This window comes from Cibotium barometz, chromosome 27 (assembly GCF_041138505.1).
Source record: "Cibotium barometz isolate CiBa-2024 chromosome 27, ASM4113850v1, whole genome shotgun sequence".
In the NCBI taxonomy this organism is placed as follows: Eukaryota; Viridiplantae; Streptophyta; class Polypodiopsida; order Cyatheales; family Cibotiaceae; genus Cibotium; species Cibotium barometz.
In genome coordinates, this window is record NC_141072.1 from 46,301,891 (window position 1) to 46,373,979 (window position 72,089).

The 72,089-nt window shown below is 41.6% G+C and overlaps 1 protein-coding gene and 2 pseudogenes across 1 annotated transcript; 1 reads left to right on the top strand and 2 right to left on the bottom strand.

Moving 5' to 3' along the window:
* Positions 1-579, bottom strand: part of LOC147623458 (uncharacterized) — a 2,861-nt pseudogene extending 2,282 nt beyond the window's left edge.
* Positions 580-3,855: 3,276 nt separating this feature from the next.
* Positions 3,856-32,208, bottom strand: LOC147623459 (myosin heavy chain-like protein). Its single transcript, XM_086821619.1, has 4 exons — positions 31,885-32,208; positions 6,255-6,573; positions 6,107-6,168; positions 3,856-4,570 (listed from the first exon to the last, which is right to left on the bottom strand). The coding sequence occupies exons 1-4, from the start codon at positions 32,126-32,128 to the stop codon at positions 4,539-4,541; spliced, it is 657 nt and encodes a 218-aa protein (XP_086677745.1). The 5' UTR covers positions 32,129-32,208; the 3' UTR covers positions 3,856-4,538.
* Positions 13,912-15,500, top strand: LOC147623460 (uncharacterized; annotated as a pseudogene).
* Positions 32,209-72,089: the final 39,881 nt, after the last annotated feature.

The following is a 72,089-nucleotide window of genomic DNA, read 5'->3' on the forward strand; positions in this document are numbered from 1 at the left end:
CACTAGATTAAAATTTCAATGTGGGGGATATTTATAATGAACATTTTGGTAGTGACTTTGATATTTGAACAAAACTCTTCTTACTAATGCTTTTCTTTTTTCAAGGTTCCTAACATGGGAGTCTTGAATTATAGTACTTATACTTCTCGAATTACTAAACATTTCAAAATTTAGCCTACACAAGCTGTGATTGCTTTCAGACAACTACTATAAGTTTCTACAGTGTAATTTTAGATATGACTATAGTGTACCAAGATTTTTACTTTTGAATTTTGATGGCATTTGCTTCTTAGTCATATCTATGCCTCTCACCACATTTTCTATTAACACAAGATCATCAACATATATCACTAATATCTTAATTAAAACATATGGAAGCTTAATATACATGGAAGCATTTACCTTTAAATGTGTTATATTAATGTCTTCAAGATACTTTGTGAGTTGGTAATACGAAGCTCCTAGTGCTAATATAATACTCACACATTTATATCCAATTGTGTTCTTATCTAATGGAACAAGCTCTAATTTTTTTATTTGCTTTAATGTATCACTCTTTCCAAGTTCTTCTTTATTCATGTTTCCATCAAAGAAGAGCCACCGATGGTGCCAAACCTCAAAGAGTACCGTGCACACTTCCGTGGCACCGTCACTTCTGTGAGTAACCCCAAGGCTCAAAAAGATTACCACTACGATTCCATAACACCCATGTGCACCACACTGTAAAACACCAACTCACCACAATAAAAAGTGGAAAGACGATGCTCAATCAAGTATGCCAGCAAAGTTGGCGGCAACATCACGTCAACGCGTTCATTGTGGATGGACAAGTGACTCTGCCTTTGCTCTTAGTGAGACCAAAAGGTAAGCCGAAATCTTACAATCCCATTGTACATACATAATGTAGCACTTCTTATTACTTATACATACACATATACCCAAGAACGATTAAAAACTTCAAACCCAAAAATGGCCAAAAATTAAACACATTTGCACTTATGTGTACATAGCGTACACACACATCCATGCTCATACTCTACGCATAGTACCATATGCACATGCCCCAAAAACAAACTTGGCTCACATGTGACGACGTAGACTCATGTATGCTACGTGTCAAAAAAATCTTGGCTCATTTGTGCCGCGTGTGAACAAAAACTTGGCTCACGTGTTTCACATGGCAATGTAGGCTCACATGTGCCACGTGTCAAAAAAACTCGATTCACGTATATCACATGCCATATGTCAAAATTATTGGCTCACATGTGCCATGTAATAACGTAAGCTCACGTGTGCTACGTGTCATTAAAAAAACCAAAAATCTTCATTCGTGTGTGCCATATGGCGACACTTGTGCTACATGTCATTTAAAAAAACCTAAAATCTTTATTCGCATGTGCTATGTGGTCATGTGTGCCACGTATCACAAAACAAAACAAAACAAAATAAAAGCTTGGCTCATGTGTGCCACTTATCACAAAACAAACAAACAAACAAAAAGAATACAAATCTTTAAAAAAACCGTTGCTCGTGTAAGCCACACGTCTCAAAAAAATTCTTTTAAAAAATATTGGCTCATGTGTGCCACATGCGTGCCACGAAAAAACGTGTGTTAAAATTATTTATTTCAAATAATACACACACACATCGAAAGAAAGACAGTGTGAGAGAAAGAGAAAAGAGAATAGAAGAGAAGCAAAGAGAGAGAGAGAGAGAGAGAGAGAGAGACGTGAGAGTGCACATATAAACCTCTGCCAAGAAGAGAACCGAGAAGCAAACCTAAATGAGAAGAAGAGTTAACAACGCAATCGGAGCTAACAAAATCCCAAGACTCAAGCGAGCTCTGCCTCTCCATCCAAGGCACAAAACATGCCCACAACCATGCTAATCAAACGAGCTAAAGATGCCTAAGTCATTGTGCAAAGCTACATTCCATGGTCGGCATTGTTCAACAAGCCGCCCATCGCTCACAGTTAACCAACGTTCATGCTACTACCCATCACTTAAACCTTTCTCAAATCACCAAAAACTTTACATAGCTCTTCTTTGACCCCACCATGCATTGATTCACATTGCCTCTATATCCCCAGTGCTCGCTAACATCAAATCCCTCAAGACATAGAGTCCACCCAAATCCATTGTAGCTATGGACAAAGCTAGTTACCATGCATTAACAATCTAATGATCTTGACTCCCAAAGAAAAGGGATGTCGAAGAAAAAAACAAAGAGAGTCAAAGAAAGCAATTGAGTTGGAGAAATCTTCAAGGTCAAAAAGTACACATAAGGATACACTTTCTACCCATCGCCCATGCACGTCACCTACATATTTCACTACAAGATCACTTTTTTCATCTCACATCTTACGACACACAAATACATGCACCTGTAACTAACCTCACCAACGCCAACCCTCTAAGTACATCTCTAGTTGGAGGGACCATAGTGAGCATAAGCCTGACCCATGGTACGACCCATCGCTTGGAAACTCCATCTTGTGAATACCTCAAAAGAGTTTCAATGCATGTAATCTCTACTTCGACTCCAATTCAATACTAAAATAAACTCGGCTAGTCCAACGTATTCATCACACAAGAGCCCAATCTTTAGACATCACACTATGAGCCCAAGGCATAATATCATGTCATGCCAAGAAGATTCGGACCGCCATCTAACTCATGCAAATCATTCCATGGTGATCCTGACCCTCACTCCGCCACTCATAAGACAACTATCTAATTTGAAGGATCCTTGCCATTTCCACAACATAAGGTGGTCTCGCATGAAGAACTTTACATTGCCTATACCTTTCATGCCACCTCAACAAGCTGCCTACCACCATCGATACCCAAAGCTTATCATCAATATGCCCTGGATCGATCACTTAACCTCGCACGCCAACTTTATGACATATCCTAGACCATCCACACCTTTTCACCCCAGCAACAATTTTATCACCAACATGTATGATACACAAGGACCCGATCACCATTTTGAGAAGGGGGGTATATTAACCACCCCATAAATTAATATAGTTTCACCTACCATACACCGCTTTACCATCTACACACTTGAACACGCACTTATCTTTGGTCAGACAACATTACAACATATAAAACAACTTTACCTTATACTTAATGCCAAATAAGAAAAGTCTATGAACTTTGTATATACGCCTAAGACTAGTAATAGGATTGGGCATTCTTAAGTTTGATTGGCCTAGTCTGAAAACTAGTCCCTTTAATAGACAATCTTTCCCTTGCAATAGAATTCGTGAGCTCTCTTCTTGCTTACATGCATACTATTGAATCTTATATGTTTAATAAATGCTTGCTAGATAGGATTGTTTGTAGGTTTTATGCTTGCATTAGCTTCCTTTTCCCCTCTGCCCCCACCGCAATGTCTTTAGTGAGAGAACCATCGCGAACAACAATCTCTATTTGCCTCCATCTAAGCATAGAGAGCTCTGCCTCTCTTGTAGTGACGACGAGTGATCTCCCACTTAAACTAGCTCTTCCCAAAGAGAAGAAAGCCATTCACTCACCCCATTGGCAAGGAGTACTTCAATATTACAATGAAGTGAGGACGCAACAATTGAGGTAGCAACACCCATGTAAAAAATTTGCATTTGTAACAATCCCAATGACACATGCTTCGACAAGCTTAAGGTAAGCTCTTGACTTAAATAACTAGCGCTATTTGCACAAAAGGAGAAGCTTAAAACAAATAACATAAAGTTTTTCATCTTCCAACATCCCACATTGAACCAACTAAAAACCTATTTAAACATCAATAGAAACATACAAAAAGAAAAAATTTACTTCCTATATATGGAAAAATGTATAAGATGTGCAAATAAAGTCAATCTACATGGATTGAATAAAGCGATCAAGATCAAAAGATTTTGTTTTAAACTTCTTGTTATCGAACGATGCTGTGTGAAACCACAGATTGGTTTCAACAATCACAATGACAAGTTCTGCTTTGTCTACTGCTTCCTTTGAGGCAAGAGCTACTTTTTGAAATGGTCCTTTTTTTAATTACATGATCTATTATTTAGAAAAAATACAGCTTGGCTATAAGGAAAGCCCTCCTCTCCCCTCACCCACTTAGTTATATGATCTTAAAAGTTAAAGCATCTTCTTGTTGGAGTTTGAAGACTATAACAAAAAAATAGTGGTTAGAAGCCCTTTCCTTGGCACACTCTCCCTCAATCCAATTCTTCAAGCTTTCCTCTTTGATATCTGCCATTAGTCACTCATATGATCTTAGTAGGATTTTTATACAGCCCTGAAGGTACATGGGAAAACAATACGAAAAGGATTTGACTTCAAGATCTTGATCTGATGATCCAATCCTCCCTGCTTCAAGCAAGCAACTTATTATACATCACCATTTGAAATTAAAAACTCTTCAATTACTAGTGGGAAATCCTTGATGTTTGCTACACAGCAGCTAGATGCTCCAAGCAATGGTCGGTAGGTAGATGCATTGTTTTCTACTCTCTGTGATGTGTTCGATGTACTCTTCCAAGAACACATCATTTTTTCAAAATTCTTGCCTTCACTCCTCCTGCATCTCCCATTTTGAAAGAACAAAAAACAAGAAATTTTATGAGAGTAGATCACTGCACATTGACATTTGCTCCAGTTTTATTTTGAGAAACATCAGGTATGGGTACATAACTGTACATGTTCAAGGGCAGAAGAATCCAGATACGGCACATTAGGCACAATTTTAATTTTAATCACAAATTGCAAAAATATAAAATACGTGTACTTGAAAGAATTGTGCATGGGCTGCATGGAGCGTTCCCGGCTGCATGGATGAGGCAAATAGGTCCCAGACAAACAGGGCCTCAAAATCTACTAAAGAAAACTAGCATTCCATAAGAGTACCATGTATAACCCATATGGTATGGAGAGTCAAGGAACGCATCTATGATCTCTAGACACCCCAGCTGTCATCTGTTTGAGAGACACGTTTCATTTATGGAAAACGAGGACCAGTAGTGACACAGAACAAACAGCAGCTACAAGCTGACCAGCCCTGAAACCTGCAAGAGTGTCCATCTCCACCCCCCTCACCTGCCCCTATGCCATAGTTGTCAAAACCTCCCAAACAAATAAAAATAGCCCCCGCAAACGTTTTGAAAACGATACAACAAAGAGAAAATCATGCCATGTCAGAGTTTAGTTACATCCCAAGAGGATGGGCTGGTGCAATGGAATGGCTACACTTGACAAATCGAAAGGCACTACTCGTTACCTCTTCACGTGGTGACTAGGTAACAAAGTCACTTTGATATGGCCAAGCTTAACGTGGCATTTCTAACTATTCCAGCCTTTCCAACTTGCCCAATAACTCTTTCCCACGGCATTGAAAACATTGACTGGCAATACTATGAATACAGCTCAGAGTAGTTGTCACATTGCCTAAAACCTCCATATATTTAGCAAGGATTTCCCCTCGTGCTAATCAGTCAGGGATCGAACTGGTTGGAATGGGCACCCCTTACATCCAACCTTATGACTCACTGATGGTCAAGCCACTCTCGCAAGGCTACCAGCATCCAACCACTCCATGTTAAATAATAACTCAACCATCACCTTAAATACTAATCCATCTATGACCTGAAAAGCACCATACAAGATGCAAAGCTATATGCACAGCTAGCACAAGCCAGTCTAGACTTGCAAAGATTGTACTGCTTAGACAGTTTTTTGGCAGTCGTCAAGACCTTTTGCCCTACTTTTTTGGCATAAAATGACCCCCTTATGCTCAATTTCAGAGCACGTCTCTTGGCCCAACATAAAACAACGTGAAGCCCATTTCCAGCACCTGCCCAGCCTGTTTCCACCATAGATCATTGCATAAACTTTACGCTCATTTTCACTTTTGGACCAGCCCTTGCTTTTGTTGCTTCTACATGCAGAAACTTGGCCTTCAAACACTCCGTAAGTTCTTGATACTCTTTTTCCTTATGCCCATGCTAGAGTTTTGGGTGGTGGTCATTTGCAAAGGCGGGGCCGGGAGAATCTTTATAAAACTAAAGAGGTCTAGAACTACAATGACATTGCATACATGCGGAGTTCCAATAGCACGTACCTTCAACCTCCTCAAAGAAGAGCACTTCCCTGGAGGTGTCGCAATCCACATGGTATTCAAACCTGCAGGTCCCAAAAACACAACCATCAGCACCAGCTGCTAAAGTGTAAATTGTACACACAGACTATCTTGTAACTTCAACGGCAACCTGTTGGCAAATGATACTTCCAGAGGGGTGTCGGTTATATTCTTAAGGGCATCACCAAGGACAGTCACAATCTCTGATTTGCGGGTGCTTGCCAGGAGACAATCGTACTCGCTTGGTACTATAATTGCAAAAAAGTTGTCATTGAGTTCACTTAAACAAAGCCGATCAATAGCAGAGAGAGCAATGCGTCGCTTTAAGTTGCACCATCTACTATCAAGAGTGTAAAGAGCGACATCTGTGATGACAAGTATCCGGCGCTTGATATGGCCCTCCCTATTCACCTTCATGATACTATCAGCAAAAAGGACCTGTCTGTCTCCTGTAATCATGAAACCTAATTAACATTAACACTAAATAAAAGTAGCAAAATACACATCCAAAAAGTGCAGGTCATTACACAATTATTATATGTGACCAAATTAAACAAACTTGCTTTGTAAAGTTTGAACATGTTTTTTACAGCCTCATGTAACCATCTGTGACATGCACACATACACATGAAGAATGTTATGGGAAACAGTTGACAGAGCATGGAAGAGTTGGACTGGATTAACACATGAGTATGAGGCCTCTAGACATTCAACCACCTTGCCCGTGAGCGACCACAGACGAGTCTTATACCACCCTAGCTTGTCACCCTTGGATTCGGCGATCCGTAGTCTGCCCCTAGGGCTAGACTTGATCCAGAACTCCCACTCACTTAACCAGGCCTTTATGGATTATTAACAAAGTTCCCAATAGTCAACTGCTAATCCATGTAACACCTTGTATGCTCGCAGTGTAACATGCGGAAGCTTCTAGAAGAGGATTATACTTTGATAAATAGCTTTCAGCACCTTTGTTCTTGACGATGTATACCACAATGTAATGAGAACAAGAGTGCAGAGAGAGAGAAGAGAGACAATACACAGTGTTGGGTCCCAAACAGCCTCTGAAAGGCCTTCACCACGTATGGTGTATTTGCTTTATTGAGTGAGTAGAATGATTGACTTTGCTATAAATAACTAGAAAAGATAATTCACATTAGTAAAGGAATTGTATGTAGGTGTTAGGGGTTATTGTGCTAGAACATTAGGCTTTTATTAGGACACACACTTGAATGGTTTATAACCTTAGTAGCACCTCCCTTGATTATAGGGACACTTGGCACTTGTTTGTTGGACCCCATTAGTCCTTTGTATTAGGGGCCCCTTCACTTTTGTTAATGGTTATTCTCTTACACGCCCTTACATGAAAGCTCTTCCACCGCCAACTCGACTCTGTGTGCACCTACTGTGTTGCTCTTCTCATTGCTGTTCATGCCTTCCATTGCTCTTGTTTGCTAACATTTGGTATCAAAGCTAGTCACGACTGTCGTGCTGTTGAAACTTGAGTCTCTGGACCAAGCGGTGCAAAGCACACAGGCAACGGCGGGTGAAGCAAGCATTGGGCAGTGTTGTATGTACCAGGGAAGCACCAGTAACAGGCGAAGCAGGCGGTAGCTACAAGCGCTGCAACCAGTGGTGACCAGCTGGAGCGAGGCTGCACAGGTGGCCAGCAATGGCAGGGCTGCACAGGGGGCGCTAACTGGCAGAGCAAGTCGAAGCTGACCAGCTGCATTCTTGACACTGCATAGCAGTGTGGAACTCTTGGTGCTACATAGGCGGCGAGTGGCGCTGCACACACGGCGATTGGCGGCAAGCGGTGCTACACAGGTGGCGAGCGACCGGTGGCACTTGGAGCTGCATGGGCCGATATTTGGGGCAACAAGCACACTAAGTGCTGCACACGTGGCTCACAGGCAAAGAAACGTTGGCGACATTCATCTGCATCAACAAAAATCCTTGCAAGTCACCAGGTATTTTCGATATAATGCATTTGAGCTTTCTTGGTGCTACAGGTAATTACACTTGCAATGCTCTCTAGCATTTGTGTTTGCAATAGAGCAATGGGATTTTTTTGCATTGTTGGGGAAGTGATGGCACAAGCACAGGATGTATTTGGGATGCCAACCCAAGAGGATAAGTTGGACGGAACCAACTACGTCTTCTGGAGTTTTATAATTGGTAGCCAAAGGGCTTTGGGATATCGTGTTTGGTGATGACACACGCCCATCAACACTCCAGCCAGCTACACCTCACAGAACAGCAACACAAAGGGTTGCAAATTCCTCCTCCCCCTACACAAGAATAAAGGTCTTCTTTTTCTAAGTATTGCATCTGGCACTCTCACTCCATCCCTTGGAGGATGATCCTCCAAGGGATGGAGTGAGGATGATCCTCCCTTGGATTCCTCCTCCCCCTACACAAGAATAAAGGTCTTCTTTTCTTAAGTATTGCATCTAGCACTCTCACTCCATCCCTTGGAGGATGATCCTCCCTTGGATCCGTTGCCTGAAAGCCTTTCCTAGTATGCCCCACGTGGCATCCGACTCACAGTCTTACCGAAGAAGATTTGTGACACTTGCATCACTCCATCCATAAGTTGTTTGCAAGTTCAATATCTCCAAGTTTGCTCGCAGTGATGAAGGAGCTATGAAAGCTCAGCTGTAGAGTTAGGGTTTCATGTGGGAGACATACACACAGAAGAAGGGAGAGAGAGAGAGAGAGAGAGAGACATATGTGGGGATAAGTCAACTCATCAAGTGTGAGTGTGTGACTCCCCTATCACACATGTATATTTGCACTAGTACACATAGTGCACTTAGTACATTAAAAGTACTAAGTGTACTATGTTCTATACAACTTATGGGCTAGTACACACTATAAGGGTGGGCATAATGCCTTTACCCCAACAACCTCCCACTTAAAGGCAAAGTGCCCTTAAATGAAGGAAAAGAAAAATCAGCATGTACATGATAATATACAAGGCCATATCAAGGCTGAAACTAGCCTCATGCAATGCCCATCAAGTGTCTGCAATGAGCAAATCGCTCTGGAGGCAAACTCTTTGTCAACAGATCAGCCGGGTTGTCATCCGTATGAATCTTGACAAGCTAAATCAGCTTGTTCTCTATCACCTCTCTGATGAAGTGATACTTCACATCCACATGCTTCGTCTTTGCATGAAAGACAGGGTTCTTTGCCAACCTGACTGTCACAATGCAACAATGGAATATCCCCTGTATAATCCAAATCAACCACTAACCGAGATAGCCATAATGCCTCCTTGCAAGCCTCTGTGGCTGCAATATACTCGGCCTCTGTAGTAGATAAGGCAGTGCACTTCTGCATCCTGGATATCCATGACACAGCACCTCCTGTGAATGTAAACACATAACCGGTAGTAGACTTCTGGTTATCTGGATGACCTGCATAATCCGAATCCGTGTAACCATGCACTAATGCATCCTGTTTGCCAAAGCATATGTACATATCCTGTGTGCCCTTCAGGTATCTCATGACACCTTTCACTGCTTCCCATGCTGCTTGCCAGGGTTGGCCATGTATCTACTAACCACTCCCACTGCAAATGCAATGTCCGACCTGGTAGCAACCATGGCATACATGAGACTGCCACAAGCTGAAGCATACGGAATCTTGGCCATATCAATCCTGCCACTATCCGACTGTGGGCTGTCCATAGCACTGAGTTTCACATATGGAGGCAAAGGAGTACTAATCTTCTTCCCCCCATCCATATTAAACCTCTGCAAAACTTTGCCAATGTATTCCTTCTGAGACAAATACAACACATGCTGATTTCTGTCCCGAAGTATCCGCATACCCAAAATGTGATTTGCATCACCCAAATCCTTCATATCAAAGGTCTGATGCAGCCTCTTCTTCAAGGCATCAATCTCTTTACGAGATTTCCCGGCAATCAACATATCATCAACATACAAGATGAGGATCAATAGACTGCCATCCAAAGCTTTCTTGGTGTATAAGCAATGATCTATGTCACTTCTCCTGAAATCCTGGGATTTCATGAATGTATCAAATTTATGATACCATTCCCTTGGTGCCTGTTTGAGCCCATAAAGACTCTTTTTCAGCTTGCATACAAGCTTCTCCTTTCCATTCACTGCATAACCCTCTGGCTGTTGCATATATATCTCCTCATGGAGATCACCGTGAAGAAAAGCAGTCTTCACATCCATCTGAATCAAATCCAGATCATCATGAGCAACCAAAACTAATACAGCTCTAAGTGTGGTCATTTTGACCACTGGAGAGAAGATCTCATCAAAGTCCACACCATATTCCTGCTTGAAGCCCTTAGCCACTAACCTGGCTTTGTATCTTGGCTTTGCATCAGGTGCAACTTTGAGCCTGTAAACCCACTTGCATGGTAGAACCTTGTTGCTTGTAGGCAAATGCACCAACTTCCATGTTCCATTTTTGTGCAGAGAATCCATCTCTGACTTCATAGCACGCTCCCAAAGAGCCTTGTCTGCCCTCTGTAAAAGCCTCCTTGTCAAATCCCCACGGATCCCCTCGTGATCGATCTTGGTTCGAAACTCGAATCCTGCAAACAAACGAACAACAAACAAGCAAGGGGGTGCAGGCCTGACTCACCTCCCAACCATGACAGCCGTGGGCGAGCCCACAGTCTTGGTTGTCCCCACCGAGCCACGAGCTGAGCTAACTAGGTTGACGTACCGACCAATCTCCTCCTCGCGACGTCCCATACCACCGCGAAGCTACCCTCGCGGGCCTCGAGATTGCTGCTGGCCTCGGCTGCATAAAGCAGGTGCACGTCTGCACTAGATCCAGGCTCCAAGACCATAGAGCTCTCACAAACTCGCAAGACTCTCTACAATACAATAACTAACCTTGGCCACCCTTTTATAGGCTCTTGGCCGGTCATCGGGCGTCCACACTTGGCCGCCTGCCCGTCCATACTTGGGTGCCCGCCCGTTAGTATATCCCTAACTCAGCTCGTCAATCAGCCTGCCTAGTTCCAAGCTTCCCCAAGCCTCAAAACTAGTCTTGCATGCGTATAGCACACGGTAGATACCCACTGTGCACATGACATACTCCCCTTCCTCTAAGAGCTCACTCTTGAGCGCACTAAAAAGCCAGGATAATCTCTCTGAAGAGAAGTCAATGTCTCCCATGTAGCGTCCTCCTCAACACGATCCTTCCACTTGATCTTGTATTCCGTGATAAGCGTATGACGCAATCTTCGTTCACGAAAGCCAAGAATCTTTTCAGGTTCGTGCAGAACAAACGTCATGTCTTGGACATCTATAATTTCTTGAGGAGTAACTAACTGATCTGCTCCACCCAGTACTTCCTTAAGTCTACTGACATGAAATACAGGATGAACTTTCACATGAGAAGGCAAATCCAGTTCATATGCAACTGAACCAATCCGTCGTTAACACGAAATGGTCCACAATATCTAGGGGATAATTTCGGAGATCTACCTGTCCGTAAAGTCTCGGAATCTTTCGGAACTCGCAAATACACCATCGTTCCTTCAGAGAACTCTCTAGGTGAACGATGTCTATTAGAATAAAACCTGTCTCGGTCTTGAGCACTTCTAATAGATTCCTTTGCAACTTGTAACATTTCCTGCATATCTTGCAAAAAATTACGTGCTGCATCATGCTGAAGTCCTGAGAATCCTACTGTAACAGGTGATCTTGGTTGAAAACCATACATAAGCATGAAAGGACTAAACCCTGTACTCGTATGCTTAGTACTGTTATAAGCAAATTCTAACATAGGAAGATAATCCTCCCATGAACTTTGTCTTTTGGATACATATGCTCGAAGCATATCCTCCAAAATCTGATTCACTCTTTCACGAGGTATGCTCTGATACCACTGTCAAATCCCCATGGATCCCCTCGTGATCGATCTTGGTTCGAAACTCGAATCCTGCAAACAAACGAACAACAAACAAGCAAGGGGGTGCAGGCCTGCCATGGACGAGCCCACAGTCTTGGCTGTCCCCACCGAGCCACGGGCTGAGCTAACTAGGTTGACGTACCGACCAATCTCCTCCTCGCGACGTCCCATACCGCAGCGAAGCTACCCTCGCGGGCCTCGAGATTGCTGCCGGCCTCGACTGCATAAAGCAAGTGCACGTCTGCACTAGATCCAGGCTCCAAGACCATAGAGCTCTCACAAACTCGCGAGACTCTCTACAATACAATAACTAACCTTGGCCACCCTTTTATAGGCTCTTGGCTAGTCATCGGGCGTCCACACTTGGCCGCCCGCCCGTCCATACTTGGGTGCCCGCCCGTTAGTATATCCCTAACTCAGCTCATCAATCAGCCTGCCTAGTTCCAAGCTTCCCCAAGCCTCGAAACTAGTCTTGCATGCGTATAGCACACGGTAGATACCCACTGTGCACATGACACTCCTTATAACATGAGGGCTCCCCACAGTCAAGTGAGCATCAAGTAGTCAACCCCTGGAACAAACCTGTCTCTTCGGACGAATATTTCACTATCACGATAGAAATATCAGTCTGATGGAATTTTGGATCCCAGAATCCACTTTCGTACGTACGATTCGTACGGTACGATACCGTACGATATCGTACGGTACGATATGCCAGTTTTGCCCGTTTTTAGCCGTTGCGCCGCCGCCGACTGCACATTTTTGTAGCTGTTTCTGTCCGTTGTTGTAGCCGTTTGCTGGCCGTTTTGGGCATGCTTTGTGGCCCATGTGCCCATTGGCCATGGCCCATGCTACATGGCCTTATAAAATGCCCACCCCCTAAGCCTCTCTCAAAGCTCTAGCCTCTCAATGCTCATTACTCAAGCCTTCAAGCCCCCCCCTCTCTTGAGTCTTGCTCAAGTGACCATCAAGCCCCCCCCTCTCTCTCTCTCTCTCTCTCAACTCTCAACTTTCAAGCCACTCTCTCCCCCATAGGCCCTCTCTCAAGCCTCTCTCTCTCTCAAGCCTTTAGGCTCTCTCTCTCTCAAGAGTCAAGACTCAAGCCTCACTCTCATTTTCTCAAGCCTCTCTCTCTCTCTCTCTCTCTCTCTCTCTCTCTCTCTCTCTCAAGCCTATCCATCTCTTGAATCTTCTAACTTCTCTCTCTCTATTACAATGACAAGGGAGAAGAATGAAGCCTTCAATGTGCATGCTATCCATGTAGAGAAAGCCGATGGAAAGTCCAAGTCATATAGGTGGACTTGTAAGTATTGTGGCAAACAATACACAAGTGGAGTTACTAGGCTTCTCCAACATGTTGGAAAGGTGGGGGGGCAAGTTGCGCCATGCAAGGAAGTCCCCCTTGCTATATCCGATGAGATCTTCAACAAGATCAAGGGTGGATTGGGTGCTCACTATGATAGTGGTAGAAGCTCAAGGGCGGATGATGAGGTCATTTCCCCGCCTTGTGATACATCCTCCATCGGTGCCACCTCCATCGGTGCCGCCTCCGCCTTCGCCTCCTCAAAGAGACAAAGGCTTGAGTCTCCCATGAGGCAAGCCACTCTAGCCCAAGCCACCGGGGGGTTCTCTTCTTCTCTATCACATCTCCGAGAACGGCAACGGCTAGCGGATATAGAGATTGCACGCACCATTATTGAGTGCAATCTCTCATTCCATGTGCTCAAGGTAGATCAATGGAAGTCAATGGTGAAAGCCATTGCAAATGTGGGCCCATGTGAAGGATGGACCGGCGTCTCCTATCATGACATGCGCACGAAGAGGCTTGTGGACGAGAGGGAAAGAATCGATAGATCTCTCAATCCGGTGCGGGCGGCATGGTCCAAGTATGGGTGTAGCATCCTCTCCGACGGATGGAGTGACCGGAAGAAGAGAGGCATCATCAATATACTTGTCTCTTGCCCTCTTGGCACATACTTTGTGCGGGGCGTGGATTCCGGAAAGGCGGGGAGGAAAACATCGGGTGCATTCATATATCGCCATATCAAGCAAGCCATCATGGAGGTAAGTTTCAACTTTCAAATTGCACTAAAGTCTTTAAAGTTTAGGCTTTGGTATATGTGATATGAATCATATGATCATATGTGGCTATATCATGAGTCATGACTCAAGTCTCATACGGCATACGCTCATTGCATCCATTCATGTGCATTGTGACATGTAGGTTGGATCGAAGAACGTGGTGCAAGTCATCACCGACAACGCTTCAAATTGCCGTCGGATGGGGAAGTTGCTCGAGAAGGACTATCCCTCCATAGTATGGACGCCTTGTGCCTCCCATTGCATTGACTTGCTCATGGAGGATATGGGCAAGTTAGTGTGGATGAAGGAAGTAATGACCGAAGCTATCTCTATTGTTACCTTCTTCACCACAAAGGTGAAGGTGCTTGCCATGTTCCGCGAACATAGCAAGTTGGAATTGAAGAAGCCTTCATCTACACGCTTCGCCTACATGTGGCTCGTCTTGGAGCGCCTCCACGATGTGAAATCCTCCCTTCGCCAAACAGTGGTCTCCACAATGTGGAATGAGTGGGATGAGCGAGAATCGGCGGAGGCCAAAGCCATGCAACGGCTTTGCCTAAAGGAGGAGTTTTGGCAGTCGGTCCGCACTATTGTCATTGCGGTCACGCCCTTCTATAGGGTATTGCGGATGACCGACATGGAGGGAGCCACCATGGGCCTTCTTGTTCACTTCATGGGAGAGGCCATAGCAGAGTTACGCGTTTCTCCTTCCATCGACGAGGAGAAGCGCGATGGTATGTTGGCCATTGTAGAGAAGAGATGGAAGTGGATGCGAAGACCTATCCATGGTCTTGCCGCTTTATTGCATCCGGCTTACAAATCACCCGCCCTCTTCACCAACGTGGAGCTACTTGAAGCCCGAGATGCTTACTTGCCCAAAGCATTGCCGAAGGATCGCCATGGGAAGTTCCTTGAGGAGCTCATAAGCTACAATGACCAAAGGGGAGGAGCCGCGTTTGCATCTACTACCTGTTGGAAGAGGGAATCCCTTGTGAAGCCCCTCTTTTGGTGGGAGACATTTGGGTATGCGCTCTCAAGCCTCCAAAAGGTGGCTTTGAGAATCCTAGCTTAGGATTGCTCTTCAGGTGCATGTGAGAGGAACTGGAGTTCCTACTCACTTGTACACACGAAGTTACGTAATCGCTTGAGCACGCAACAGTTAGAGCGGCTAGTGTATTGCCGCGCTAACTTGCGCATGCTGCGCGCAATGCAAAAGATGGAATCAGCGAGACAGGTATAAGTTACAACTTATAAGTTATAAGTTATAAGCATTCAAATTTCAAACTTCAATGTTTATTGAAATTTGGAACCAAATTCTAATACATTGCTTGTCACTTGATCATTGTACAATGTAGGTGAATGTGGATGCATTCAAGCTCACAGGGGACACTCTTCAGAGTGTAAACAAAGTGCAGGATGAGGAGGAGGAGAGGATCTATGCAGAGATCTGTCGAGAGCTCTAGTCATTTGATCGACGACCTACTCGCACTCGTCGTGGGCGTGGAGGTAGTGGCAGAGGAGTGCAAGTAGGAAGCCGTGGATGCACGGTTCGTGGTGCTCCCAGGGACATAGTGCATACCTATGTGCGGCGTGGATCAGGTAGCTCCACACTCGCTCTTGCAGATGAGGATGCTCCCTTTGGCTTCTCACATGAGCTTAGAGAGCCCGAGTTCGATGATGAGGGCAACCTTCTTAGCGATGGCGACTTCGGCGAGGCCACTGATGTGTCCTCTTCTCATGAGGATGATTTCAGCGAGAGCTCTGATAGTGATGCCTTTGTCTAGTCTCTCCTTGGGCCTTGGCTCTAGCCTCTCTTTTTGTACTCGCGCCTAGCGCGCATGATCGCATCGCACCTCTATACTTATGTACTTTTGTTTGTCACTTCAAACTTGTTTAGTTGTTTTTAATGATATTTTGGTTTGAAACAACTTCTCTAGACTCTACCCTTCCAAATTGAAAATGTCTATGTTTGTAGGTGTTCTTTAATTTAAAAAACCGTATTTTATCGTACCGTATCCCAAAATTTCATATCGTACCGAATATTCCCGTACGGTATCGTACCGTACGGTATCGTATTTTCGTACCGTGACAACTATGCTCCTTATACATGCATGTTTCATCCAAAATGACATCATTGCTGCGTATAATCTTTCTATTCACTGGATCCTAAAGTCTATACCCCATTTCACCTCTGTCACCATATCCTAGGAATATGCATTTGTGAGACTTAGGATCAAGTTTGGTGCGCATTTCCCTGCGTATGTGCACGTACGCAACGCAACCAAACACTCTCAAGTGCTTGTAGGACGGAGGCTTCCCTGTCCATACTTCCTCTGGTACTTTCCCACCAAGCCTCGTGTTAGGTGACCTGTTTATAAGATGAACGGCTGTCATAACAGCTTCAACCCAAAAACCATAAGGTAACGCAGCATGTGACAACATAGAACGGACCTTCTCCTGAATGGTCCTGTTCATCCTCTCTGCTGTCCCGTTTTGTGGAGGATCATAAGGAGTATTCTTGATGCCTTTAGCATCACAAAAGTCTTGAAACTGTTTGGACATATACTCTCCACCATTGTCGGAACGCAAAGCCTTCAGTGTTTTGCCAGTTTGATTCTCAACATGAGCAACAAACTTCTGAAACACTGAGAATGTATCACTCTTCAAACGAAGAGGATAAACCCACACCTTGCGTGTGGCATCATCTATAAAAGACACAAAATATTTTGCCCCTCCCAAAGAAAGCTGAGGCATCTCACATACATCTGTATGCACAAGCTCTAACTGAGCATCTTTTTGTCCAAGAGCTTTCTTGTGGGGGCACTGGAGTTGCCTGCCATATATACAATGCTCACAAAACTGAAAACTTGAGAACTTTAGAGAAGACAAGTAACCAAAACGAGACAATTGCTCCATTCCTTTAACACTCAACCAGCTATGCCACATAGAGATTTCCGGCAGCTCGGTTGCATTTACATTAGCATGGTGACAAACACCAGCATGCATGAAGTAAAGAGTGTCCACCTTAGAGCCTCTGGCAACAACCAGTGAGCCCTTACTAATCTTCCACTTTCCACGACCAAATGTGGTAACATAATCAGCATCATCAAGCTGTCCAGTAGAAAGCAGGTTCTTCTTGATCTCAGGCACATGCCTGACATCATGGAGCATAAGCTGTGAGCCATCTGAAAACACAAGCCTCACATCACCTTTTCTAAGAATCTTGCATGCATGGTTGTCACCCAAATAAACTACTCCTTCATTGCCAGCAGTATCTTGCATGCATGGTTGTCACCCAAATAAACTACTCCTTCATTGACTTCTTCAATCTTGACTCCACTTTTGCCCTTTGGCTTTGCATCTTTGTCTTTGTCTTTTCCTTTGCCCTTTTCCTTTTGATCATTCTTCCATTTGTAGCATTGCTTTTTGAGATGTCCCTTGCCACAATAATGGCATTCCAAGTCCTTTTTGGAGCGGGACTTGCTCCTTCCCCGTTCTTGGCTTTTACCCCTTTGCTGGGATCTCCCACGTGCATTCATTGCATTGGACTTTCCAACAGAATTGTTCTTCCTGTTCATCTCTTCTTGAAGAAGAGCACCCTCCACATCTGCATATGACAACATAGCATTTGAATTGCTAGTGGCTGTCCTGAATGTGTCCCAACTCTCTGGCAAAGTGCATAAGAGAAAGGTGGCTTTGAACTCATCGTCCATTGCCAACTTTTGATTGATAACCTGGCTGACAACACCATTAAACTCATTTAGATGGGCTGTCATAGATGCCCCTTCCTTCATTTGAAGACCTATGAGTCACCTTCATGAGGAAGAGGGTCATACTACGGGGTTTAGAGGGAGCTCCTATTTTCTTGGATGATGATCTCACGAGGATGCAGCTTGAGCATAGGAGAACTTGCATGCCACGAGTCTTACACGCGAGGAGAGAAGGCAAGAAGGCCTTCTATCGAGATGGTCGGGTCATCATTGATGGCCGGCCCATGGATTAGCGGTTTGGGATCTATGGGACACAGACCAGGCCACTGACAGAGATACACATGGCAGTATGGAACTGTAATGGTTCACTATGGGTGCAACCTGGACGACTGGAGCATGTTATGGTGGGGAGAGACATCATACTTCTGACAGAGACACATCAGAGCCCAGAGAGAGGGCTACCTCGAGTAGAGGGATTCTAGTGGGAGTCAGCATACAGGAGGACCACACGCCAAGGTACCTCGAGAGGGTCGGGGGGAGTAGCAGTCCTATTTAGGCGGGAGCTACAGGGGAGACTGAGAGTGGTAGCACAGGATCCAGAGGCCAGATACATGTGGATCAGCTTACAGCTCTCACAGGACACGGTTATATACATAGCTCTATGTTACTTTTCTCCATCAGGATCCTCCTATGCCATTACAGAGGACATGCCACAGGACGAGGAGACAGGAGCCTCGCCATACACTTGTCTGTCAGAGGAGATTATGCACTATTCTACACTAGGGGAAGTATTTCTTACGGGCGACTTTAATGCCCACACACAGAGAAGACAGTGTGAGGTGTATGACTATGATGACATGGAGATCCTCCACCCTGTGGATCCAGAGGAGATAGGGGCTAGTCGGGCATCAGAGGACACTGGACCAGACAGAGGACATTATGGGGACCACTTACTAGAGTTGGGAACCAGGCATCGTCTCGTTATTTATAACGGGATGCTACAGTGGCCGGATCAGGAGGGCTGACATGCTTCCCACATGGGGGTCATACACGGACCGGAGGCACGGTGGTAGACTACATTATGGGGTCTTTGGAGGCATCACAGCTTGTCACCTCATTCTCCATTTCACCTCGTCCTATTGGGGTAGATCATACATACTTGGCATTTTCACTAGCCGGATCACCAATATCACCAGCCCCCCACATACCGACGCCACACACTACCATCTACTTCACACATGACATGGCAGACATATACACTGGCAGAGTAGAGGATGGGCTCCTACTCATGGATCCCCTGGCACCTATGGATACCATTACAGCCCAGCTGGCATCACTCCTACACACGGCTGCATTACAGAGCTTCCCACATCGTGTACACTTAGGAGAGCCTGCGAGACCTGGGACTATGCCCCAGAACAGATGGTATGATGACGAGTGCAGAGCCCTATACTCACGGCTCCGCATACAGAGAGCCTTGGGAGCCATCACAGAGCGGGAGTCGAGGAGAGAGATGAGGAGACTTACTCGCCGCAAAAGGCGGGCCTTCGCAGAGATACAGGAGCTAGAGATCTTTCATTTCTTCATGAGTAGAGATAGCCCTGTCTCATGGCAGCACTTCAGAGAGCCCCGGACCCCGACACCTATTGCAGACCCACAGACATGGCACACATATGCAGAGGGCCTATACCATGCCCCACAACAGCCATCTATACCTCAGCCACAGGAACCTCGACCTACCACAGCTAGCTTCTTTACCCACTTGATGGTACAGGAAGCTATCCGCCGCCTACAGCATGGACAGGCCGCCGACCATATGGGCCTGCAGGAGGGTGAGCATCTCATATATGCAGTAGATTCTTTAGCTCCTTTTCTTGCACACCTGTTTAACAGGGCACTAGCAGAGGGTTTGCCTGCGGAGTGGACGATGCACACCATTGTGCCGATTCACAAAACAGGGGATATGCTCGATCCGAGCAACTACAGGACGGTTATGGTTGGCCACGTGCTGGCCAAACTCTATGGTGCAGTGCTGGAGCAAGAGCTTAGCTTATATGCTGAGCGAGCAGGTTTACGCTCATCAGGGCAGGCAGGCTTCAGGAGAGCTTTCTCTACCACTCACCATGTATTCACTTTGAGATGTATGATTGATCAGGCCAGAGTGAGGAAGAGAAAGCTCTATTGCTGCTTTGTGGATTTCTGCAAGGCATTTGACACAGTACCACGAGAGAGGCTCTTTCAGCGCCTGCAGTCTCTTGGCATACAAGCAGATATGACATGGGGCATCTATGCATTATATGAGCAGGTTTTTGGGCAAGTTAGCTGTCCAGGAGGTATGTCCGAGACTATTGCTAGCACCATTGGTGTGAAGCAAGGATGCCCACTTTCCCCCACGCTATTTGGGTTATACATTGATGAGGTGGCTGACTTCATTACACGGGGAGGCAGAGATGGAGTTGATTTAGCAGGTACCTCAGTACATATTATGCTCTATGCTGATGATATTGTATTAGTGTTTGAGTCTCCAGGTGGTCTACAGCAGCATCTACATGCACTCGATGATTTCTGCACACAAAGGGGTCTTACTGTGAACCTTGGGAAAACCAAGGTTATGGTCTTTCATACATCGAGACAGGGCAGGAGTCAGCTGACATTCACTCTCGTAGGATGCCAGGTGGAGGTGGTGACATCATACGTGTACCTAGTGGTTACCTTCTCTGCAGCAACCACACGCTTCACCATGGGTTCAGCAGCCAGAGCTAGATTGACACGGGGATATGCAGCATTGGCTATGCTAGAGAGACAGTGCCACCAGGCGCATTTTCAGGAGCCCCGGACGAAGGGGTGGCTATTTGACACATTAGTCACACCGGCATTGATGTATGGAGCAGCGGTATGGGCGCCACGCCTTGCTACCCATTGGTGGACACAGATAGAGAGACCACAGGCCCTCATGATGGCACGCATGATACGCAGCAAACCGTCAGTACCTCATGACATTATCCGAGCAGAGTTTGTTGCGCCTCCTATGATGGTAGAGGCCATATTTCAGACTATATGCCTGCTAGACAGATTCAGAGAGATGCCACAGGACAGATTGTCATACAGAGCTTTTGAGGCATCTAGACAGCTGGCTGAGGCAGGAGACAGAGGATCATGGTATGCACAGGTCACACATTGGTTCTCACAGCATGGCCTAGACATGGATCATCTACCACCATTCCAGTATGACAGGGATGCACCACATATCCCTCTCTCATAGTGAGAGGAACAGAGTATTGAGACAGGATCTATGGCAGCTCTATACACAAGAGACATGGATATCGCCTACACAGCCTCTTCCACCGAAGATGCTATACTACAAAGATCATTTCATGAGTATCACTGATGATGGATTTATAGAGAGGCCTAGATACATGGAGGGCTTTTTACCACACGGCTCCCGAGTGGCTATCGGTCAGCTCAGAGTTTCATCACCCCGATTGGAGATTGAGACTGGCAGAGTAGCACGGATCCCCCGAGAGGAGAGGGTATGCAGATTGTGTAGAGAGGAGGTGGAGAGTGAGGAGCATTATATATGCAGATGCAGAGCATATACAGCCATCAGAGAAAGATATCCCATTTTATTCAGAGAGCCACATTCCCTACGCCAGATCTTTGAGGCAGCAGACCAGCGCATACTGGGGAGATACATTCTAGACATACAGCGCCACAGAGAGACGTTATTACAGGCTCAGACAACTCCAGAGGGGGGGGCGACAGACACAGATTACTACATTTTTCCAGAGATCCATCCCCCTCCCAGCCCCTACACGGCAAGGAATTACTCTCCAGAGAGCAGAGACACTTAGAGCCCGCAGGAGACAAAGGACACCTGGCTTTCGGACACCACGCCTATACCAAAGAGAGATGACAGAGATCAGAGCTCAGTTTCATAGAGAGGGTGCGGAGCGACTGGCTCGCTTCAGAGCACACCCAGGCATGTTCTTCAGGGAGCTTTGGACACCCCCTTCATTGATGTATACCATTTTATACCCCCAGTATGGTACAAGATGGAGCTAGCTAGGTTGCATATCATGATTGTATACTCCATGCATATAGCTTTGCATTCTCCTAGTAGTAGAGCTCCATCCCCTGCACACCCAGATTCAGCTTTTTTGTTCAATACTTTTTCATTTTGTTGGGATGACAGAGGATACCCCATACAGGTACTCCGATTTGTCTCATAGGCCGAGTTCGGTCTTTTGGAAGACGTTAATAAAATCTTTCTTTTCTCTCTCTCTCTCTCTCTCTCTCTCTCTCTCTCTCTCTCTCTCTCTCTCTCTCTCTCTTCATGTTTGCGTTTTGCATCAGCATGTTTCCAGCAGTGTTTAGGGCTGAAAGAAGACCACCAGAGCTTCCGCGTGTTACAAGAAGTTGGAGCACAAAGTGCAGCAGAGGCTAGTGTGGACTTGCAGCAGGGCATGGAAGGATGTGGTTGTGCTGTCGACTGCTTGCAAAGGTGGTCGGCTGGACCTCATCAGAGGTGGGCTGGACCAGATCAGAGGCGGCTGGTCCAAATCAGAAAATGCTGCATTTTTTATGGAATATATTCCACGACTGCTGGCCGACTATTCTCGACTTATCCCAAGGCCTATAAATAGGCACATATGCTCATTGTAAGAGTCATTCATTCCTTTATAGAGTGGATCCTTAGGGTCCTTAGAGTAGGGCAGATTTTGGGTGATGTTCACCTTTTGTATGAGGCAACCTAGGGCTATAGAAAAGTACCTTTTTGTACTATATGATATATACTGAATTTCCAGCCATATCTCTCTCTCTCTACTCTCTCTTCATGTCTACGTTTTGCATCAGCATGTTTCCAGTAGTTTTTAGGGCTGAAAGAAGACTCCCAGAGCTTCCGCATGTTACATTGGTATCAGAGCATCAAGCTCAGCAAAGCTAAACACTGAATCAGTCCCATATGATGGTGTACAGGTCCAAGGTACAAGAAAGTACACGGATACAAAGCCCAAGGCAAGGAGCACAGAATCGGGAAGAGCTCCCAGGAGGTTTGTTGGTGGTGTTCCACAAAGCCACAAGGGATGGCAGTCCTGTGAGCCAGATAGGTTCTCGGGCAACGGTCCCAAGGGAGGATTATCCTCCAAGGGGTGATGTGAGAGTGGAGTGAACAAATGCATAGATCTTATTCAGAGTCAGAGTGGTTTTGGAGACCGGGCCGAGTTTTCAATGAAAAGGGTTGCCAGAGATGGATGGATGACAGAGGGACTCCAGGAATAGAGTGGGATGATGACAGTAATCCAAGAACAGGTTGGAATCTCGTCATCAAGTTTAGCAAAGGGGGATGTCATGTGCATAAAATGCCATGGACATTCTCAGATGCTAATCCAGAAGGGGCAACCAAGAAGGGACCAAATCAATGTGATGGTCCTCAAGGCGAGAGGGTGGGAGACTGGGCGGGAGATCGTCCCTAAGCGCATAATGTCCTAATGTCTAGATAGGAGGTCTGCTAACTGAGGGACTGAAGATGTAGGGAGGGGCTGTTTGAGCACGAACATAAAGGAGTGCTTCTACTCCCTTGCGGATAGCTCGTCTGGCCTGGAGATGCGAAATCAATGGGATGCCAAGAATGCTTCTATCCCCACCACGAATCATGGCAGGCTCAGGAAAACCTTTACAAATAGTAAAAGTGTCTTGCCCCAAATCGGGAATAGGCTCATATTGACGGAACCACTGAATTCCTAAGATCATGTCACACCCCAACAGAGGTGAGACGATGAAATCTCGTTGAAATGAGGCCTTCTGAACTTCAAAGGCAAATTGCTGTGCCTTCTGGGAAATGTGGGTGCGAAGATCAGGTGTAAACCCATCCACATCCAGATGATATGGGACTAATGTACAGTTCAATTTATTAGCCAACTGGGGAGAGATGGCGTCTTCGGAACTACCCATATCGAAAAGGGCTACAAACTGTCGGCCCTGCGCAGAGCCATAAGCTCGGATGAGGCTCTTTTGAGCAGCATCGCTCTCACTCTCTTGCTTAGCATCAAATACCACGGATGGCATAGGATGCATAGAAGGTAAAAGTTGAACTGCATTTGAGGTAGTAGGCAGGGCTGGAGGAGCTAGGGAGGTTGTGGCAACTGTGGCAGAAGGAGCTTTGGCGGCTTGTGCCGCTTGCCATTTGTGGCAATCCTTCTTACCATGCCCTATAATATGACAAAAAAAACATCTATTTTCTGACTGGTACTTCCTTTGCTCCTCTGGAGAAAGATAACCTCCAATTCATCAGGGGTTTTCTTAGATTCTTTATCTTTCTTACCCCCTGAACTGGAGCTATTACTACCGTCCTTCGTAGCATCTTTAGAAGAAGCGTTACCTTTCCCTGTCTGTGCAGCTCATTGCTACTGCTGGGGTTTGGTACTAGATGGAGATGACTGCTTGGGCTTGCCCCCGTTGAGCTTCATTTCTTCATTCTGATGAGCGAGAGTCAGAGCTCGGTCATATGTACTTGGTTCAAAGTTACGAATTGTGAACCGAATGTTAAGAGTCCAATCCACAAATGAATTGCTCCATCTTGGCCTGCTCAAATAACCCTAACTGCTGTGCTAAAGTAATAACCTTACCGAAAAACTGAAGCACTGGGAATCCGTTCTATTCAAGTCCATAGAGCTCGTCTTTCAGACCGGTCATGTACTGGAGCGGGAGAAATCTGGTCTTCAGGTCATGGACAAAGATGTCCCAGTCAAAGGCTGTGACACTTGTGGCCTGGTCTGTATGAATACTAGACCAATGCTGCCACCAAGTGACTGCCTCACCAATGAGATGGGGAGCCGCTAAGTGGACTTTATCTTGTGGGTCTGTGATCCTGGCTAATGGAAAATGAGCATTAAACTGATGAATAAATTGATTAACTAATGAATGATCACACTTACAATCATGCTTACTGAAGTTTGGTTGACTACGAATGACGGTGGTTGATGCTGCTGCGGACTGTTGGCTGGTGACACCTATGATTGGGGAGACTGAGGAAAGGCTACTGATACCTCAAGTGTATAGCCTCCTTTTCCCGTTGGTGCTCCAGTAACATACGTTCTCGATCAAGCTCACGTTGGTGTTCCCGAGCGGCGAGTTCAGCCTGACGCCGGTCTTCGTCGATCCTACGTTGGGCTTCCTCATAGTCTCGTCTTTCTGCTTTTTCTCTTTTCCTTCGGGCCTCATCCTCTCTCCTTTGTTGTTCCATCTAAAAGAAGAGGGAGATGTAGTCGGGTGCTGTTGGAGGTGTTGAAGGACGTGCTGCTGCTGCCTCCAAGAGTTGGAGACGCTCCATGAGCAACTGGTTCTGAGCTCTAAGAAGAGCTATGGTGTCTGCTGTAGGCGGAAGAACATGGTCTCCTTCCAGGGAGACGTCTTCCGGCTGATGAGTACTCTCTTCTGTAGACATGATGCTGAAGGCGGTGGTCGGCCGGAACGCAATCTAACCATCCAAGGATGCCCCCACGCTAGGATACAGTGTGTGTGGACAATCTGAATCTGATACCAATGTGATATGTAGCGGAAGTCTTTGTATTGGAAGATCTTGTCACACAAATGCTCACACCGTCTTCTGTATCCTGAGTTTCGTGAGTTTAGCAATCCACTTTAATACTTCAAACTTTAAAGAGATGAGAGAGAGATATATGAGAACTGTACACCAGATTGGGTCCCGAATTACCCACTGAAGGGCCCCCTATCCTGATAACGAGATAGTATTTGCTTTATTTCTTTAGAGAGAATGACTGTGGACTGTAGATAAGCCAAACGCAAGATCTCGGAAGATCGGAAGCCTGGCTGAACTTTACACGGCTGTAGAAACACCTTGATGAACTGATCTCGAGCCTATGCACTCTTCCCAAGGGCATGAGGAAGGGACTGCACACCTGAGGCTGAGAAAAGAAGGCGATGGACTGTTCTAAGCTATGTTAGAATGCTGTAAATGCTTATGAATGCTATGTTACCTTTACCAGATGGCTGGTGTATGGGATACTGATGTATACTGATGAATCAAGGCTGGAACTGCTGGAAAACTGCAAACGCAGGGCTGTAGACCTGATTACTGGTGTAGGACTGATGCTGGACTGAAATGCAGACTGTAGGGGCTGCTGTGTACAGGCCGGCTGCTGGATATGCAGAAAACGCAGGTGTACTTGCTGGATATGCAGAAACACAGGTGTACCTGCTGGTTATGCCCTGTGTATGACTGTATGGCTGCGTTGAAGAACTGTGGGCTGCTATACTGCTGCGCTAAAGACTGTGGATGGCTGAAGGCAAAACACAGATGCTCATAGGGTTGGAGAAGCAAAACTCAAGTACTCCAAGGCTAGATGAGGCTAGTCTAGTGCTAAAGGCAAGGGTACTCCTAGGGCTGAGGAGGAAAGCTCTTAGCACACTGAAGACTGAATGAGAAACTAAGCCCTATGCAAGCCTATTTATACTAACTAGAGGCTGGTCAAGTTGGCTGGTCATTTATTTAATAAAGTTTATATTTATAAATGACAATAAATGCTAAATAAATACCAAAAAATATGGGAAAAATACCATATATGTAACACGCGGAAGCTCTGGGAGTCTTCTTTCAGCCCTAAACACTACTAGAAACCATCTGATACAAAACGCAGATATGGAGAGAGAGTAGAGAGAGAGAGATGTGCTGGAAATTCAGTATATTACTATAGTACAAAAAGGGTACTCTGTCCACAGCCATAGGCTGCCTGAAGAAAAGGTGATAACACCCAAAATTCTATCCCCCTATGGGACTCCTAATGACTCAAATCCCTAAAGGATTGAATGGTCTTTACAATGAGCATATGTGCCTATTTATAGGCCTTGGAACAAATGTAGAACTGGCCGACGGCCAGCAGTCATAGGGAAAAATCCATACAAAACCTGCGTTTTCTGATCTGGACCAGCCGCCTCTCATCTGGTCCAGCCGACCAGATGAGAGCTCAACCACATCCTTCCATTCCCCTGCTACAAGTCCACACTGGCCTCTGCTGCACCAAATGCTCCTAAATCCTAGTTCTACTGATCTTTTACTGGCTGCCCCCTTCTGGATTAGCCCTGAGAAGGTACATGGCATTGATCATGCACATGACAAGATAAATCCTAGTAAATTCCCTAAGACTTCTAGGATGTCCTAAATGATGCACAGGCATGTTTAGGGCTGAAAGAAGACTCCCAGAGCTTCCGCATGTTACATGCGATAACCCGAGAGTAGCTACGAGAATTGCCACTGTCAAATCCCCACGGATCCCCTCGTGATCGATCTTGGTTCGAAACTCGAATCCTGCAAACAAACGAACAACAAACAAGCAAGGGGGTGCAGGCCTGACTCACCTCCCAACCATGACAGCCGTGGGCGAGCCCACAGTCTTGGCTGTCCCCACCGAGCCACGAGCTGAGCTAACTAGGTTGACGTACCGACCAATCTCCTCCTCGGGACGTCCCATACCGCCGCGAAGCTACCCTCGCGGGCCTCGAGATTGCTGCCGGCCTCGGCTGCATAAAGCAGGTGCACATCTGCACTAGATCCAGGCTCCAAGACCATAGAGCTCTCACAAACTCGCGAGACTCTCTACAATACAATAACTAACCTTGGCCACCCTTTTATAGGCTCTTGGCCAGTCATCGGGCGTCTACACTTGGCCGCCCGCCCGTCCATACTTGGGTGCCCGCCCGTTAGTATATCCCTAACTCAACTCATCAATCAGCCTGCCTAGTTCCAAGCTTCCCCAAGCCTCGAAACTAGTCTTGCATGCGTATAGCACACGGTAGATACCCACTGTGCACATGACATACTCCCCTTCCTCTAAGAGCTCACTCCTGAGCTCACTAAAAAGCCAGGGTAATCTCTCTGAAGAGAAGTCAATGTCTCCCATGTAGCGTCCTCCTCAACACGATCCTTCCACTTGATCTTGTATTCCGTGATAAGCGTATGACGCAATCTTCGTTCACGAAATCCAAGAATCTTTTCAGGTTCGTGCGGAACAAATGTCATGTCCTGGACATCTATAATTTCTTGAGGAGTAACTAACTGATCTGCTCCACCCAGTACTTCCTTAAGTCTACTGACATGAAATACAGGATGAACTTTCACATGAGAAGGCAAATCCAATTCATATGCAACTGAACCAATCTGTCGTGTAACACGAAATGGTCCACAGTATCTAGGGGATAATTTCGGAGATCTACCTGTTCGTAGAGTCTCGGAATCTTTCGGAACTCGCAAATACACCATCGTTCCTTCAGAGAACTCTCTAGGTGAACGATGTCTATTAGAATAAAACCTGTCGCGGTCTTGAGCACTTCTAATAGATTCCTTTGCAACTTGTAACATTTCCTGCATATCTTGCAAAAAATTACGTGCTGCATCATGCTGAAGTCCTGAGAATCCTACTGTGACAGGTGATCTTGGTCGAAAACCATACATAAGCATGAAAGGACTAAACCCTGTACTCGTATGCTTAGTACTGTTATATGCAAATTCTAACATAGGAAGATAATCCTCCCATGAACTTTGTCTTTTGGATACATATGCTCGAAGCATATCCTCCAAAATCTGATTCACTCTTTCAGTCTGGCCATCAGATTGAGGATGATCTGAGGAACTCAAATTCAAAGTTGTTTCCAACTTCTCGAAAACAAGTTTCCAAAAATCACTCGTAAACTTAGAGTCCCTGTCACTGACTATGTCCTTCGGTAACCCGTACAGTCTAAACAATTGCTCGATAAACTGCCGAGCTAATTGCGTAGCTGTAATATTCTTCCGGGTCGGTAAAAATCTAGCCATCTTTGTCAAGCGATCTACCACAACCCAAATAGAATCGTGGCCTTGATGTGTTCTTGGCAATCCGGTAATAAAATCCATGGAAATACTTTCCCATTTATTACCTGGGATTTGCAAAGGATGCAACAGCGTTCAGCTTTATTTGCCTGACAAATCTGACACTTGAGAACATAATCTTCTACATACCCTTTCATCTTCGGCCAATAAAAAGTGTGTTTCACTAATGATAGTGTCCTGTGTACCCCAGGGTGTCCAGCAAAAGGGGCGTCGTGACACTCCCTCAGAATCTTGGACCTTATGTCCGGGATCTGTGGTACACAAATTTTGTCATTACGGAACAGTAAACCATTCCGAATCATCCACTGACCTCCTGCAGCCTGAATGGTAGACTGCTCAGTCACCGAGTCTTGGTCAATCAATGAGCTCCCGTCCTGGATCTTCTGCCAAAATGGACCAAAACAACTATCAGTCCTGCAAAGCCCTCTCAATGACTGAAATAAGTCAGTAGAAATCTCGGTGAACGACAAAGTATTCACCTTTCTAATCCGACTAAGCGCATCTGCAATATTATTCATGGACCCTTTTCGATAACGGATCTCAAAATCAAAATCTTGCATTAACTCTGCCCAACGAGCTTTCCTGCCTCTCAAATCATCCGCATCACACACATACTTGATTGACTGATGATCAGTCAATACCACAAACTTGGAGCCATATAAATAATGTCTCCAAACCTTGAGAGCATGAATCACAGCATAAAGCTCCTTCTCAAGGGTTGGCCAACAAGATTGAGTGTCGTCTAGCTTTTTACTTTCAAAAGCAACCGGTCTACCATCTTGAAATAAAGCAGCCCCGATAGCATAGTCACTGGCATCAGTTTCAAGAACATAAGGCCGACTAGGATCAGGTAATGCTAAGATAGGTGCTTCCTTGACTTTATCTTTCAAAAGTCTGAAGGCCATATCCAAATCGTTATTCCAAGTGATAGGTTGATTGGACTTACGTCCACGACCTTTCAATAAGTCGGTCATCGGTAGTGTGAGCTGAGAGTACTCCCGTACAGATTTCCGAAGAAAAACTACAAAACCGAGAAAAGAACGAAGTTGTTTCACTGTTCGTGGTATGGGCCAGTCCAAAACCTTCTAAACTCGGTCATAGTCAATGCTCAATCCATCTCTAGTGATCTTGTGTCCCAAGTAAATGATGTCGGTCAAGAGTACGGCTATATATTAAAATATCATCCAGGAACACCACCACAAATTTCCCCAAATGTTCACGAAAAAGATCGTTCATCATTTGTTGGAAAGTGGCTGGAGCATTGGTTAACCCAAAAGGTAATACGAGAAACTCGTAATGGCCATACCTAGTCCGAAAGGCGGTTCTTTCTACATGCCTTTCATGAATACCTATCTGGTGATAGCCAGTACGTAAATCTATCTTCGTGAAATATTTCGCTCCTGCTAACCGGTCAATTAGGTCATCTGATCTAGGGAGAGGATAACGGTTCTTAATAGTCAACTTGTTCAATCTTTTGTAATCTATACACATTCTCCCCAACACCCTCTTCAATTTGAGCACCTCGATCAAACAAAGGTTAGGACCGCTGAGGACCACACAAGCCGAGCTCTAATACCATGTCAAAGTCACACAATAACAATATGCACACCACCCTAGGACACTGAGCAACGTCGATGGCTGGGCTCCCATCTCCTAGCCGTTGCTCCCTCCCCAAAAGCCCGGCCGGAGGAAATATCTATGACAAGGTGCCACCACACCCTATATATGGCTGTTCGACTTCCCATGCTCTTGCATATGGGATAATCCACCACAACTTCTAGTCATGCGATAACTTGAGAGTAGCTACGAGAATTAGCAAGGCCAAACATTGCTAAGCATGGTGAGTACTCAACCTTAACATCACTGGTGCTAGACAAACTGGGCAAAGTACGGTTAAAGCATGGTGCAAACTAGAGATCGTCACTGATGCTTGTACTTCTCATCATTAACCGTTGTTAGAGCAAGGTAGCCAAGACACCATACACATCTTACATCATTATTGACAACCATAGGAAGCTGGATGCTCAATGATGCTAGACATCAATCATTGTTGAAGTGTCATTAACATTGTTCACATCTACATCATCATCGATACTACATGTATACATCATACTTAATACTGAGCAGTAACCATTGTTAAAGCATCATTGATTTCGTTCACATTATCATTATTTTTGCCCACAACAAGATTACCATTATTCAAGCATGGTGGTGAATAACGCATACATCGTTGACATCATATCCCTGTGTGTGACATATCCAAGCATGATGGACCATGGTGGCCAACAATGGGAGAGCAATAACCATTGTTAAAGCATCATTGATCTTAATCGCATTATCATTATTTTAGGACACAACGAGATTACCATTATTCAAGCATGGTGGTGAATAACGCATACATCGTTGACATCATATCCCCGTGTGTGACATATCCAAGCATGATGGACCATGGTGGCCAACAATGGGAGCTCATCAGCAACTTAGCAACTTTTTCACGCCTTGCATGCTTGCTAAAGCAAGACCATTGATGAGTGACTACCCCACCTATGGAGATCATCCAAGCCACATGGGTGGATCTCATTCACACAGAGTGGCCAATTCGAACGCTTGCTCGACAAGTCGGAGTGCATGCAACAAAGGCAAGAAGCATTCATTCGCAGTTGGACCCAACAAAAACTTCCTTTCTAGGTACGGAGGAGAAGTATGGCTTTTCCCTCCTTCCCCTCTGATGTAACCTCCCTCCAAGAGCGGCCAAGCATGGAGGGATCTCCCCCTTTCATGTATTTTGTATATATTGACTACCTTTTTACAGTGTTTGTACTCTGCCGCTCTGGCAAGCTTGTTCTTTAACTAATGAAATTATCTTTTTTTTTTGGGGGGGGGGGGGGGGAATTTATGCTCATCGTCCACATCATTCGTGACACTACTGGACACGAAGGGGCGACACTCGTCCATATCATCGATGGGGCAACAAGGGCTAATAAGTACTCCATAGAAAGCCTCACCTTCCCAAAATGCAACAAAGTCCATTATGAACCCATCATTTGATTGCCGTACACAAACTAAAACAAAACGAAGCCCGTACACCCATCATAGGGTTACGTTGCCGTACACAAGCTAAACACAGAGGCTCGATTGCCGTACACAGCCTGGATAAGGAGGCACATGATGCTGACCTTGCTTGGTGAGAAGCTTGACGATCTGCTGGTTGGAGGGGACGTTGAGGTAGTCGCCTCTGTACTGGCGGTACATGGAGGATCGGCGGCGTACCTTCATGCCCATGAAGGGTTCCTGGGTTTCTGTGTTCTTGCTGGGCTGAGGCCGGATCCGCTCCACCTCCTCTTCCTCCTGCTTGGCTAGCTCTGACTCCTCCTTGCGAGGCTCCTGGATGACCACGCGCCTTGTGGCTCTCCTGTCCATATCACAGAACACACACAATACCAAGGATAGTAAACATTTTGTTCTTGGTGCCTATCACACCATTTTATTCATAAACTTCAGGACTGATTATTAATGACCTTTGCTTAGGGGTGCTTCAACGTTTGCTTAGGCCCATTTACACATCGCCATACCCCTGCCTGCCCATGCTGATGTGGTAGGGGTATCCACCGTCCATAATTCATGGGCAGGCAATCTCCCCTACCCATACATGGGCAATGGGGTATGTGTAACGGGCCTTAGGGGTGCTTCATATGGCATTCTCCCTTGTGGCCCCACCCCATATGCCCTTCTGTAGCTTTTGCATTCTTGAACCCAAGTATCAACCCATCCCTAATCAATGCTGGACACCTTCTCTAACTATGGCTCCTTCTTGGTGGCATATTGATTTTGGGACATTCTGACCTTGGAGGACGACCCAATCACTAAATATGTATAAACATAACATTCAAATGTGTACTCTTGCCTATTTCAAGACGATGCATGCATTCATCTTTTATATATGCCTAGATGGTATTTGTTGGTGGCCCTCTTGTTGCCAGCAAGGCTTGTAATTTGGCTTTAAATATTTTTTAAAGGATTTTGTACTCCAATGTGTCAAAGTGCTTTTAACTAACGCCGTGCTGAAATTGCTAGAGTTTGGCAAACCCTTTGAGGGTATTATACATGTAAGTGGATTTGTAATTGGGGGAATTCTTATTCAAGACGGCCCCGACTTGTGGCTTATTTACGAGTCTCAAAAGTTGAAGCCTCATGAGGGAAATTATACAAATCATGACCTTGAACTTTTAGTTGTTACTTGTGCATTGAAATTATTGAGGCACTACTTGCTTGGTTAGAGATTCACTCTAGTGACATATCATAAAAGTCTAAAATGGATTTTTACCCAAAAGGATCCCAACATGTATCAAAGCAGATAGATGCAAACTTTGCAAGAGTTTGACTTTGAGATAAAGTAGTACAAGCTTGGGAAGGAGAATGTGCTGACGCCCTTAGTTGCAAGGTTTCGTTTCTTTGTTAGCAATAACTATGCTTTCTAACCGTTAACTTATTGCTGAGATGATAGAGGAGATCAAGACATATCGCGATTATAGCTTTGTTGAAGCAGGAGAGCAAGACTTATTAAGAGTTAAGAAAAGTTGAGGGATATAGGTTTGAAGACAGTTATTTATATTTTAATAATAGTGTGTGTGTCCCTCAAAAGAGTGATTTCAAAAGAAGCATCGTAGTCAAAGCTCATGATAGCCTTATTCTTGGACATCTTGGATATATAAATACATTCATGGCAGTTAAGAGGAGCTACTTTTGGCCTTGGATTGAAAAGAGATGTATTAAATCATGTACAAAAATGCCTTACATGTTAAAAGATTAAAGCTGAAAGAGTGAAAATGCTTGGAAAGTTGCATTCCCTTGATATTCCACATATGAAATGGGAATGTATAAGTATGGACTCTATCGCTAGTCTACCATTAGTAAATGCAAGCTATGATTCTATATTTGTGGTTGATAGGTTGACATATTTGATTCTAGTAGAGAAGACCTTTACAGCATTGGATATAGCCAAGGTATTTTTGTGTGTGAAATATTTCGACTTCATGGATTTCCCCATAGAATCCTCAGTTTAAAAAATAAGGGATGCAAAGACATTGTAAGGTTTAATCCAATATTGACCTTAGTCTCGACTCCTAAGGTTACTAGAAAAGTTATAAGGACTCTCTATAAATTCAAGTAATCTCAAAGAACTAGATATTATTCATGGAATGGTATAGACCTCGCTTGGACTTTGCAGCTGGAGGATCTACAATTGGAGTTGCAACTCGAGGACTATGGAAGTCTCGTCGAACTTGCGATGGTTTACCAAATTATGGATGCATGAGTGATGCATGATTGTTTGATCGTGTTTTAATTATTTACTTTTGTATTCATTGTAAAAATGTTTACTATGGATGCCTGCGAAGGTATCACATGGATGTGTGGTTTGTCATGCAAATGTCACCTGAGTGGTGAGCCTTGTCACAAAGACGATCACCCAAGAACTTGACCCATCTCACTCAGACCTTGACCCATCTCAGTCAGACATGGGTGTGCTCCCAACACGATTGGTGCGATGGACAAGGGGCGGCTCTAATTGTTCTGGGCAAGGCATGATGGGCACTGGGATGTGGGCATCAGTATCATGTGGCTTCTACGATGACTAGTTGGCTAGTGCGTTCTTGCCTTGGGAGTGGTATGGCTATGAGAAGTGGCTCCCTGCATTTTGGCACAACTTTTGAATTTAGATGTGAGACTTGTGCGCAGCATAGTGGTATGGGAGTGTTGTGCATACTTTCCTAATTTGAGGAGCACGTCATAGTGTGTGGAGATATGGATGGATTTTGCAGTGATCTATAGGGATTTATGAAGATACATTTATATAATATTTTTTTATATATAATATTTTTTATGATATTATTTTTTTATATAATACATTTATATAATATTTTTTATAATGATGTATTGGACATATTTATAATTTTAAGTTAAATCTTTTCATTAAATTTTATATTTAATTTTTTAAAACAGTGGAGTGCATGTGTGAGCTCTATTTTTCACTTAAGTATGTATACGCAATGAAAAAGAAAAATTCAATTTTATGGGTTGTGAATTTGCACAGCTCCATAGGGCCAGTGGAGGGGTGGTAGGCTAACCCATGGAATTGGATGGGGTTAGGCTAAGTCTATGGAACTAGTCAAAGTTGATAAAGGATTTAAGCATTGGAAAAGTAAGTGGCCAGGTGGATCTGAATTATATATGATTTCTAAACCTAGAGACCAAACTTGATTATAAACTTAGGAACTTGGGAAAAATCTAGGAATTACCTTTAGATTGTAGAGTCTTTAGTAAAATTAAGATAGAATTATTCCCTTTGTAATTGAGGAATTTGGAAAAATCCTTTAGATTGTAGTCTTTAGTAGAATTAAGATAGAATTATTCCCTTTATAATTGAGGAATAAGATGTCACGTTGGGCCCAGGGGCGCCACTGATGCCTCTTATTTGTAAGAATTATTAAGGGACATTTTTACTTGGAGGAATTGTACTCAATTCATACTGAAATGTCTATTCCAATTAGCTATATTGGGAAAGTTGTGCGATAGGAAATTTATGTATGGAGGCCCTGTGAGTGAGTTTGTTATGGTTTCTCTTTTAGGACGGGGTAGGCATCTCACAACAAGGGAAGAAAAACTCAAAGAGCTCACCGAGCCTCAAGAGGAAGATTTGTAGAGGTAAGTGCCAAAGTAATTCAAGTCCTACAACATCAAGGATAGAGTGGTACACAGCAAGAAACCTGGATGGAGAGCAACATCCCTCATATGATGGTCCTGTAAAGGTGAAGGAAATAAACCTTTGTTGGCCTAGGTGAATAACCTAAGCCAAGAACCTCACCTGTGTGAGCAAGAAGGAGAATTGATTGCCTTGCTCACGGAATTTCAATATGTTTTCATATGGAAATACACTAATGAAGCGAATTCCTTTGGAAGTGGTGAAACACACCATCTCTTTACACAATGGCATGAAACCATCTCTTTACACGAAGGCATGAAACCATCCAAATAGAGAGCCTACCACATGAATCCCAAGTATGGTCAAATGGTCAAGATAAGCTCATTAACAAAGGATTTGTGTATGAGATCAAGCAACGAAGTGGGTGTCACCGATAGTGATCATTCCCAAAAAAAAAGAAAGGAAAGCTTAGAGTGTACATTAACCTCAAAAAGTTTAAGTTCACAAATCACTACCCTTTGCCCTATATAGACCATATGCTGAAAAGATTGGTCAGAGCAGAATCTTACACCTTCTTGGATTGTTTCTCAAGCTACAACCAAGTGAGATGATTAACCCAACCAACCAATATAAGTTTGCTATAGAATGGAAAACTTACATGTATCGCGTCATACCATTTGGCTTAACCAATGCTGCCCCTACCACCTTCCAACACTTGATGGGTAGTATAACCTTTAAGGATCTCCTTCAAAAGATTGTGGAGATATTCATCAATAGTCTATGCATGCACTCCAAGTGGAAAGCATCTTGCTCATCTTCAACTAGTCTTCAAAAGGTCCAAACTCTACTGCATCTCGTTAAACCCACTCAAATGTCAATTATGGGCTAAACATGGCGTCATTCTTGGGCACATCATCTTTGAGAACATCTCTAAGAATGGAATCTCCATTGATGATAAACAAGATCCATGTTACCTTAGAGTTGCCACCACATGTGAACTACAAAGGGGTGTATTACACAAGATTTATTTGCCATACCTTTGTATAAGTTGTTGATTACCTTTGAATGGATAGACAAATGCTAATGGGCATACAAGGAACTAAAGAAGGCATTAGTAAGCACTCCCATCCTGAGATTCCCTAATTGGGATGATCTAAATTTCCATGTGCATATAGATTGTGTGTTACTAGCACAGTTGAGGGAGCACAACAACATGGACTTCCCTATGACCTTTGCTAACCACATCAACTTAATGATATTGAGATCACTACACCACCACTGAAAGAGAGGGGTTAGCCATGGTATATGTTGTGAAGAAGTACATGCATTACCTATTGGACTACCAAATTTATGTTCTTTATCAACAAGGATTGCTATATTTTATGAACAAGTTGCCACTAGATGGTTGCTTATTCTTTTGGAGTTCAATTTCCCCATCACGGTCAGAAAGGGGTCTATGTATGTCTATTCTGACAGCCTTTCTCTAGAATAACAAATAGAGAACCCCCTCTAAGGGTGGAAGATTATCTTCCCAATACTCCACTATTCCACATTAACCATGTATCGGAGTAGAGTGAAGACATCGCCCACTTCTTGGCCAATGGATTTCCCATTGACCACCCTATCAAAAAGGATAGAGCTAGATGCCTCGTTATTAGGAAGGTGGCCCCCTATCAATTGATAGAGTGGGAAAACTTGTCAACACATTCTTAAACAAGCCCATTCTAGCATAGGTGGAGGACACTTTGCCAGGGACATGACTGCTCCTCACAAGGTTCTTTAGACCAAACTTTGTCGACAGGACACAACTGCCCACAAGGTTCTCTCGGCCAAATGTTGGTGGCCTACACTCTTTGGAGATAAAACTGAGTTTATCAAGTGCTACGAGATGAATGCCTAAGGTTAGTTATAGTCCACCTACCTCTCACCCATGCCACGCACTCGATAATGCCAAGTCCATTGAGGCACAGTGGTCGCCAAGCTCCCTTGTACAACTATGAGCACCACCATACACCAATCTTCCATGCCTCTCATAAGCTACTGAGCTTAACTCCCTAAGAAAAGGAAGGTTAAGTAAATGTTGAAGAAAGCAACAAAAAGAGTTGTGTTGGAGAAGTGCACCCACATGGGCACACCTTCCACCCATTACCTATGCACGTCACCTACATATTTCACTACTACGACTATAATTATTTCACTTCTTACATCTCACGGCATGCACAAACACATGCACTTGCAACTAACCTTGTCAACACCAACCCTCTAGGTATATCTCTAGATAGGGGGACCATGGTGGTAGCAAGCAAGCCTAGCCCATAATACAACTCATCACATGGAGAATCCTCGACCTTCTAGGTACCTCCATCGAGCTTCCATATCTATAACTCCAATTCACCACTAATAAAACCTCACCTTGGTCGACCTATTTGTCGTCAAGAAAAGCCCCATCTTGACATAATACGCTATCGTGTCAAGTTATCTCGTAGAGCTCCATCTAGCCATGCCAATCATTCCATGGTGATCCCAGCACTCATTTGCCAAACACAACGTGTGGACCACTACCTCATGTTGAAGGATCCACACCAATTCCATAACCAACAAAGGCCTTGTATAATGAACCTCTACATTGCTTATCAGCTTCCATGTCACCTTGACAAGTTGCCTACCAACTCCATGGTGTATCCTAGACCATTCACACCATCTAGATTCATCATCAACTTAGGTGACGTGCTAACATGGTTGCCAATCAGGAAGGGAGGTATGTTAACCACTCCATAGGTTAACATACTTTCACTAGCTTGACCTATTATAAAGCACTTTTCCATCTTACTTGTGTGAACAAACACTTATCTTTTATCAAATGTCATTGGAACATATAAAGGAGCCTTATATGTGTTTAATATGAAATAAGGAAATTCTGCAGACTTAGTGTACATAGTTTCTTAAGACCAGTAAATAGAGGCCGGATTATTTTTAAGTTTAGCTGACTTAGTGTGAAAACTAGTCACTTGTGTATAAGTCATTTTTTACAATAAGAAATACACAATCATTCCCTTGCAATAGTTTACTTATGAGCTCTCCTTTTTCCCTCTTCTTGCTTGTATGCTTTTGTGTTCTTACTTGTGCTTGTTTGGATAGGTGTGATTGTAGGTCTCTCTCTTGCATTAGCTTCTTCATTTCTTGCCCTTTATGAGACAGAACAATCGCGAAGGACCATCTTTTCTTTCCTCCATCTAGGCATTAGAACTCTTTGTTAATCCCATTTTGGATTAACAAAGATGCTCTTCCAATCAAGGACATTAATAAGTGTCATAAAAAGGCACTATAAAAAAAAGTTGTATTGAGAATCTGGCCACCCAAGGCCTTAGTTAGTAAGTTTTGGGCACCCAAGTGTGAATAAGGGCTAGTCGTATATATAAGGTAATTCTCATAATAATGAAATGATACAATCCCCCTTTGTGCTATGAGAACTCTTGTGCTTTGTCTTAAGAGAGAGAGAGAGAGAGAGAGAGAGAGAGAGAGAGAGAGAGAGAGAGAGCTCTAGTACATGTGTCTCTTTCATGCATACATGTGTGTGAGAGAGTGAAAGGTTGGTTGCCTTGCATTCGTGGTGAGTGACTTCGCGGGCGGCGGTGACAGCGTGGAGGTGGTGTTCAAAGGAGTGGAGCTTCTAAAGTGAACTTGGGGAACCTCAAGGGATGTGAGCTCAAAGTATCAGTAAGTACCTAATGATTGTTGTGTCTATTGCTTCTCTCGTTTACGGTTGTGTGGATTTTCTTCTTGGGAGGTGCAATAGCCCATAACATTTTTGGCACCGCTGTCGGGGAAACACCTTTGTTTCTTCCACCCTCTTAGAGCTTCAGCTCCCACAATGCAAGATTCACCATTGCCTTTGCATTTAGAATTTGCATTTAGAAGGTACAATGTGAAGAAACTATGTAGATAAGATTTGAATGGTAGAGAAGAAATTGCAGAAATTTGTGTGTTGAATGTGGGTGAGTACTTGGAAGAGCTTAGAGGAAAGCTACATTGGTTTTTCTTTTAATTTTGATACTTTTTCCACCAATCGTGCTATCATGAACTAGCAGGGGTGACACCTTGTTTTTCTAAAATTTCTCTATAAATGCATAAAATTTACAAAAACAAAGAGCCATTGGTCATGCTAATAACTTGCATTGCATTTCCAATCCTTAGCATGACCATTCTAGATCAATAGGGAAATAACACTCCAAAACATCATTTTGTCGATGCGATAGTTTAACACATGAAAGTGCAAAAAATAGTTCACGACGTGAACCATTTCCTGCTACTTCACAGCATTCCACAATCAGTGCCGGGATTACCTTATCCTGGCACATCTGACACAATGAAACTGAAGAATCTTATCACCTGAAGTAGCAGTAGTGTCGCGACTCTCTAACAAGGAGAACGAATACACTGAGTTGGTAGAAGTTGTTCATGCTCAACATTTGTAGAACCATGAATTGGATCAAAAAGCAAAGGATCTAAATGCCAAGAACAATAAATTATAAGGGGTGTTAGAGAAGACACTCAAACATGGGCCCACCTCTAATTTAGATGCATGTGAGCGAGTAAGAGAACAAAGACCACTTATTGCATTGTCAAAAAATAGTGGAAACTACAAACGTCGTATACATGCTAAGAATGATAAGTTGAAGAACCTTAAACAAGACAATGGAGCACTTTCAAAAGTCTTCTCAAGACAAATGGTGAAGTCTACACTTTCTCATTCAAAGTTCAGAACATTTAGTGATGATCTTGTGGATGCACAATTGCAAGATGTGAAGAATGCATTTACTGCAAGTGAAGCTCAAGTTATTTGTGACAAAATTGGTTTAAGTAGAGAATCTTATGTAATAATCTATAGAACAAATGGATGCAAGTTTTAAGTCCATCTTGCAAAACAAAAGGGTAACTCCACTGCCGTGCCCTTATAGTGTCAGAAAAGCAAGGCAACAATTGAATAACAATGTCCTTGAACTCATTGGTGAGCCAAAACACATAGTTCACTCACATATATTCAAGCATTGTGCTAAAGAAGTGACCTTCGATCTAAATTCGAACAACAATTTTGTCTTGGATGTGTGCAAATTACAAGCTGCAATGGTGAAGTTCTATGATATGTCTGTTCAAGAATGTGGTGGCACATTGAAATTTGTACTAAAACTTGATGAGAGTGAAATTTTAAAGAATCAAAATATAGAAAGAGTAAGTTTGACATTGATGAATCGGGCATTGGATCCTTCCATAAAGCCAGGTGATCCTCAGAACTTTAGTGTTCAATTTGAAAATAAAATCTGGTGTCTCGCAGGTATTTGAGGTTCCAACAGAGGACCATGAGATCCTAAAGATGTTTTTCAATCAAATAGAGATTCCTATTGTGGTTCAACGTCAAAAACTAGCTGAAATTCTACATGTGGATGGTTTCAGAGACTACTTAGTGGAATGGCATCTTGTAGGTGATCTAAAGATACTAAAGTGATGTTTGGGGTCTCAAATGTTGCAAATGTAGAGTTCACTTGCTTGTATTGCGTGCGCTCAAGGAAAAAGGGTAAGAATGTGTTATGGGCTACCACACATCCAAGAGGGAACTCAATGCATTCACCTAAGGGAAGAGCAATAGAACACAACTGTCGTAGGGCACTTACCAATGCCTCAAACTTGAGTCCCTTGAGGCCTTCAAGCACACTTGTTAAGCTCTAAACCCCCAAGTTCCACCTCCACGCTGTCATCGTAGAGTCGCTTGCACCGTCGTATCATAAGGCAATCACTCTCTCTCACTCTCCTACACAAGCATGAAACATACAAGCATAGAAGAGGCACAAGTGCTAGAATGCTCTCTCTCAATCTCTCTCAAGACACAAAGAAGAGCTCTCAACAACACAAAGGGGGATTGTGTGTTTTCATTATGAGAAAATCCCTTATATAAATTTGGCCCTTATTTATACTTGGGCGCCACATCTAGTATGATGCCTCTCATCTTCCTTTTTGTCTTCTTTTTTCTTCCTCTTTTGATCTCCTTCATTATTACCTTTGTTTCCATGAGGACAGCTTGCCTTTCTTGCATCTCTGGCAGCAGTTAGCGTTGGCTACTTTGGGAGGAGTGCCAATTGCATTTGCTCTACTGGTTTTGGTTCTAGAAGGGTCCTCTGAGCCACATGGTTAAGGACCTATGTCATGAGGTATGGGTTGCATATCTTTGATTGACGGGCTTTGAGGTAGTTTTCCATCTCCTTGTAGATATACTATGCCCAGTCCTCCTCCTTTTCTTTATGGACCTTTGTGATTCTGTTTAGCGGTACCTTGTTGTATCGGTCCACTTGCTTCACCTGCATGATTAAAGACATCGCCCACCATGCCTTCTCTGTGGCTTCATCTTTGATATTCTCATATTCAGCTCCATTAGAGTTGTAGGAGCTCTTCTTCAACATAGCATCCAGAGGCATCTTGTCAAAGGCATGAGCATGTATCTTGACTGGTCGTGTGGGAGCTGCTGTGCAGAGCTTCATGTATGAGATCTTCAATGATCAGGACTTGTTCTGTGGTGCCATCAGCTTTTGTTACTGTACCCTGCTTAGTGGCTTTGTTATATGTCATGTATTTTGCACAAAGATCCGTGTCTATATTTATGGGGAGAACCTGTGTCATCCTACACCAAGGCCCACCTTCTCCATCTTGTCCTTCACTTCTAACTCTTCTAGAATCTGGAGACACTTCGGGCTGTGATACTGCAATGCCACCTTTCCATGTGCCGTGTGGACCTCCTTGCTGATCATGGCACCATGGAAAGCCTGGGCATATGGACCCAAGTAGTTCATCTTTGGGCCCCGTGTTGGCCTTTTCTTCTTGCTCACTAGAGGGAGCCTGTAGCATTGGCCTATGTTACCACGGGGGTTTCTGCGGCTTTTGGGTCTGAGGTCGACATCTGTACATGTAAAAAAGATCAGTCTATTGCCTGGTGGGGCATGTACCACTCCTTATTGTTGTCTTTCTTTTTTCTTTTCTTCTTTATATATATATATATATATATATATATATATAAATGGCAAGAAGGTTAATTGTGATGAGAAGGGTGTTACTGGTGTGAGCAATAAATGAGGTGTGTTAGTTGCTATATATTGAAAAGGTCAAATTATGTAACGTGAAAGTGCAAGTCGTTGAACTGGGGAAAACCCATGAGATGGATTTTTCTGAGAAGAAAATTCGTGAGATGGATGGATTTCTATGAGAAGGAAATCCGTGAGATGGATTTCTATGAGAAGGAAATCTGTGAGATGGAAATCCATGAGGTTTAGTGTCGTGAGAAGGAAATCCGTGAGGTGGATTTTTGTGAGACAGAAATCCGTGAGGTGGATTTCCGTTGAAGGAAATCCGTGAGGTTTAGTTTCGTGAGAGTTGGTGTCGTGAGATGGATTTGCGTGAGAGAAAAATCTGTGAGGTTTAGTTTCATGAGAGTGTAGGTTTTTGGCCATTTCTATGAGACTGCAGGTTTTTACCATTTTTGTGAGACTAGAGGTTTGGCTGTGAAGTATTTATGTTTTTTTTTTTTGCAGATTTGATTAATGGATGATTGGATAAGACCGCCTAGTGGAGTTTAGTGTAAGGATTATCGATCAGAGAGCAATGAATAAAAAAAAGTCCTTTGTTGAAAATGTAAGACATTTGTTCGTCGACATGCAAAGATTTTGTGTGCTTAGGACATTTAATTGATTATGATCAAAGTTTGAAAAGATTAAAAGAAAAGAAAAAACAAAGATGGGCCCAAGCTCCTACCTCAATATGTAAATGTTGATTTGAATTCGAAGAAGCGAGGAGCGATGCGATGCAAGAAAGCGCGATTGTGTTTGAGCACATGATGGAAGACGATTGCAAAATGATAGAAAAGAAAAGAATTTTGAATTTATGGTGCAGCCGTCAGACTAGGCGGTTGACTTAATGAAGAATGCCATGTGTCATCCTACGATTGGTCCAAAAAGTAACTATTTCATGGCATAAAGCACTTTAGACGAGTTCACGGTGTGAGCTGTTTTGCACCAGCTCACGGCATGAACTATTTTGGATCAATTCACGACGTGAACCTTTTAAGATCGGTTCATGGCGTGAACTTTTTTGGATCATGTGTGTACAAGATTGATACCTTCTATTTCTCTTCATGCTTAGACATTCAAACATGCTTATAAAGGAGTGAATGATACCCAATTTTACGTTGTATCCATTTTGTGACTAATGGATACCTTCATCTTTTTATTGCCATGGGAACCAAGGTGGCACTTTGGCACTTCTAGGTAGGTGTTATTGCAGTTGTTTTAACTCCATGTGGGAGTGCTTGATTTTTCCCTCCACCCAACTGAACAAATTTTATACTCAGTCCTATTGTGGATTGGGGCTTGTATCAGTGTCCATTTGTTGAACCTTCTTTTTTCTCCCTTCATCTCACGATCCTTGTCTAGCTCCTTGATCGAAGTGGTTATAGGTATTGGCTTGGCTATATTTAATCCACCTTTTTGGGTTGGCTTCTTCCTCCACACCAAGGTTTGTGCACTCTTAGCATTGGTTTTAGTTGGGAGTTGGTTCTGAGTGCCTTTCCTACTATTTTTTTGTAGGAAGTGTTTGCAATGGTGGCCACTGGTGGGTGGGGTTTAGGCACCCATACTGTCATATTGCCTTGGTAGTAACCTTGTGCCATTAGCAAGTCCTTTCAGACCCATTGCTTACGAATGCCTTGTGGAGTGTTGATTTTTTTGGAGTACCGTCAACTTACCTGTGAAGACCATTTTTGTTCCTTGACTCCCTTTTGAACCCCTCTCATTGATTCCTTATTAGCCTCCTTCTCCTCCTTATGGAGCTAGTTTCTAAGTTGAACTTTAGGCACCCAATGCTGTGTACCCTATGACTTGCTTTAATGAACCAAATAAGAAAATGAGAATCACAATCTCATTGTTTGTGATAATTTTGTCTACGTTCCTCCGGATCCTTTATTCTCTTCTCCCCCATCATTAACATCTCTTATTTTCCCAACTAACACAGATCACATGTAACTTTGCTTATGATTGACAAAAACAAAGTGAGCAAAAAAATAACCCACATAAAAACATTCTCACAAAAATATAAAAATGCAATCTCTCGCAAAGCCCCCACCACCCCCATCCCATTAGGAATTCCCCCTAATTTCTAACCTTTTCATTCACTAACTAGCCCTTCCTATTCCTTCTACAGGAATAAGTACCATTGAACGTCACTTAACATTAAAAGCCATCAACAAATCTTGTCGATTCTCCCCCCACACAAAGGTCTTTAACGCGATCACGAGGGCACATCCAAAGGTCATACATTCAAGATATGAAGCAATGGTGTCCAAATGTCTCGTTTCCAGTTCTTTTAGTTTTAAGTTTTTGGCAAAACAATATTTTCTTTGTAGTCCATGCGATATAATGAGCCTGGTCTCATCAAGCTTCTCTAAATCGATTAGCCTTTCAGCTAATACATTCTCCATCAAACATTCTTGCAATGTAATCCTTAAGCTCAGAACTAGGTATTCCATAAGCATTACTGTCTCAACACCATAAGCTAGATGGAAGGGAGTGTATCCTGTCGCTACCTTATATGATGTTCGGTATGCCCATAAGGTTGCTGTTGTCAGCTTATGCTCTAAGTCTGTTCAACTTGCTTCCAAGGTTTTCGTCAAGATATTACACAAAATTTTGTTGTACTCTCTGCTTGACCATTAGCCTATGGATAATAAGGTGATGATTTCCACTGGACTACTAAAAATCCGACAAGTAAATGATCAATCACCTCATTAATGAAATGTGAACCACGATCACTAACTAATTCTAATGGATAGCCGAATCTTGAGATAATTTCCTCATATAAGAATTTTGTTGTTGTTCATGCATCAGCTCACTTTTGAGGCTCTGGCTTCTGCCCACTTGGTGAAACAGTCCATGGCCACAATTACATATCGACTTGTGAGATGAATGTGTCGCTGGACTAATGGGTCCAACAAAATCAATCCCCTATTTCTCGAAAGGTTGTCTTATAATAACAGAGGTGAGCAGCATCCTTTTACATACACACACCCTTCTCCTACCCTTTTACATGACCTTAGTCTTTTAATACCCCCCCTCAATACCAATTATGAAAAAATTGGAATAGGTGGTATTGGACATAGGTTGCCTTTATAACATTAGGCGTACAAGGTTAGGAATATAGGTGTTGTTACATTGAGATTTAAAACAAGTGCTCAATGGAGTTAGAGGCTGATGCAAAGTTAGCCTCTGACTCATTGTTAGGACATTTAGAACTGATATGTCCCGTTTGTTTACACTTGTTACATTTCATCTTGTTGGGATATTTGATCCAACAATTATTTGCCAAATGACCCACCTTTTTGCAATGGACACACCTTACTTTGATCACTTGATGTGACAAAGCTTGTTCGATAATCAATGAAGTGATTGCACTTGAAGATTCAGCTCCTCCCTTATTTGGCCTCTTTTCTTCATAAAGACAAGATTGAATGACTCCTTCAAGGGTGGGATTAGGTATGTTCTTCAGGGTGGTGACTAAGGTGGGGTACACCTTCTTGATGATTACTTTTAACAAAACAATCACTGCATCATCTTCATCCATTCTCGCATTCACTAATGCAAGTTGAGCTATAAGGTCCTTCAAATGAGAGATAAAGGCTCCAATGCCCTCTCCCTCTTTGAGCTCCAAGCTGAAAAATCCAATTTTAAGTGAGATCTTGGAATTCTTACCACGAGCTCCATAGAGCTTGTCAAGCTCATCCCATTTCTCCTTTGCAGTTGGAAGCTGGGCCACATGATGAATAAGAGCCTCATCAAGATGGAGCATGATGATGGCTTGTGCCCTCTCATCATCTTCAATATCTTCAGCCTTAGTTCGATCAATAACTTTAGTGTCGGAAATGAATGGCCAAAAACCTTTGGACATCATCTTATACTTGACAAGAACTTGCCAAGTGTGGAAGCCCTCGAGCACCATGTCCAGTTTGAACAAAGAAGAATCAAGGAGGTCATCATTAACACCAGTTGTTGCTGGTTCCCCATTTGGAATTCTTGACATATGATCAGCCAACACATGTTGTGTCCCCTTCCTTACTGTAATTGTAAAGTCAAATTCCAATAATAATAGCAACCAGCGTGTGATCTTCTAGTGGTGCAAGGTTTGTTAACCAAATATAAAAAGGCCTGATGGTTCACGAAGAATACGATTTTTTTTGCCAATAGGTAATGTCGTTACTTCTTGACTGCATAAACCATGGCCAACCCTTCTCGCTTTGTGGTGGTGTAATTCACCTCTGCATCATTTAATTGATAACTATTGAAGCAGACTGGATAGTCCAATTTGAACTCGACGGCGGGCTATGGCTAGTATGCATCCAATAGTAAAGTTTGATGCATCGATATGCGCATGAAATATGAGGTCCCAACTGGGAAGTCTTAGAATTGGCACGCTAGCCAATGCCTACTTCAATCGACCATATGCTTTCTGGCATTCCTCAATCCATTCAAAGACAATGAGTAGCTTATATAATGGCTTGGCAATTTTAGCATAGAAGATTATGAAGCACCAGTAATACCCAACGTGGCCCATAAATCTTTACACACCTTTGTAATTAGTGGGCGGTGGCAGTTCCAAGATCAACTTGACCTTGTTGTCATTCTATACAAGGTCTATATTACACTAATATGTAACAAACGGGCCTCTAAAGTTCATGATACTCAGTTTTTTGTTGTATACAATGGGCGTATGGTTTCACGTTGCACAAGTATGCAGGGCACAAGTATGCAACGTAGTTGATTAGAAGTAGGCTTCCATATTCACGCTATAATGAGAGCGTATATTGCAAGTCAATACAATGCGACATATGGTGGGGATGTTGGGGCGAGTGAAGTCTTTTATCCCGTTGTAATGAATTATAACATACTAGATCTATATTGTGCAAAAAAGAACATTCTAAGATCGATAAGACTTGAGACTGACCTTAAAATTGCCTTAGGGTTGGAAACTGCCACGGATTAGTGCTGGGAAGATCAAGAGAATTTCCAACATCGGTCGCACCGTCGAAGAGGAGCAAGCAAGAGCGAGAAAATAGTTGCACGGAAAAAAAGCCAAGAGTGCTTAAAACTCATGCTATAAATAATGCATGTGGGAGTGCGTGTATTATCCAATGGTCTGTACACATGGCATGATTTCATTAGTGATTGTCCATGTTCGTTCACAGGAGTGATAAACACGTGTCACTCATACATTCGATCATCATCATTGCATGCCATGTGTACTTAATTCCAATGTCATCATGTAGCGTCACATTTACTTAAGGTGGAACCCCTTCTGTTAAATCCTAAATCGTCGAATTAAGCGTCAAGCTCTCCATAAACAACAATGTCTTTTGATTGATTTTCACGCTGTGATGTGCTCTCCGTTGTCTACACCATCTCATCCCTTCATGGTGTGCAACATTTTGATATACATTAGTTCTATTTCATGAGTGAACCTTAGAGTGTTCACACTTTTGTATTTAGGCTTATGTAAGCCTAAAGTGGAGATCCATATTTTTGGCTACATGTATTTTTGGCTCTTGTTTTTTGTATAAGGAAATATATTTAAATACACCATGAAGATAATGTGAGCCACTCTTATGGTGAGGGAGATTTAAATACACCATGAAGAGGATGTGAGCCACTCTTATGGTGAGGGAGATTTAAGACATTCTTGTGTCGTGTGCATAAGCTTTCGCAGGTTCTGGTGAGTCCCATGCCTATATGCAATTCTGGCCTTGCCTCTTTCGATCGCAGATGATCTAACGGCCGCCCCACCTTTTCCATCAATAGGTACTCCTAACGCATCAACTACACAACTTGGCATGGCCTTTCCTACAGGAACATCCACAATAGATCCAGTGCACTTGACCATATCTCATCTATTTTGAGCTTTAAGTATTCCTTTCAAGTTTATTTTTATAGAGGGCCAAGCATGAGCTTCTAGCATTGGCCCAGAGCCAGAGCTAGAATCAGGGAAAATTGTTGTACTTCTGCCGTCATACCTTCCTGTAAAAAAAAGGTTGTGTGTTGGGCACTCAGATGGCCCGAGACTATTGTCCTTTGCGTGAAGGTGAGGAACGCCAGCATGAAACCCAGTGAGACAATAATTTGTCAGAGCACCGCCTAAGTAGACAGGCATCTACAGTGGACACCGTGACAGGGGACAGTGCACCAGCAAGTGAGCATACTGGCTACCAGCTCACCAGCTAGCAAGTACATGCAGAACCGCCAGTGCACTGGCCAACAAGCAAGGACATCGACGAGCATAAGGAGCACATAGTACAGCCAACACACCGACAACAAGCACCAGTGGGACGGGACGGCCATGAAACCAGTGCACCACACCTCCCCCATAGGCAAGTGTGGATATCTCCTAAGAAAAGGGTAAATATCTCTCATTTCTCCCCTTTATACCCACATCGCATTCCCTCCTCAATGCTATGTGGGATTATAGGCACTAGCATGGGAACCTCTGGTGAGACCGTGAGAGAAGAAGAAGGAGAGAAAAAGAGAAGAAGAAAGAAGAGAAGAAGAAGAAGAAGAAGAAGAGAGAAGAAGAAGAAAGAGAAGAGAAGAGGAAGACGAGAGAATAAGAAGAGAGAGAGAAGAGAAGAAGAAGAAGAAGAAAAAATGAAAATAAATATATATATATATATCTCTCTTTCATCTTTTTGAAGGGATTTTTTTTTTCAAAGATCTTTCACATCTTTATTTGGTTCAACATCTCCGATTTCTTCCAAGCATCTACAGCCATGGATTCCAATGACGGCACTCAACCACCAAACGATTTCAAATGTGTTGCCTCTTCCTGCTTCTACTTTGGAGGAGCATATTCTTCTACTCGAGATGGAACTTGAAGAACAACGCAAATGCCAGCGCGTTCACGAAGAATCTCCTGATGTCATGCCTCCCAAAGATAATCGCTTGAGCAAGATTCTCAAATCCGTTTTCGCAAACGGACTCTAAGATTAGCTGTCGTGCATTCATGTTCTCCAAATGTGACGGTAAAAAAGATGGTCGTTTAGTTCTTTCTTGATTGACTCTATTTGATGATTATTTTGCTGGTGAATGCTTCTTTGAGGAAGATAAAATAAAGTGTACTACTAATCATTTGAGTGATCGAGTTTCATTGTGGTGGAATGCACTTTGCATGGGTCCTACCAAGCCTCTCACATGGGATCAATTCCAAGACAAATTCAAGTCTCTTTTTCTTCCTTCACAATTCCACCTTAACACTTGTCGAGCATGGAATCTTCTTTGCATGACAAATCGTGATACTGTTCCTCAATACACGGATAGATTTTAGCAATCACTTCTTATGCTTTGAATGCTCGAGGATGTTCCTAAAGAGTCACTCCAACAAAAGTATGAAGATGAAAGTTATGTATTAGCTTTCTATTAGTATACAGGACACCATGATTGGGCATATACATGATACCAAGTCACCCAAGAAGGGCATGGGACACCTTGGTGAAGCTATATGAAACTAACACCAAGGCACAAAAGATCAATTCAAGAATGAGCTTCATATTGTGGGGAAGAAAAACATGTTTGTGAATCTTGAAGATGAAGGGCATTGTGGAATCCCTTGCATCTATTGGTGTTTCTATTGATGATGACGATAAGATAGAAGTATGTTTACGTGGTCTTAGGCCACAATTAAGGCATTCAAGATGTCTTTTCAGACTTGGGAGAACATTCCCAACTTTACAAATTTGGTGTCAATGCTGATCATTAAAGAAAGAGTTTGGGTGAAGACCAGTCTTCACCCAGTCTTCACAAAACAAAGACATTTCGGGAGCAAGAGGCATTCTACACAAGTGCATGTAAAGGATGAGGTAGAGGCCGAGGTTGTGGCCAAGGTGGTGGCTTAACAGGTAATCAAAATTATGGTCAGCAACAATAGTCCCATGAATCACAACAACAACACACATGTGGAAGAGGCAAGGGGAGTCAAAGAGGTCATGGAAATTGGCAAAGGTAGCTACAGCAACTACTAGTCCACTACCATTGAGTTATGGCATACTTATCTTGCCAACTCACTCACTTAGCATGTTCACATGATGGACCGCATGTACATAGTACTTTAGTACTTATGTTATATTTCCCTTATCTTTTGTGAGAACCCTTTTGTCGAAGAAGAAGAATAACAATTTTTAGCCTCTCATCTTGTGTGTTCTCTTCTAGGGTTTGTGTGTGTGTGTGTGTGTGTGTGTGTGTGTGTGTGTGTGTGTGCTTGCAAGAGCTCAAGCTCTCTTCCCCCTTGCATCTTTTCACTAACCAAAATGATATTTATAAAAACACATAAACCTTTACTAAAGATGATATGTGTAAAAAGGCTTACACCATTACTAATAAAGATGATATCCACCATAAAAAGGCATACACCAACAAATGAGGTGATAGACGAGGTGTGGTGAAGATGTTTGCCTAGGATCAAGAGGTTTTGGGTTCAAAGCCCCACAAGTTTCTTCCTTGATGGCATTGCCTACAAGCGGGTGGATAAAAGGCGCCTACAAGTGGGCACCTCTATAGGTGGTGAAAAATGGCATTGCCTACAAGTGGGTGGATAAAAGGCGCCTGCAAGTGGGCACCTCTATAGGTGGTGAAAAATGGTAACTATGAGGAGGATGTTGGGCCTAAAATGGAACCCACCAGCCAATAAGGCAGTGAAGGTGTTTTCCTAGGACCAAGAGGTCCTAGGTTCGAAACCCCACAAGGTGATTCCTCAACTGCATCACCTATGGTGGGCGGATAAAAAGCACCTATGAGAAGATGCCTTATAGGTATTGAAAAACTAAAACTACGAAAGGATCTTGGCCCTAAGGCTAGTCGGGGGGTGGCATACACCTTTACTAAAGATGATATGTATGAAAAGGAATACATGATATGCATAAGAAGGCCCAGTGCAAAATAGTAACCAAAATGGAGTAAGAATGTAGAGTTTTTACCCATCATATTATGTGCATATAACACTAGGAACAATGTAGAATATCCTTCAAGGAAAGTGAAGTGAACCTTCCTTTAAACACAAACCTAAGCCTAACGAGAGAGAGAGAGAGAGATCCATTGGTGTGTAAGCTATTTCTTGAACACATAGAAAGAGGGGGGGTTTACCTGTAGCACGTGCCTAGGAAGCATGTAGGCTTTTGGAAGTTATGGTGCCCACACCAAAAGGGGGACTTCTCACGTGGGTGCACATTGTATTTTTTTAAGTTTGGAAAAATGGCTCACAATAGATAAGAAGGTTGTTTTTACTAGAAAAGCCCTTATATTTGACATGTTAAAGGGTATTTATTTGAGGGTTTATGTAAGAGATAAAAATTGTTAGATATTTATAGTAGCACTATAGTGAGCCCATGTATTGATGCCATGGGCACTTTTGATTGGTAATTCATCATTTTCGATTCATCTTTTTTGATCGAAGAAGTTAAATCACCAATTAATGAAGTTGAATCACCAAACAAAAGATTAAATCAAATGATGGGTGATTTAATCTTTTATTAGGTGATTTAACTTTTTAATTGGTGATTTAAATTCTTTGATCAAGTGATTTGACTTCTTTAATCTCCCCTATTCTATCGCAATTTAATTTCTCAATTCTACTTTAGCAATCGTCCAATCTAGGACTTCCATTGTTGGATCTAAGACTTCAATCGTCCGATTTTTCAATAGACTAATAACTCATCAGCATCTAGTGATTTCATTCCAAGCTATTTTCATTGTCTCTCTTTCTCATATTCAATAGCAGTTTAGGTATGGCCACCAACTCATCCAATTATTTGTTTGGTATTCTTTCAAAAGAAGACAAGTTAGATAGGTCAAATTATTTCCTCTAGAGTTTCATGGTAAAAAATGCCCTTATTCCCAAGGGTTAATAAGGTCTTATCAATGTAATGACAAGCCTCATCCTAGCACAATCGCTCTTACCACTCCTTTTATCAGTAGTGACAAGCCTCGTCCTGGCACAATTGCTCTTACCACTCCTTAATAGGGTCAAGGACAAAAGACCCATACATGTGTCCCTAAATTATTGGTTCTCAAAGAAGATGGGATTCTAATGATGCACAAGCTTTGGCATTAATTGATTTGTATGTTAAAATGTCAATTGTTTCACATATTTGTTCTTACAAAACTTCTAAACTTGCTCTGGACACTTTAGAGACTATGTATCTCGAGTTGCTTTTCTCAAAAGGTAACTTGATAATAATAAAAAATGGAGGAGAAAGGGTCCATGAATGAACACTCAACCAAGTTGTAGAACTTACGAGAACAACTTCTCACATTGATGAGATCATTCCTCACAAGGAAATGGTTAATATCACCCTTAACTCTTTGCATGAATCTTATTAGAGTATCTTATCTAAGCTTTAATACTCCTCCAGATTTCTTTGAGAGGCAATGCATTCCCTCTTAACTACCAGGAGCTTAGCTTATTATTGCAAGAAGAGCAATCTAGAAAGAATGCATCTATCAGTTCTATTAGCCACAAGAAAGAGGACTTTGCAAAATGAAAGAATGCATCTATCCAGTCTAGAAAGAATGCATCTATCAATCCTAGCAACCAAGAAAGAGGACTTTGCGAATGTTTTCCTTGAAGACTTCTCACGTATGAATGTTTATAGCTTTAATCCTAACCAAGATTCGTGTCTCTGTGCAACTGCTCCAAACAGGTATCTTAACAATGGTGCTTCCAAGCACATTACATCACAAAGAAGTTTGGTTAGTAATATGGAATCTTAATAGGATGGTCACAGAGTTATGGAATCTTAATAGGATGGTCACAGAGTTATGTGTGCCAACAATGCCTCCTATCCAATCAAAGATATTGGTGAGATTTGCCTTACTACTACTAGTGGGGTGAGGATCTTTATCTTCAAAATGCACTTTTTGTTCCACATAAAGAAGGACTGCTCTCAATGTGCCCACTCTAGAAATGGAGGGTCGAATGTTAAATTTACAAATGATAAATGCATTATCTGTGGTAGAGAACAAGACATGCAAATTATGCTTATTGGAACTCTCAACCATGGTTTATACAAGTTCGACATGTATGAAAAGTGTGATGATGTTTGTCTGGTAGACACTTCACATACATCATCCATGGTAGAGAATAGGATAGGAAAATTGTGCCCATTGGAACTCTTTGCCATGGTTTATACAAATTAGACATGTATGACAAGTGTGATGATGCTTGTTGTGGTAAACACTTCACATGCAATAAAAGATACCCAGCTAAGGCATGCTAGGTTTAGCCATACATCAATTGGTGGATTAATGCTTTTGTAGAAACATGGGATATTAGAGGACCTACCTTAACTTAATCCCCCAACTAGATATGTTTGTGATGGATGTATCCTTGGAAAACTCTCCTGTGCCAACCTTTCCCAAAGAGTGTAATGGGGATAGAACTGACCATAAATTTACAGCTCATACATAGTGATGTGTATGGTCCAATGTGGACTCCATCTCTTAGATGAAATCTTTGCTTTGTGGCCTTCAATGATGCTTATAGAAAATTCAGTTGGTCTTACCTCATGAACGCAAAATTAGACGTATTTTCTCATTTTTAACAATTTCTTGCTTTGGTTGAGAATGAAACTGGCTTAAAAGTCCAAACCCTCATACACAAATAGAAGGGGGTAATATTTGTCTAATGCTTTTAAAGACTTTTTGGCACAAAAAGGCATCAAGCAACAATGCACAGCTCCTTATACACCACATCAAAATGTTGTTACTGAGAGAAGAAATAGGACTCTCATGGAGATGGTTAGATGCATGGCTAAAGATCAGTAGCTCTTCCACACAAGTTTTCGATGGAAGTAGTTCTTTGTGCTACCTATATATTGAACCAGTGCCCCACTAAAGCTTTGAAAACCATCACTCCTTATATGAAGATTGGTTCAATAGAAAACTTAAGGTTGAACATTTGCGTATTTTTTGTTGTTTGGCATATGCACATATGCCATCTTAGATATGGACTAAGCTTGATGACAAGGCATTGAAATGCATTTTTATTAGCTGTAGTGCAAAAACTGTCTCTACAATCCTCTTGCCAAGAAAATCATTGTCAGTAGGGATGTTATTTTTGAAGAGGATTCTGTCTATTCTATGCTGGAATTCAATAAACATACGTATGCTACTTCCCATGGACATGTTTGATGGTTTGTTGCCCTAGTGTTTGTTGATGGAATTCAATAAACATACGTATGCTACTTCCCATGGACATGTTTGATGGTTTGTTGCCCTAGTGCTAGTGTTTGTTGATACTCAATAGATTTTGCCTATTGATTCTTGTTTGTTGTAAGGGGAAATATTGATGCATCAACTTTTGATCAGCTCAAAGATGCAATAAATGCTAGAAGATCAGTAATCAATGAGTCTAGGCTTATGCTAAAGCACCTTGTAGGCTAGCAAATTGTCTGCTCCTTTGCAGAGTAGAACTAGATCCGATATGATAAAACCATCTCTTCAGTAGATATTGTTGAGTTTTCATTTCTTACTTCTCTACATGATAATGTACATGAGCTTGAGTCTTTTGAAGAGATTCAAGAAGATCTAAATTGGGTTAAGGCCATGTAGGATGAAATTCAGACAATTTAGAAAAAATGGTACTTGGGATTTAGTAGAGCTACCTCTTGGTAAGAAAGAAATTGGTACTAAGTGGGTTTACAAAGTCAAGAGAGGCTCATAGATCTATGGACAGGTTCAAGTCTAGTATGCCCAATAGAAAGGGATTGATTATGATAAAACTTTTGCGTCCACTTCCTGTATGACCACTATCAAATTTGTTGCTACTTTGGTAGCCCACCATGGATAGAAATTTTGGGGTTCCTTATAGTCTGGTCAACCCACACAGAATCCTCGGATAAAGATCCCTTCGACAAGAAGAACATACATAACTCATTATCAGAGAACAATTCATTCAGAACATATCATTCATATCCTTAACACAATAATGGTCCATCAGACCGAAAATTCTATCTGACCATTGCCCACCACGAAAATTTCAGTTATGCAAGTTCTCAATTTGTCATCCCTTAATTAGATCCATTGGGTCAAAGGTCAAATAGCAGCAATCTGTCAGCACAATCCACTAATCTCATAGTGATTTGCTGAAGTCATAATTGTCTTCTAGTTACTAACATCATCATTGGGATTCGTCCCATTCATCCACATTATGGCTTTGTTCAACTTATCTTCTTTCAACCCAAATTCAGAAATCATCATCTGTAATCAGAATCCAAATCAACTTATCGATTCTCAACTAGAATTCAAAAATCATATCAACCAGCATTCAAATTCATCCTCTAGATAGCTTTTTTGCTTATAACTTCCAGGTCTTAGATTTACTCGTATATATTGTCAGTAAAGAGCTGCAAATATACCTACAGTATATACGGGTAGTCACCACGATCCTTGGAGCTATACGGTAAATACCATCACATCTAGGCCTCAAGCAAGTACGGGATTCCATACAATTGCGGTACTTCCATCTGAAGACCCAATTTTCAATTTATGAATCTTCATTCTAAATATTGATTTGTATGAACTTCATCACACAATTACAATATTTTACTGGTACATAAATTTTTGACATTTCTGGCTTCTCGGTTGTTCCACTTTAGCCAATTCGCTCTGATACCAACTGAAAGATCCCTGCCCTCTCCGCGCAACAAATTTCGGGGGTGCTAGCAGCAGAAGTAGCACTTCTTGCGCAGAGCAGAACCTCTCACTCAGGGCCTCGTCCACGGATATCTGGACAAGAGACTAATCCCTCGGTTCTTCCAAAACCGAATCCGAAAAAAAAACTTCCCTCGCCCAGCAGACATAGGCGATCCCTCCAAGATATTTTTATTCTAACGTAGTCAAGAGCCTTAACTAACCAAACTGATCCGACCGAACCCGTAAGTCACATGGTCAAGGAAGAGACTTGCACTTGGATCATAGAGATCATGCTTTTTTCCTCATCAAGAGGCATAGTCGTTGATTCTTTTCCATAGAATAAAGACTATCCGGGATTTACTTCATCTATCGTAACATAACAGAATTGAATCTCATTTTAGGGATCCATTAGTCCAGCCTAACCCCATCCAATCCCATGGGCTAGCCAACCGCCCAGCCATTGTAAATGATAGGATCCATTTAGAAATTCGGTTATGTTTTGCCCTGGGTACCAAGGAAAAGAGTTCCTAGGCCCCCTAGCCAGCGCTTCAAGCAAACTTCAAGATAGTCACACCACTTACACACCCAATATGAAATTTCCTATTTCACAGATTCAGTTGTCTTTAAAACAATCTTTTAATGAAACCATAGCATCACTGATCATAAGCCTCCAAAATATCCAGCTTGAATTCTAATTTCTAATCATTCCTTCATCTGTGTACCTATGGCATCATTGGCAACCAGAATGCTCACCACCTGTTCACTCAGGGGCCTTTTCAATAGTTCCTAACTCATAGTACTTGGCAATTTAATCAATTATTCCATTCATTTCTTCCTCAGCAGCGTACCTATGGCATCATTGACAACCAGAACGCTCACCGCCTGCTACTCACTCAGGGGCCTTTTTCGTAGTTCCTAGCTCATAGTATGTGGAATTATAACCACTTAGGAAAAATCCATATGGACTCTCCGTTGAAGATTAGCAAGATCAACCAACAAATCCATATAAAAGAGCCATGGACTCATTCGTTGAGGAGGACCAGCAAGGCCAGTCAACCGGATCCCGAGTTCAGAAAACAACTCTAACTCCTTATTCCATTTTCTTTCTCGATGCACGTGTGGGTATCTTCGACGACCCAGAGCCCGAGCATCGTATGGTTGGCACCCTCTAGGCTCCTTCGCAAGTCACCTAGCGCTTCACTCATAGGCCACTTCTTTAGTCCACCGTACTGGAACCTCACCATTTAAATCGAATCGAATCGAGGCTGGTCAAAACCTCTGTCGACATCATCCAGGATTGAAATAGATAGACAATTGTGTGCGGTCTTGCTACGCGAGAGGTCCTCCATTGACTCTTCGTCAGCACTTAGGTCTCCACGATCTCATTCACAAGATGGTCAAAATGCTTCCCCAGCATTCTTAACATAAAACAGTCCTTTAAAATTATGTTTCATAAATACAATTTCTAACAAACTCTTATCTTTCCACATTGTTGCACATCATTTCTCGTTATTCCACATTCTTCTACATCAATTCACATTGCTTATTCCACATCCAGTTATATGTATTCCAATCGTCTTCATCCATTCTCATCCAATCACATCATATTACATCTCATCACATCTCTCCACATCTATCCTCTCCACATCTATCTTCATCACATCTCATCCATTCACATCTACCTAGATCCACATCACATCACATTCATCCACCTTACATCTCATCCATCCATTCACATTACATCACATTCATTTATATTCATTGAGATCCACATCTCATCACATCACATCTCATCCACCTTACATCTCATCCATCCATTCACATTACATCACATTCATTTATATTCATTGAGATCCACATCCCATCACATCTCTCCACATCTATCCTCATCATCACATCTCATCCATTCACATCTACCTAGATCCACATATCACATTCATCCACCTTACATCTCATACATCCATTCACATTACATCTCATCTCATCCATTCACATTACATCACATTCATTTATATTCATTGAGATCTACATCACATCCATCAACATCATATCTCATCCAGTATCACATCATATTCACATCCATTTACATCTCATCATATCATATTCACATCACATCACATCCATTCAAATATCATCACACCACATTCACATCCATTCACATCCATTCACATCTTATCGCATCCATTCAGATATCAACACATCACATTTACATCCATTCACATCTCATCGCATCCATTCACATCTCATCACATCCACTCACATCTCATCACATCTATTCATATCTCATCACACCCATTCACATCCATCACACCCATTCACATCCATCACATTCATTGCATCCACATCACATCACATACATTCCATCCACATCTATCCTTATCACATCACATTCATTTCATCCATATCATATCACATCCACATCACATCTCATTCATTCCATCCACATTACATCACGTCTACATCTATCCACATCACATCGTATTCATTCCATCCACATCTATCCATATCTCATCACATCCATTCACATCTCATCACATTCATCCACATCCATCCATTCATCCATATTTACATCTATCCACATCCATCCATTCATTCACATTCACATCTATCCACATCCATCCATTCATTCACATGTACATCTATCACTTCACATCTCATTCTCATCCATTTACATCACATCACACCCATTCACATATCATCACATCTCATCACATTCACATCCACAACCATTTACATCGCATCACATCTCATCCATATCTCATCACATCCACTCACATCTCCTCATCACATTCACATCTTATCATATCACATTCATATCTTAACACATTCACATCCACATCCACATCCATTTACATCACATCACATCTCATCACATCTCCTCACATCACCTTCACATCTTATCACATCACATTCACATCCATATCCATATCCATTTACAACACATCATATCTAATCCACATCTCATCACATCTTATCACATCACATTCACATCCATATCCATTTACAACACATCATATCTAATCCACATCTCATCACATCTTATCACATCACATTCACATCCATATCCATTTACAACACATCATATCTAATCCACATCTCATTACATCCACTCATATCTCCTCACATCACATTCACATCTTATCACATCCACTTTTAAGTACAGTTTTCTACTTTCGATACCGATGGGACTTTTCTAAGTTTCTGCCAATTGCTTGGGCTAGTTAAAGGTACTTTTTCTCGATGGATATTTTCATATTCTTCCTCAAATTTCTCAAGTGAAATATATTCAATATTCTTCTTTTTGAGTAAAAGATTCATGGGATTTACAAAAATCAATTCTACCATATTTTCCAATAAAATTAATAATACTCAAAATTTCACTTTTGATAAATACTCATAATTTGAATTATGCCAAAATTTTCTCTTTTACCATTTAATTACTTGGACATCAAATATCATGGGAATTCCTCTTTTTGCATAAAAATAAATTTACCAAAAATTCATCTTTTACCATTTAATTACTTGGATCTCAAATATCATGGGAATTCCTCTTTTTGCATAAAAATAAATTTACCAAAATTTACTCTTTTCTCATAATCAATTAATTATGCATAATTACAAAAACTTATTTCTCATGAATATGATGAAAATCATTATTGTTGCATAGGATATCTAAGCCTAGAATATGGTAGGAAGTCCTCTTTTAGCATTATGCATAAAAATAAGATATGTATTATTTTCTAAAAATTTTACCATAGCTTTGTTGCTATTACTGATAATTCTTAATGTTTTTCTAAAGAATAAAAGCTTGACATGAAAATATGATAGTAGTTTCTCTTTTATGCTTAAAATCAAACTATGAATTTAAATCATAATTTTAATCATAATCATTAATTTGATTATAATTATCCCACTAGATTAAGCTAATTTCATTATTTCTCTTTTCCCAAATTCATGGGATAATCTATTTCTCATTAAGAATCAATCAAAGTAGTTTTTAATTACTTAAAAATAATCTAAAAGAAATAAACATTATTTTATTAACATAAAATTATAAAAATATCATTTTCTTAATCTCTAGCTTATCAAGCCTAGAGTTTAGTTTTGAATTAAGAGACTATCATTAAGAAGCATCTTTTTTCAAAGGATTTAGCCATAAGGATGGCTATTCTTTTAGAGAGAGAGATTTACCTAAAGAAGCGTTACAAATAAGCATCAAGATTAACTTTCTCTTAATTAAGCATTAAGACTTTAAGGAAAAGCTTGATTTGAATTATAACAATTATTTAGAAAGCTTCTCAAGCTTGAGAGGGGTTGAGAAGAAGAAAGTCATTGAGATAAATTGGAAAAAACCATAAAATTTGATTTTACCTCCAAGTTTGACTTGATTCTTTGTTAGCAGTGATTTTACCTCCAAGTTTGACTTGATTCTTTGTTAGCAGTGTGAAGCCCCGACCAATCAATTGGTCCACCAAGAGGAGAAGAGAAAATCCAAGAGTTGTTGTACAGAGAGAGAGAGAGAGAGAGAGAGAGAGAGAGAGAGAGAGAGAGAGAGAGAGAGCTCCAAGCTCCCAAGAGAGAGAGCTCCAAGCTCCCAAGAGAGAGAAAAATTTAAGGGATAATAGAAAATATGATTATTTTAATATAATACTGGCATCGTATAGCTCTAATGTTTTTTTACAAAAGACTAAGGGTCTATTTATAGGTAAGGGAGGCCACTAACCAAGTCCAACTGGGTTCTAGAATTTTCCAGGTTCACTTTGACTCAATTTGGACAAGATTTGGACCACTTTGGCTCCCTTTTTGATTTGGTTTGATCCAAGAGAGAGGAGAGATAAAAATATCACAATTTTTTTGAATTAAAAATCCTTCCACATGTGAATTAGGTGCCTACCTTAAGAGTCCTCCTCTCCTTACCAAGGTGTCAAAAATGCATCATTATTCTAAAATATCTCATTTTCTTAGTAATATCTCATAATATTTTACTAATAAACCCTGTCCTCAGTCAACTCTTCATCTTATGTGAGCATTTACTCATTTTGGGGTATTTTCTTTTATTCTTTTGGATTTATCTCATCCCAACACTTCCATTAATCCAATTAGCCCATTGGAACCTTAATTAGACCATAATCCAAATTTTTTTGAAAATGTAGACCCTTAGGCTAAGGTCCCTTATACACATTTTCAATTAATTCCTGCACCTTGGAAAGTTCATTTTGAACTTCTATTTCAGGGGAATCCATTTTAGACACTAGGAGGATTTTTATATCCAAAGATATCTAAATTTTGGATTCTCTCTCTCTAGGCCAAAATAGGGTAAATAAAACAAGATCTTTCTTCTATTTCAGAGAGGGGAATAATTTCAAGAATAGAAGGGGAGGTTCTTACACCTTTACATCTCAAAAACTGGAGGGAGGAATCTTACATCCTATCCCACTTCCTTAAAAAATGCGAGATGTCCTCATCTCGCAACTGGAGGATAAACTCTTTCACCTTAAGATCCGACTGATTTTGCGGTTCCTTATAGTCTGGTCAACCCACGCAGAATCCTCGAATAAAGATCCCTTCTACAAGAAGGACATACAGAACTCATTATCAGAGAACAATTCATTTAGAACATATCATTCATATCCTTAACACAATAATGGTCCATCAGACCGAAAATTCTATCTGAACATTTTCCACAAAAATTTTAGTTATGCAAGTTCTCAATTTCTCATCCCTTAATTAGATCCATTGGGTCAAAGGTCAAATAGCAGCAATCTGTCAGCACAATCCACTAATCTCATAGTGATTTGCTGAAGTCATAATTGTCTTCCAGTTACTAACATCATCACACTGGGATTCGTCCCATTCATCCACATTATGGCTTTGTTCAACTTATCTTCTTTCAACCAAAATTCAGAAATCATCATCTTTCAATCACAGTCCAAATCAACTCATCGATTCTCAACTAGAATTCAAAAATCATATCAACCAGCATTCGAATTCATCCTCTAGATAGCATTTTTGGTTATAACTTCTAGGTCTTAGATTTACTCGTATATATTGTCAGTAAAGAGATGCAGATATACCCACAATATATACGGGTAGTCACAATCCTTGGAGCTATAAGGTAACTACCATCATATCTAGGCCTCAAGCAAGTACGGGAATCCATACAATTGCGGTACTTCCATCTGAAGACCCAATTTCCAATTTATGAATCTTCATCTTCTGAATATCAATTTGTATGAATTTCATCACACAATTACAATATTTTACTGGTACTTCATAAATTTTTGACATTTCTGGCTTCTTGATTGTTCCACTTTAGCAAATTTGCTCTGATACCAGCTGAAAGATCCCTGCCCCCTCCGCGCAACAAATTCCAGGGTGCTAACAGCGAAAGTAGCACTTCTTGCACTGGGCAAAACCTCTCACTTGGGGCCTCGCCCACGAATATCCAGACAAGAGACTAATCTCTCAGTTCTTCCAAAACTGAATATCCAAACGAATATCCAGACAAGAGACTAATCCCTCAGTTCTTCCAAAACCGAACCTAGAAAAAACTTCCCTCGCCCCAACAGACATAGGCGATTTCTCCAGGATATTTTTATTCTAACGTAGTCAAGAGCCTTAACTAACCAAACTGATCCGACCGAACCCGTAAGTCACATGGTCAGATCAAGGAAGAGACTTGCACTTGGATCATAGAGATCAAAGCTTTTTTCCTCATCAAGAGACACAGCCGTTGATTCTTTTCCATAGAACAAAGACTATCCGAGATTTACTTCATCTATCGTAACATAACAGAATTGAGTCTCATTTTAGGGATCCATCAGTCCAACCTAACCCCATCCAATACCATGGGTTAGCCAAACTACCCAACCACTATAATGATAGGATCCATTTAGAAATTTGGTTATATTTTGCCCCGGGTACCAAGGAAAAGAGTTCCCAGGCCCCCTAGCCGGTGCTTCAAGTAAACTTCAAGATAGTCACACCACTTACACACCCACCAATATGAAATTTTCTGTTTCACAGATTCAGTTGTCTTTAAAACAATCTTTTAATGAAACCATAGTATCACTGATCATAATCCTCCAAAATATCCAGCTTGAATTCTAATTTCTAATCATTCCTTCATCAGTGTACCTATGGTATCATTGGTGGTAACAACCAGAACGCTCACCACTTGTTCACTTATTAGGGGCCTTTTCAATAGTTCCTAACTCATAGTACCTGGTAATTTAATCAAGTATTCCATTCATTTCTTCCTCAGCGTACCTATGGCATCATTGGCAAAACCAGACGCTCACCGCCTGCTCACTGGGGTCTTTTCCATAGTTCCTAGCTCATAGTACCTGGAATTATAATCACTTAAGAAAAATCTAGATGGACTCTTCGTTGAAGATCAGCAAGATCAACCAAGAGATCCATATAAAAGAGCCATGGACTCGTCCGTTTGAGGACCAGCAAGGCCAATCAACCAGATCCATGCCCGAGTTTAGAAAACAACTCTAACTCCTTATTCTATTTTCTTCCTCGACGCACACGTGTGTATCTTCGACGGCGACCCAGAGCCCAAATACTGTATGGTTAGCACCCTCTAGGCTCCTTCGTAGGTCACCTAGCGCTTCACTCATAGGCTGCTTCCTTGGTCCCTCATTCACCGTTACCCAGAAGCTCACCATTTAATTCAAACCGAGACTGGTCATCAAGACCTCGGCCAACCTTGCTACGGGAGACGTCCTCCATTGACTCTCCGTCAGCTGTTGCAACTTTATCACTTAGGTCTTCGACACTCATTCACAAGATAGTCAAAATGCTTCCCCAACATTCTTGACATAAAACAGTCATTTAAAAACAAGTTTTATAAATATAGTTTCTAACGAACTCTCATCTTTCCACATTGTCCCACATCATTTCTCGTTATTCCACATTCTTCTACATCAATTCACATTGCTTATTTCACATCCAGTCATATGTATTCCCATCGTCTTCATCCATTCTCATCCAATCACATTATATTACATCACATCACATCTATCCACATCTATCTCCTCATCACATCTCATCCATTCATATCGACCTAGATCCACATCACATCACATTCATCCACCTTACATCTCATCCATCCATTCACATTACATCATATTCATTTATATTCATTCAGATCCACATCTCATCCACATCACATCACATCTCATCCATTCACGTCTCATCACATCATATTCACATCCATTTACATCTCATCATATCATATTCACATCACATCACATCCATTCAGATATCATCACATCACATCACATTCACATCGCATTGCATCTCACATTTCCTCACATCACATTCACATCTCATCCACATCTCATCACATCCACTCACATCTCCTCACATATCATCACATCCACTCACATCTCCTCACATCACATTCACATCTTATCACATCCACTTTTAGTACGGTTTTTTACTTTCGATACCGATGGGACTTTTCTAAGTTTCTTTCAATTGCTTGGCCTAGTTAAAGGTACTTTTTCTTGATGGATATTTTCACATTCTTTCTCAAATATCTCAAGTGAAATATATTCAATATTCTTCTTTTTGAGTAAAAGATTAATGGGATTTACAAAAATCAATTCTACCCATATTTTCTAATAAAATTAATAATACTCAAAATTTCACTTTTGATAAATACTCATAATTTGAATTATGCCAGAAATTTCTTTTTTACCATGTAATTACTTGGATATCAAATATCATGGGAATTTCTCTTTTTGCATAAAAATAAATTTACCAAAAATTCATCTTTTACCATTTAAATACTTGGATCTCAAATATCATGGGAATTCCTCTTTTTGCATAAAAATAAATTTACCAAAATTTACTCTTTTCTCATAATCAATTAATTATGCATAATTATAAAAATAAAATAAAATTCTCATGAATATGATGAAAATCATTATTTTTGCATAGGATGTCCAATCCTAGAATATGGTAGGAAGTCAACTTTTAGCATTATGCATAAAAATAAGATATGTACTATTTTCTAAAAATTTTACCATAACTTCGCTACAATTACTTATAATTCTCAATTTTTTTCTAAAGAATAAAAGCTTGACATGAAAATATGATAGTAGTTCCTCTTTTATGCTTAAAATCAAACTATGAATTTAAATTATTTTAACCATAATCATAAACTTAATTATAATTATCTCACTAAATTAAGCTAATTCCATTATTTCTCTATTTTTAAATTGATAGGATAATCTATTTCTCATTTAGAATCAATCAAAGTAGTTTTTAACTACTTATAAATAATCTAAAAAGAAATAACCATTATTTTGTTAACATAAAATCATAAAAATATCATTTTCTTAATCTCTAGCTTATCAAGCCTAGAGTTTAGCTTTGAATTAAGAGACTATCATTGAGAAGCATCCTTTTTCAAGGGATTTAGCCATAAGGATGGCTATTCTTGTAGAGAGAGAGATTTACTTAAAGAAGTATTATACAAATAAGCATAAAGATTAACTTTCTCTTAATTAAGCATTAAGACTTTAAGAGAAAGCTTGATTTGAATTATAACAATTATTTAGAAAGCTTCTCAAGCTTGAGAGGGGTTCAGAAGAATAAAGTCATTGAGATAAATTAGAAAAAACCATAAAAATTGATTTTACCTCCAAGTTTGGCTTGATTCTCTATTTAGCAGTGAAGCCCAGAGCAATCAATTGGTCCACCAAGAGGAGAAGAGAAACTCCAAGAGTTGTTGTAGAGAGAGAGAGCTCCAAGCTTCCAAGAGAGAAAAATTTAAGGGATAATAAAAAATATGATTATTTTAATATAATATTGGCATGGTATAGCTCCAACATTTTTTTACAAAAGACTAAGGGTCTATTTATAGGTGAGGGAGGCCACTAACCAAGTCCAACTGGGTTCTAGAATTTTCCAGGTTTAGTTTGACTCAATTTGGATAAGATTTGGACTAGTTTGGCTCCCTTTTTGATTTTGTTTGATCTAGCAGAGAGGAGAGATAAAAATATCACAATTTTTTTTGAATTAAAAACCCTTCCACACATGTGAATTAGGTGCCTACCTCAAGAGTCACCCTCTCCTTACCAAGGTATCAAAAATGCATCATTATTATAAAATATCTCATTTTTTTAGTAATATCTCAGATTTTTTTAACCAATAAACCTTGTACTCAGTCAACTCTTCATCTTATGTGAGCATTTACTCATTTTTGGGTATTTTCTTTTATTCTTTTGGATTTATCTCATCCCAACACTTGGATAATCCAATTGGCCCATTGGAACCTTAATTGGACTATAATCTATTTTTTTTTGAAAATGTAGACCCTTAGGCTAAGGTCCCTTATACACATTCTCAATTAATTCCTAATGCACCTTGGAAAGTTCATTTTGAACTTCTGTTTTAGGGGAATCCATTTTAGACACTAGGAGGATTTTATATCCAAAGATATCTAAATTTTGGATTCTCTCTCTCTAGGCCAAAACAAGGTAAAACAAGATCTTTCTTCTATTTCATAGAGAGGGGAATAATTTTAAGAACAGAAGGGGAAGTTCTTACACCTTTACACCTTAAAAGCTGGAGGGAGGAATCTTACAGAAAGGGATCTAATGAGACAAGTGTTGATTTAGATTCAGGGGGTGGTTCTCTACTATGTTTGATGAGTCTTGTTGGATCAAAGACTAGGCTTGGGTTAATGGGGTCAAATTTATGAATGGTACAACTAGGGAATTGTATGCAGAACTAAGGAAAGGGGATTTGAATGTAGATTACTGTAACAGAATATGGAAGGTGAGTTGGAGTCCTGGGCTGTTGGAAAAAGAAATGGAAAGAATTATGGGAGTGTCCTATTCCTGTTAAATTTCAAGTGTTTTGTGGAGAATCTACATGTGGGCTCTTCCTATTAGTGTAGACAAGGCCCACTATTAAAATCTGATCAAGGAAGGGAGATGTGCTGGAAAAACAGACCCCTGGAGGGTGTACCATTGAGCATTAATGGAGGCTTCTATTTTGTTGAATTATCAAGTGTCTTGGAAACAATCCTCTTTTGTATTGGAGGATGATAGACGGAATCTATTATGTAAGTTGTTAAACAATAGTGAGATGTGGGGAAGTTGACACCTAGCTTTAGTTTGATGTAGTGCTTTTTGCTGAATTATATATATAATTATTGGTCAAAAAAATACATAGGGGTGATTGTGCAATGGTGGAGTAGGCGGAGAGCAGTATAATTTGCTCCAAGAAGAAGAGTAGATGGCATTCTGAGCAGTTACATCTGAGATGGCCGGCATGGGAAAGGACATCCTTCCTTCTACAAGGTCGTCAGTTCCGATGTTAACCATCACATCTGCCTTTTGCGCTTTCTGCAAAGCGCAGAAGGCATATGCGATGGTTAACAGGACTTCCTTTCCCATACTTGCAAACGCATCTGCGTTCTGCAAAGCACAGAAGGCAGATGCGATGGTTAACATCGGAACTGAGGACCTTGCTGTAGAGCGAGGCAGTGCAGAGGAGGTCACGGACCTCATCCGCGAAGGACTTCATGTGAAGTTTTCCTATAGAAATTTAGAGTGCAAATTTAGAAGAACCAGTGTGTTTAAAAAAAAAAACCCTAACCCCTTTGATTTGCTGGCTATTTTTTCCTGTTAAATATAGAGATGGTTGGGCGACCGTTCTTGTTGGCTGCTGTCTGTTAAATGTGGTGGAAGACCTCCAAAACTGGGTTCCTGTTGGCTGTACCTCCAAATAGTATCTTTATGACCTGCAAAGCTTGAATTTGCCACTGAATTTAGATATGTACCCTACCCTGGATGTTGACGATATGTTTGGAGCATGCTGAGAAGGGCCAAAGGGTCATGACCACAGGAATGCAATCATAGAAATGCACAAGAATTGAACTACCTCTGCTTGTGTGCGTGCGTGTGTGTGTGCGTGTGTGTGTGTTTTCCATGTCTCTTTCATTTTAGCTTAAATTTTTTCTTTTTTGCAAACCCTGAATAATGAACGAGGGTTTGTGATGGGATTCTTATGCCAGGGGTTTCTGATGGGATGGTAGGAGGGTTCCTCCACATGCATATGTTGCTACTGGTACTAGGGCTTTTTTTTATAGCATGCAGATGTTAGGGGTATGTGCTCATCCTATGAGTTGTAGGGCTTTCTGTACAAGTGCCAGCAATTATTGTTTTTGGTTGCAGGGATATTATCTGAGCATGCATGTTCCAAATGTAAAAGAGGAAAAAAAAAAGGAGAGTGACATGGGTAAGGATGCCTAGAGAAAATTAAAGATGAAAATTAAGAATGCTTGTGCTTGTAAGAAGAGAAATTCAGGAGAGCATAAATCATACACCCAATTAAAATATTAGCTTTTGCTAAGCTTAAGTCATTCGCATTAAAATAGTTGTTTTTATAAACGTTTGAGACGTTTGATTTTGAAAGCCACCTTTTTATCACTTAAACATATATTCGTATACAATCTTTCATTTCAATGAATATGTTCTCTAATGGATTAATTAAATGAGGCCAGTTGATCTCAGGATAACTCTTGTCCTCCTCCCATGCATAGCTATGGGAGGAGGACAATCTTAAACATATATTCGTATACAATCTTTCATTTCAATGAATATGTTCTCTAATGGATTAATTAAATGAGGCCAGTTGATCTCAGGATAACTCTTGTCCTCCTCCCATGCATAGCTATAGTTGTTCCTTCCGTGCCTCTGGAGCTTGCCTTTGCCTCGTGTTGAATGTTTTTCTACCTCTTGTCCTCCTCACATGCATGGCCATAGTTGTTCCTTACCTGCCTCTGGAGCTTGGCCACACTCTGTTGAGTGCTTGCCTTCTTCACCTTTGCCTTGTTGCATGTTTTTCTACCTCTTGTCCTCCTCCCATGCATGGCCATAGTTGTTCCTTACCTTCCTAAAGAGCTTGGCCACATTCTATTCCTCATGGTTACTGTGCAGTGCTTGCCTTCTTCACCTTAGCCAAGATGCCTATGCTCTGGCCATGATTTGGATGCACGTACATGTCTTCTTGTTTCTCTTTTGCATTGTTCCCTCCATCAATGCATGGTTCATGTGCACATTGATGGTATGTCATCCTTGCTTTTCCATTTTCTACTTGCATCACTGGCATAAAGTTAGAATTTGTGATTTGTTGATGTTTGTGAAGATGGTGCAAGTGGGAGGTTTGAAGAGTAGTAACATCGCTCATGGTGGTTGAGCCATGTCTCGTTCTCAACTTGCATCACATTCTTCACCTCCACCAAAAGGCACCCTTTGTAGGACAAGCTTGTCAATCTCGATTGTTTTTCTCCTCTAAGGGAGTCATTGTGATGCTCGCCTCTTCAAGGGAAACATAACTTGAACCTCACGTGTGCTAACCCTTTCCAAGGGTTTTATCTATATACGCAGAGCTTGAAAGGTACGCAAGGCATGGTCCTTCCTCACTTTTGTACTTCCATTTCTTTCTCTCTATGTTGATTGATTATAAAAAGGATCCTTAAGCACGGTCTTCATGTCATCTTTCTCACTTTTTTCTTTATCTCTATGTTTTGTTTCTCTTGTTGGTGGCTGATTAAAAAGGATCCTTAGGGAACAAATTTTGTAACCTTCAGTTTGTTATTATTTCACAGCTTTGAGTCCTCTTACACTTCACATAGAAAGTGGGAGAGGAAAATGCAGCCTCAACTCTATCCCTCTCCACAAAGGCGTACGATAGGTCTACAACATGTCTTGCTTTTTGTTCACAAACAAGCTTCAAGATGCTTAAGGTTTTGATCATGGTAAGAGTAGACATGGATGTCAATTTTTGGGAACCGATTAATGATTTTGTGTGCCTTGAATGTTCTTAAGGAGAATCCCACAAGGGAAACTCTTCATAACCCCAAGGACTAATCTCCTTCAAAAGAGGGGGAACTCTTCACAACCACCATTTCCAGATGGTGACGAGGATTTTGTCCACCTTCATTATCGCTATGGGGAAGCTTTTCAATCTCAATACAAGACATGGAGGGAATGAGAGAATTGGATGGATTTATTACTGTGAGTCCAATCATTTAGACTAGAATCACTTGCCTTGGGAGGTTATGAAGGAATATCTTTGTCAGAGATTTTTCCCTTCAGGATTTCAAGAAGATAAGATGGATGAATTTTTAGACCTATCCCAAGAGCAAAAGTCTATAGAAGAATAGCATCAACAAGCCTTTTGGGACTTCTCTAGTTTGCTCCTATAATGGATGAGATCACTCTTCTCGATTGATCTACTAAAAAACATAATCCTCCCTTGGATTGCTTGGTCAAGAATGCAAAGCCTTCCCGATCTCTGAAGCTATGACCATGGTGGAAGGTTTTACCAAGGCAGCAATGTGGATGAAATCCACTCACAGAAATTCAAACCCGTTAGCTTCTGCAATTGAGGCTCAGGAAATACATCCAATCCTCCCATTCCTAAGAGGAACCATGGGCCATATTCAAAGTCGAAAATCAAGAAGAACAATTAGACTAGGAGGGAGACCTTTCCCCCAGGAAATCAGATTAGGAGGAAGGGCCTTCTCTCAAGCCAGGTCAAAATTCAAAGTCAAGAATTAAGAAGAACAACTAGACTAGGAGGGAGACCTTTCCCCCATGCAATCAAATCAGGAGGAAAGGCCTTCTCTCAAAAGCACTTTCCATAGATATGCCCTTTTTTCGCCCAAAACAATGTGACAAAATTCTTAGAGAGAATAGATGTTTCAAACGCCATCAGATTAAGGATTGTTGGGTTTGGGGAGAGCTTGCATGTACACTACCACACACACACACACACACACACTTAGCTAGAACAACACACGTGAGAGAGCTAGTTGCTGGAAAGTCCTCTAATGATAATAATAGTACAAAAGTACTATGAGTACAAAATATAGCCTAGGGCAAAGTGTTCAACAAACATAAGTGTGTTCACACGGGGAAAAAACGTATGTCCAGCCACCACAGGGAAAAAGTGCTCGTGAGTAAGCTGTGTTCACAACTGAACTAGCTGGGAGTGGTCATGACCAACAAACCCCCCTCAAGTGAATGGTGTGAACGGAGATAGGGTGTAGCAGACTACCTTGGTAGAGGCTATAAGCTCAAAGGTTTGTGGAAATCTTTAAACTTTTCCCTCGAAAGAGTCTTTGTAAACCCATCTGCTATATTGGCATGTGTAAACACATAAGCCAAGTCAATCTCTCCTACATGGAGCCTTTCTCTAACATAATGATAGTGACTCAATGGTTTGTGCGGGCATGAAATACTGGTTTTGTAAGATTCCTCCCCAGATTCTCAAAATGTCCAGCATCTTCCCCCTGTAATCAATTCCCTCTTCAGAAATATAAGAGATCTCGTCTCTGCCTATTTTGACATAGAGAGAGAAAATATTCTAGAGAGAGAATATTCAGAATTTGAATATTTTTAGATAGAAAAATAACTCATCTTATTAAAATAAGTTCCCCTAAAACAGAAATTCAAAATGAACTTTCCAATGTGCAATTGGAATTAATTGGAAATGGGTATGAAGGACCTTAGCCTAAGGGTCTAGATTTTCAGAAATTTTTAGATTATGGTCCAATTAAGGTTCCTATGGACCAATAAGATCAATCCATGTGTGGGGAGGAGATAAATCCAATTTTGTAAAAGATGATACCCAAAAATGAGTAAATGCTCACATAAGATGAAGAGTTGAAAATGTACAAGGTTTATTAGTAAAAAACTATGAGCAATATTAAAAATATATGATATTTTGGGTATCCAAAAATGAGTTAATGCTCACATAAGATGAAGAGTTGAAAATGTACAAGGTTTATTAGTAAAAAACTATGAGCAATATTAAAAATATGAGATATTTTGGGTATCCAAAAATGAGTAAATGCTCACATAAGATGAAGAGTTGAAAATGTACAAGG

Excerpts from the sequence above, each read along its gene's own strand:
- LOC147623459 (XM_086821619.1), bottom strand. The coding sequence starts at position 32,128 with ATGGACAGGAGAGCCACAAGGCGCGTGGTCATCCAGGAGCCTCGCAAG. Across the intron at positions 6,574-31,884 it reads CAAGCTTCTCACCAAGCAAG|GAGACAGACAGGTCCTTTTT; the intron begins GTCAGCATCATG and ends TCATGATTACAG. Across the intron at positions 4,571-6,106 it reads CTTCTTTGAGGAGGTTGAAG|GAGGAGTGAAGGCAAGAATT; the intron begins GTACGTGCTATT and ends TGGGAGATGCAG.